General features: G+C 46.7%; 1 protein-coding gene across 2 annotated transcripts; it reads right to left on the reverse strand.

Annotated features, from left to right (window-relative positions):
- Positions 1-9,973: 9,973 nt before the first annotated feature.
- XPNPEP1 (X-prolyl aminopeptidase 1) lies at positions 9,974-60,643 on the reverse strand. 2 transcript variants are annotated; one of them, XM_027596603.1, is made up of 21 exons: positions 60,514-60,643; positions 53,842-53,930; positions 47,185-47,309; positions 36,621-36,684; positions 35,306-35,410; positions 32,903-32,995; positions 32,436-32,579; positions 30,607-30,702; positions 28,336-28,417; positions 26,609-26,819; positions 24,951-25,040; positions 24,316-24,366; positions 22,901-22,959; positions 22,692-22,769; positions 20,755-20,826; positions 18,926-18,986; positions 17,393-17,462; positions 16,328-16,501; positions 15,517-15,593; positions 13,992-14,090; positions 9,974-10,528 (listed from the first exon to the last, which is right to left on the reverse strand). In XM_027596603.1, the coding sequence occupies exons 1-21, from the start codon at positions 60,543-60,545 to the stop codon at positions 10,400-10,402; spliced, it is 2,001 nt and encodes a 666-aa protein (XP_027452404.1). In that variant the 5' UTR covers positions 60,546-60,643; the 3' UTR covers positions 9,974-10,399. The 2 variants fall into 2 exon arrangements, with proteins under 2 accessions (XP_027452404.1, XP_027452405.1); XM_027596604.1 differs by lacking the exon at positions 60,514-60,643 and adding an exon at positions 59,567-59,677.
- Positions 60,644-60,948: the final 305 nt, after the last annotated feature.

Here is a 60,948-nt window from a genome sequence, read left to right on the forward strand (position 1 = left end):
TGTACAGGCAAGGTTATTAGCCATTCCCAACCCTTTAAGAAAGGAAGAAACTGGTTCAGAGAAGCCAGGGAACCAAGCCAAGGTCATACAGTGGGTAAGTGGTAGGTCTACTCCACCCCCACCAGGCTAGTACTTCTGCCCTTGTGAAGTCCAGGAGCCACCAGAAGGCTGAGCAGGAAACAAAAGCTGGACCTCAAGCAGGGGGCAGGATCACTCAGAAGCCCAGGCCCTGTCCTAGAAGTGGGCACAAGAAAGGACTCAGAATCAGCTCAGCATTCAGCTGGGCAGAGGATGGGTATGGTCCTGGAGTGTGGAAGGGGCCAGGCCTGAAGGTGGGAGCTAAAAGACCTCATTTTTAGACTGAAGAGATGGGGATAAAACAGGAGAAGCCAGGACACCATGACAATGGTGACAAGTTTGAAGATACTGGCTATGATCATGGAACAAAAGAAATCTACTGGCTCACCTGGGCTCTCAACAAAGGATTCTGATCTTACTGGTGCTGAGCTCCAAATCACTAAACTAACCAGACTTCCTGAGTCCTGAGGCTACAGAGTACAAATCACAACACATGGAGAGGGCAGAAAAAGTTTCTAGGGTCGGAGAGAACATAACCCTTTAGCCTCTGCTTAGATAGGAAATAGCACTGTAGAGGGGAACCCATAGCTGTATATTTCCTGCTACAGATAATGAAATCCACATGGAGTTTCCTTGTTCAAGACAAAAAGGGACACAGTCAGGGGAAAACCACAAAGGGCTGCAAAGTAAGAGTCCCGGAGGGAGCGGGAAAGGAGGGGAGATTGCTGATGGCGAAGATGAAAAGGCAGCAACCACTGGGGAAGACAGTTTGGCAGGTCCCTACAAAACCAAACATACTCTCACTATACGAACCAGCAACTGTGCTCCTTGATATTTACCCAAAGGAGTTGAAAACACGTCCACACAAAAACCTGCGCATGAATGTTTAATTCATAATTGCAGCCTTATTGATGTTTGTCAAAACGTGGAAGCAGCCAAAGTGTCCTATGGAAGGTGCATGGATAAACTGTCATAGCTCCCGACAACGGAATATTATTCAGCACTAAAAAGAAATGAGTACCAAGCCATGAAAAGACATGGACGAAACTTAAATGCATATGGATGGCTATGTGAAAAAAGCCAACCTGAAAAGGCTACATACTGTGTGATTCCAACTCTAGGACATTCTGGAGAAGGCAAAACCATGGAGACATTAAAGATCCGTACTGGCCAGGGGTCGGGGAGTGGGGGATGAATCGCTGGAGCACGAGTATTTTTAGGGCAGTGAAAAATTCTGCATGATACCATAATGATGAATACATGTTCTTAGACATTTACCCAAACCCACAGAATGCACAGCGCCAAGAGCGAAACAGAATATAGACTATGGATTTTAGTGATTATAATGCATCCATGTAGGTTCATCAATTGTAATAAATGTACCACTCGGGGGCGGGGTATTAATAATGGGGGAGTCTGCACATGTCTGGGGGCAGGGGTACATGGGAAATCTGTACCTGCCTCTCAATTTTGCTGTGAATCTAAAACTTCTCTTAAAATAATTAAGTCTTTTTTTAAAAGGCCAGAGAGCAAAGCTGTGGTGATTTTTCTAGCATCTGGCATGGTGAGCCAGCTTAGCAGAGGTCCGCTACTTTTGCTGGATGGACTCACAAGCTGAGAAGTTCGGATGTGCCAATGGGCGGGGGGCTAGAGAGGTTCTATAGAAACCTCCTGGCTGCCCCACTTACATTATAAACCTCCCTGTGCTGTAGTCACACTGGGACATGTGTCTCCGTTAACGCACACGCTCTGTGAGGAGCCCCACAGGACGCATCTTTCTGCACCCATCACACCCAGCTGAGGGTCCCATCAGAGCTGGCATTTCAGTCCATCTTTGTTAAATGAACTCTACCGACATTCCTGCCTACAGACGTGGGCTGGGCACATTGGTTTCTGAGGGGACATTGAGTGGCAGCCCTGGGAGCACACGAGGGTGCCCCGCAGGTCTTTCTTAGTACCTAGAATTCCATGCACTTCTTCCGCGGCTGGCCATCTCCGCTCTCTCTGAAGAACCACACTGCCATCTGCTGGCGGAACACAGGAGGGCCTCGGACGCCGCTATGCCCGCACTGCAGGGGCTTGCTCTGAAGTCGCAGGGTTCGACTCCCAGAGTAATGCCCAACTAACCCCTGGTGTGCGACACTCTCAACTGTTGGAAACTCCAGGCTCTCCCCCCTCTGGTTTTCCAAGCATCTCCTTGGGGATTCATCCTTTTGTTCAAAAACCTTTCTCTTGGGGCACCTGGGTGGCTCAGTTAAGCGTCTGACTCTTGATTTCGGCTCAGGTCATGGTCTAAGCCCCACCGGGCTCTGTGCGGAGCGCAGAGACTGCTTGAGATTCTCTCTCTCCCTCCTCCCATCCCTCTCTCTAAAATAAATAGATAAATAAAATCTGAAAAAAAGAAATTTAAAAACAAATTTCTCTTGTTCAGTGAAGTGTGTTCTCCCCTGTCCCCCTGAGCATATTGCAGACTCTTCTGACCCTGGGAGGAAGGGAAGAGAGGATGGGGTGGTGGAGAAGCCATCTCCCACTCACTCCTTTTCCAAGAGGCTTTACCACAGCCCCAGATCACCCGAGCAGGTGTAGTCAGGTTTTCTGTAATGAGGTTTGTTACACATTCTAACAACTCAGACCTGAGGATGCATCTTAGAGTTATGTCTCTGTGTGAAAACCTTCTTTGATACCTTCTGGGGATATCGAGAGAAAGCACCAGCATCAATGTCTCACTTTAAACAGAGAATTGCATATTGTGTGAATTATATCTCAATAAACTGCAATTTCAAAAACAAGTCTCTCTCTGGCTGGGTTGGAAGTTATGGGCATCCAGGCTGAGCTTACATTCGGGGACATGCTCTGCAGGAGCTTTCCCAATCAGTCCTCACAACCAAAGGACAGGGAGATGCCACCACTAATCTCCCTTTGCAGAAAGGAACACCGGGGCTCAGAAAAGTTGCGCTCTTACCCAAGGACTCACTGTGAGTACCCTGTACCATCTGCTTTGGAACCAGGTTCCTAATCACTACAGTACCCTGCCTTTCACATGCTATTCCTATCATGAAAAAATAAAATAAAAATTCCCTTAGAAAGAAAAAAACTTTCCCTTTTATTAAAAAAATTATGATAGGTGGGCACCTAGGTGGCTCAGTCAGTGAAGCATGGCTCAGGTCATGATCCTGGAGTCCCGGGATCGAGTCCGGCATCAGCCTCCCTGCTCAGCGGGGAGTCGGCTTCCCCTTCTGCCCCTCCCCCTGCTCATGTTCTCTCTCTCTCTCCCTCAAATAAATAATCTTTTAAAAATTTATGATAAAAAAGACATCTTCCAATAGATGAATGTATAAACAAACTGGCGTATCTATTTGATGGAATATTATTCAGTGATAAAAAGAAATAAGCTATCAAGCCACAAAAAGACATGGATAAATCTATATATTGCTAAGTTTGAGAAGTCAGTCTGAAACAATCTACATACTGTATGATTCCAAATATATGACCTTCTAGAAAAGGCAACACTGTAGAGACAGTGAACAGATCAGTGGGTGCCAACAGCAGGGGAAGAGGTGGGAAGTCCGAATAGGTGAAGCCCCGGGGACATTTCGAGGGTTTTCTGTATTCTGTATGACACTGTAGGTGTGGATACGTGACACTATGCATGCACCAAAACTCAATGAACCATTCAGCACAAAGAGTGAATCTTAATGTATGCACATTGGGAAAATCATTTATGAGGTTGGGAGAATCCCAGGATGGAACGCAGACTGTGACAAGACACTCTAACTATATTCAAATGTGTGAAACAAGTTCCCTGAAGGGAGAGGCGGGAGGGTGCTGACTTAAGTCACTTTGGAAATGAGTGGTGTCTGCAAACCAAAGCACAAGGAACTGCACACAAACACTGTACTCGAGTTGATAAGAGTTTTTCCCACAGTGGCACAGGCTCACAATCCTACTACTGCCACACATGTACATCAGAATTCGACAGTTTGGCAAATGGATGGGGATGGCAGGAGCCAGGTTTCTCAAAGGTAGAGTGGGAGGTTCCAGATAAGCAAGGGGAGGTGATCATGGATTAGAGCTGGAGACATCAGTACAAACTCACATCTAGCTTCATATAGACACAGATGGTTACATATAGAAACTGGTAGGTAAATAAATGATAGATAGATAGATAGATAGATAGATAGATAGATAGATAGATAGATAGAGATGCATTAGTGTGCATGTATACATTTCCTTGCTCTCGTTGAGAGGGCCTACAAACAATGACAGTCCAGTAGCAAAGAACCCATCTGCTGCCCAGATGGTAATTTTAAATACCTTTCTCCAATAAAAGGAACGAGGGCTCCTTGGAGAAATGGCTGATTCTAGAACTGAGGTGAGAAATACACAAGATGAGCCTGGGGCTTCTTGGAGTGCCAGAAAGTAAGAAGAACATGCTTCACACACACACACACACACACACACACACACACACACACACACACACACACACACACACACACACACACACACACACACACTTATGGAAGTGTATCAAAAAGACAAAGAAACCAACTGAAAGAGTCCCTATGGCCAAAGCTGGAACAATTTGAGCAACAGAATAAGTAGTATTCATTATAAACCAAAGCACAAGTCAATTTGGATATGAAATGATTGAAAAAATAAATGTGAGAAAAGAGACAAATCTTCTATGCAGAATTCCAAATAATTGATGCAGACAGTCCACCCTCAAGAAAACTGAGCAGAGCTTAGTAGGCTACACATAGTGACTTCCTTCCAGAGTACACTATGGAAAGGGGAGATTAAGAGTAAGTGGAGAAACCTGACAAACACTACCTCAGCCAGATGACCAAGGTCAACAACAATGGGAAAGTCATGTTCTAAGTCTGTACCCTTGATAAGATGCAATAAAAATGACCCTTTATCTCTGGGGTTTTCCTCCAAAAACCCATAACCACAGTCTAGTCATGTGAAAACTCCCAGTAGAGAGACATTCTACAGTACTCCTCAAAACTGCCAAGGTCACCCAAAACAAAGAAAGTCCAAGAAACACAGCTAAGAAGAGCCATGAAAACAAAATGGAATGTGATATCCTGAATGGGATCCTGGAACAGAAAAAGGACATTCGGTTAAAACTAAGGAAATCTTAGTAAACTATGGTCTGTAGTTACTAATAACACATCAACATCAGTCCATTAATGGTGACAAATGTACCATAATACATAAGATGCTAGTAACAGGGGAACCAGGGGCAGGGTGTAAAGGAACTCCCTATACCATCGTCACCGTAAATCTAAAACTGTTCTAAAGTTTATTTTTTTAAGTAATGATATGAGAAAATTAGAGAAGGAAGAAACAGGGGGAAATAAGCAGAGAATTCAAAACGGGCACCTCACCTTCCGCTTAAAAATATAGATGTCCCAGCTAATTGAGTACTTACTACTTAGTACCTGCCTAGCACTAGGCTGTTTTGTGCTCACTTTTTCACGTAACCCTCACAAATGTGCTGCCGGTAAATATCATATCATCCCCATTTGCAGACGATGATGAGGTCAAAGATACGTTAACTTGCCCCACACCAACAATTAAGAGGTGGGACCGAATTCAATTCACTCCTGTGGTTCACTCTGCTGTAAACCTGTTTGGAATGTCTTCACCACTATATCAATAAATATTTACGAGCACCTACTGTGTGCCCAGTCCAGGCAATAGCTGGTGTCGGACCCGAACAAGCTACAAGTCTAGTTGGAAAGACATGGGAAAAGTTGGTTTTATGAAGAGAATATCCACTACAGTCTGTGAAGAAAGTGCAACAGAAATTTAGAGCAGGGACTTTCAGTTGGAGCAATCAGGAAACACTTCATAGAGACTCTGAAGAAGGGAAGAAGGATTAATTAGCACAGGAGGGGGCCCCTGCAGTGAGGCTGGAGCCCTCAGCTGTACCTGCTGTAGGTCAGGCGTTGGGGAAGTAGCTCTCCTTGGTGGAAAGAGCCCCGGCTGGAGAGCCAGGAGCCCCAGAATCGGTGCCACACTGGTGTGGGCCTTCAATCTGACCTGGTGCCTCCCGTGGTCCCTTCTACCTCTTTCAAAATAATAAAATAATAACAATTCTGGATGGCAATCCCACATTTTTCCTATTGTTAAGTTACTAGATCATTTGAATACTAAAGGATTCATTCTTTTTCTTAAAGTACAATAACTTTATTACAATATGTCCTGGTGGTCATTCTGGGTCTATTTATTCAGTTTTGGGGTATTCTCCTGCAATGTGTAATTTCAAACTTTTTGGTTTTCTTTTAATCTTGGGGATGTTTTCTAAAATTACAGTTTTTAATTTTTGTTCTGTTTCCTTGCTTTAGTCTTCTTCTTTGGGGAACCTATTGCACAAATGTTACATTCTTTACCTATCTTTCATAACTGTCACTTTCTCTTAAATCCTTTTTATTCATTTTTTTCTTATTTTTTATTTTCTCCTTATTCATCTTCTATTGCTCTTCAAACATTGTTGCATTGATTCATTCCCGTGTTCCTTCTGGTTTTTCCTTCATTTTTTTTTAAGATTTTATTTATTTATTTTGAGCGAGAGAATGAGAGAGAGAGAGAGAGCACATGAGAGAGGGGAGGGTCGGAGGGAGAAGCAGACTCCCCACTGCACAGGGAGCCCGATGCGGGACTCGATCCCGGGACTCCAGGATCATGACCTGAGCCGAAGGCGGTCGCTTAACCAACTGAGCCACCCAGGCGTCCCTTTCCTTCGTATTTTAAATGATTGCTTTTTCTAATTCTTTCCTGAGTTCTTAATTTCCCAACTTTTCTAATTCTGTCTTATGTCGTTCTTGCATGTTATTTTTAAATCTATAGATATGTTTTTGAGACATTATCATTTTCATTTATTTTATGGGCATGTCCCGACGATGTGATTTCACTGTAGGCAGGTCATTCTGCACATTATTTTTAAGTTTGCAATAGTACTTTACCTCAATCTTTATTCTCTTTTGCCCATTTTTAGGTGAAATTAATTCTTCTGAACTTCTGGAAGAGAGACTTGAACTAGGGTAGTTTTATTCAGGGCTCTAGAGCCCCCTTTGCTGTTGACTTTGTGATGTGTTAAAAAATACAGCTCTTACTTTCTGCAAAGTCTTGACTCTGTTCCGTCTGACGGGAGGGAAAGAGGAGTCTTTTCCTTTGTGTCTCCTGCACCAGCGCTGCTTCCTTTGGGATCCTATCTCCGGCAGTTTCTCCTCGGCGTGGGACTTTGCCCTAGGCATTCCTGGGACACTGACCGCTCCAGCCCCAGGAGGCCTTACCGCAAATCCCTCCTGCTCACCTACTGGAGTGGGCAAACCACGCCCCAGTTCCAGGGGCTGCTCTCAAATTGGCTCACTGAGATTTCAACTTCCTGATGGTTATTTGGGGGTTCTTGGGTCCACCAGACCTTCGGCTTCCTCCTGCACAGACGCTGATGACATGCTCATATTAAGAGTTTGTGGGGATACTTGTCACCTCTATCTGGTGTAGATCTTCTCCATGAGCTCTGTCTGGTCTAGAGCTCCTCCATGAGCTATCCCAGCAAAACCCCATTTATAGGGCGTGATTTGGCGAAATCCACAAACTACAACCCAACTTGTCACGTGTACGGTGCGAGGGGCAGTCCACATGCAGTCGACAGTTCTGGAAGCATTTTACTGTAAGCAGTGTGGCCCTGTCCCCTTGTTTTCCAGGGAAATGGAGCCCAAGGAAGTTACTCGTCCCTGAGCAGGGAGAAAAGGTTTTGTGTATCTCTGCTCTCAACTCGTGATCTCCGCGCCCGGGGGCCTCTCCCTGTTTGCCCCTGTAGCCGCTGGGAGAGGTGTGAATACTGCCTGTCTTTCTCCCGTCTTGCAGAGCACACTTTCCGAGAGCAAAGTGACTTCATACGGGAGAGCCCCTTGCTAAACCCCCGAGACCCTTTCAGTTGTACGCGCAGCCTCAGGGGGGCCTGATCTAGATACATCACCTTGCCAAAGTCTGCATTTTTGTTTCTAAACACCGACGCTGTGTACTGAATCCCGACTCTGTACTCCCAACACTTTCACATCTAGCAACCACAGCATGGGCTCTACCTGCCAAGCCCCTCCGCCCCTCTGTCGACCTCCCCCCCGCCCCCCTACATTTCTCCTCAGAGCCAAAGCACTCAAGCTATTGCATGAAACGTGTCACAAAGTGCTTCTTGTCGAGTCTTCATGTCCTTGCCGGCATAAATCCCCCCGGCTGTGGGGAAACAAGAGGGCAAAACCTCCTCTGTGGCTCTCACAGGTACAACCTCGCCTCCTGCACAACTGCTCACTCCTCTCTCAGTACCGGGCAGCTGATGCCAGGACGGGCCCTCAGGCTGGACCAGCACGGAGGGCCGAGTGAAGGCTGGTCCCTCGCACCGGACACATGACATGGATGGATTCATTTTACCAGAGGGAAGTCAGCTCCTGACAGCATGTCCACAGTGTAGGCCCCCCATCTGTACCCTTCCTAGAATCCTTACTACCTTGTACATCAGACTTCACCAAGGGATAAACTGAGCAAGAAAAAGAAAATCAGCTTCCCTGGACTTATTCCATAAATTTAGCATACTGACTGTTTTTACACCCAACCTTTTTTTTTTTTAATCATTTATTCAAAAAGTAGAGAAGAGTCTTTTGATTCTCGTTTAGCTCATCCTCCCTCTGGGCACTTGCACATTGCAGTTTTATTCCCGTTAACCATCTTTCTGGGATCAGCTTGCCTAGTTTTGTCTCTTGGACTTAATGCCAAGACATGCAGATCCAGGCAGGAAACTCCAGGCACCCGGCACCAGGAACCTTTGCTTCTGGGGCTTGAGGCAATTAAGTCAAACTTTGCTCTAAGGCTGCCTTGGGAAGGGACAGGTTTACGAGCCTGATGAACAAACAGTGGAGTGGCTGTCATGCTTGAGTTCCGGCCTGCTTGAACTCCAAACCAACTGCAATTCACAGCTCCCGTTTTCTGGGAGAGGAAAACCTTTGGGGGGAGCAGAGAAGATGATGGTCTGAGTCCTAACGGGGAGGTTCTTCTGACTTTTAGAGGGATGACGGAGGAGAAACACAATTAATACATCCTATCATTCAAGGAGAAGCTTCTTTTAAGAACAATCCCGTGGGACATAGAAATAGGAGCAAGTGCGAAACAAACACATTCAAGAATGGATCTCTGGCGGATCAAAATACATCCTGTTATTGAGTCCGCATCACAAATACAACCTGAGAACTAGCCGTGTATCTTGCTTCCTCCCACACAGCAAGTTGGAGCCAACGATCCTTCAGAGAAAAGGAGAGAGGAGGGACAACGGAAATGTTGGCAAGGGTTTTAAGGCACTCTTGTCAATTTAGGCTCATCATACTGGGGAAACTTTCCCTGCTGACACCCTGGTTCTGAATGGTAAAAATAGATTAGCTCACTTCATTTTCTGCTTCCCCAGCTACAAAGTAATGGACGTTGCCAACCATGCTTTGGTGGATGGCTGAAGTATCTTATATTTATTCATCAGTCAAAGCCATCCAAATCCAAGATATGGTTTAAGATTTAATGAGACTATTTTAAAAAAGAACTAGCCATACAACAAAATATCAAAAATAGTCAAATCTATTTGAGACTCCACAATGTGTAACACATGGTGGACCATGGAAGACTCACTTTTGACATTACACTCACCAAAATATTAGGTTTTCCAGAGAAAAGAAAAAGGCTTTCCAGTTAAGCCAGACAGTATGTGGGGAGGCCAGAGATCCCTCTTGAAAGGGGACCTTCTATCTAGAAAATCTCCCCCAAAGGCCACCAGTCCTGGAGATGAGCTCGCCTAACATGCGGGGTGGACAGTGCTGAGAGGAAAGACACAGCCGAGACAAAGCACATTCTGACATTTTATTCACTGATCATAAATACAGTCTCATGAATCAAGGTGATCATGAATAATGTACTAGCACCTGGAACCTGACCATCAGAGAGCAAGCACTCAGTGTTTCACCATCACTGGCCAGAGAACTCACTGCGGCTGCTCGGGGCGTCTCCCTGAGCGAGTGATCAGCTTTGTGGGGACCCTCCTTCTGGTGCAGCAATTTTATTCTTGGCTCGTTCTCAACAATTAAAAAAATCATAAAAGATTGAGTGTTTGCAAGAAAATATCAAAGAGGATAAGATTTTTCAGTTCTTCTTAGAATCTCAAAGTAAAAAGGGGAAGGAAAGCAGGGAGGAGAGGAAAGGGGACAGATGTCAGGGATCTGCCAGGCTTCTTCCCTTCCCCAGAGCATTTTACAAAAACGAAAACCAGGGAGGATTAATGCTGCTTGGAGATGGGCTGCGTCTCCCTGATGAGCCACTCGAGAGCTTCCTGGCGGCCCTGCTTCTGCAATTCCTTCCCGATCACGTCCCTGCAGGTCAGGTGGTAATTGTTGAGCCAGTCACACTGCAAGACGGGAGAAAGACAGGCAGTATTCACACCTCTCCCAGCGGCTACAGGGGCAAACAGGGCGAGGCCCCCGGGCGCGGAGATCACGAGTTGAGAGCAGAGATACACAAAACCTTTTCTCCCTGCTCAGGGACGAGTAACTTCCTTGGGCACCATTTCCCTGGAAACCGAGGGGACAAGGCCACACTGCTTACGGTAAAATGCTTCCAGAACAGTCTACTGCATGTGGACTGGCAATGACTGTGAAGGAACTAAAAATACCTGAGAGCAAGTCATGGCTTCGGGCTTCCCTGAGTGCAGAGTAACCTGTAACCAGGTATCCTTCCCAACAGGAGCACCAAGCCATACTCACAGGACACTGTGAGAGGGACGGGGCAGGGGGTCTGGTAGGTCCTACACCTACCTATGTGGCCTCCTTCCCTTACACCTCAGCCATCTTGGGGTGGCAGTGGAGGGGAGGGGGGCTGAAAACTAGCCCCTAGAGGGCTGGTTAAACTCCTGCTAAGAGACACACCTGAAGGTGTCGCACCAATGCACAGAGTTTCCTACCCATTTCCATTGCCAAAGCTGAATAAACTAGGATCAGCCAAGCCCCCATGGTCTTATGAGTGTGGCTATCTAGATAAACCCCAAACCTCTGGTGACCAAGGACTGTGGTGCTGCAGGGTGGGGCCGGGAGCTTGCTTAACTTTCAGACACTCAAAGGAATGTGCCCACCGCCCCAGGAGATTTTTTTAAAAAGAGGTAAGAAGGAAGGAGGTCTGACAGGACTTGGTGTCTGGGTTGGGGCGGATCCACAGGGGCCTAACGGCGAAAGTTCTGCGGCCATAAAAGAGTAAACTCTCCCCGCTTGGGGCGGGGTGGGTGTGAAGGCTGGAGTGATGCCAAGTTCTACCCAGAGGACAACCACCCATTCTCTTCCCTGGCCATGAAGTGGGCCCGACCCGACACTCAGCTGCAGCGAAGCTGGCAAGACAGACCCCGCCATCTGTGCCACTGTTGCCATGAGCCACATGCCATCTGGGAAGGCAATGGTGTTACAGAAACACGGGCATCGGGGCCTACAGTCTGGACCAGGTACCAAGGATGAGCCCAGGGGTTGAGATGGGCAGACAGACACAGCGGTATTGCCAACAGGCTTTGACCCAGCCAGGGCTCCACTCCCCACTGGTAAGAGCCTACTGGCCCCTGCTAGGAGTTAGGAGCAGGACAGGGAGTCAAAAGCAAGCCAACTGCTGCGGGTCAGGCAGGGCTATGAGACAGCCTGCAGTCCAAAGCAGCCAACCCTGGAGCCAAGGTGAAACCCCCGAGACCCTTTCAGTTGTACGCGCAGCCTCAGGGGGGCCTGACCAACATTCCAAAGGCCCCAAAAGTCTGCAGCTGCCCACGTTCATGACCGAAGTCCTCAGCTGCCATCTGGTGATAAATGACGGGAATGCAAACCCAACCCAAAAAGTCCTTAAAGTAACCAAAAACACTGTCGGTTTGGGAGGCGGTAAGGGGCATGACCGAGTATTTTAAAAAGCCAAATAGACAGAATCTGGGTGTGGGGTATTACTGTGCCTTCTGACAGAATGAGGCCCCAGATTTAAGTGGTATATGGAAGTTTTGTTTTTGTTTTTGTTTTTTGCTAAAAGAGACAATAAATGTACTCTGCTTGGTATATTAAATACATCTACTGTTATTTGTAGAAACTTGCTTATGATCTAAGGGTAAGAAGCTATTATCTGCCCCATAAAAACTAACTGGCAGAAAGAAGAGTTCAGTGCTTCGGCCACGCAAGGTATAGTAATGAACCACTGAATACAACAGAGCCCACTGGTCTATGTTCAATGTCATGGGGTGGGCCGAGTCAGGTTAACAAAATTCCTCCCTCAAGGAAGAATGGCCTCACTCAACCTTCCTCATGCACTATTTCTGTGGATAAGGTGGAATGTCATTGGGAGGAAGCCTCCTGATGAGCACACTTTATGTGGACAGCAGGGACTGCATGACCTAGAGCTGCATGGTAGGAAGCCACGGCCTTGGGCTTCTGAGAGCAAAGTGACTTCGTACGGGAGAGCCCCTTACTAAGACCCTGGAAGCTGTACCCGAGGCCATGAGAAGAGACCCTGGCTCCTACAGAGCACAGAGGCCTCAAGCCGGTGGCTTCCACGTCCGCTCATGTGTTCTTGTCCCCTCTCCCCTAAGCCAGGGACCGCTGGAGGGACTCTTCCTGCCAGGCCCACGGCAGACACTGTGCCGCTAACAAGCTGTTTCCTGCCCGGCACCCTTGACAAGCTGAATAAACCCACAACGGTCGCCTCATTTAGGGGCCGTTAAGTGGGGATGTCTGGCCGGTCAAGGACACTGACGGGCAAAGCAGAAGTGCCCACGCTAAGGAGGAAGCAGATGACCTTTTATTGTCACCCCTCTGTGAGCTGGGTCCGGCAGAAGAGGCTTCTGGCTGGGAGAGTTCCAGTCCACGGTCCAGCAGAAGAGGCCTCCCCGCGCCTCAGAGGCACTTTTCCTAGTGCCGAGCATGGGGCCAGGTGTGCACCACAGAGGACGCCTCAAGAGGCGCTTCACTGTGGCCGGGGTGAGGTCAGTAGCTGCTCTGGCAACAAGAACTTACTTCTTACGGGACCTTCCAGGCTCGTCCTGCCTTTGGCTCCCACCACTCATTTGCCATTTGCAGGGACTTCCGACCACCTGCCTCTTGCTCTGAAACTTCTTTCCTTCTGGCTTCTGGCTCCCTGGCTCAGGAACTGTTTGGTCTGTCCAGTGCTGACTCTTCCTGCCCTGTTTCTGACCCGTCTCTGCTCCAATTTTTATCACCTGCCTGATCCCTCAAGCCTGACTCACCCCAGGTCCCGGGGCCAATCACCTCACCTGGCCTTGTGGGCCTGGGGACCCGGCACAGGATTGAAGGGGTTTCAAGACCTGTATCCCTCTGAGCTTGACAGTGAGCCCCACTGTGCTCCTAGCTTTACGAAGAGCTTCACAGCCCGGAGTGACGAGAAGAGTAGGCACTAACTCTCTCCTTGTCTATGTGAAAACTGGGCATATGATAATAGATTTTGCTTTTCATTCCCTTAATGTTTCATTCAACACGAGGAAACAATGTGGTACATGCAATGGCCAACAGGCCCTACCACCCATCTGGCTCCTCCTAGGAAGACACATGGCCCATGGTTTGCTAAACGCTCCTCAGCGCAGCCATGGCTCGTGCCCTCAAGGAAAGCAACGGCGAACTAGTCCCACTCATGAAACCTTACAGCCCCACAATGGTGCAGGGAGGACTATCTCTACCTAGAGAGCCAACAAGTACAGGAAAAGCATCCAAAGTCCTCAGGGGACCTGGGATTTTCAGACGCAGGTGGCACAGATCTCTAAATTACAAAGTGAGAAGAGGTGAGAGAATGTAAGGTAGCTCCCCAGCCCCACTCCCACTCTGTCTCCTCCAAGCCACCCTCATTACCTCTTTGTCTGTAAGAGAATCCACATCTATCATTTTGGTCTGTATCGGAACCAAAGTTAAAGGTTCAAAGGTGAGGCTTCCCCGGTTATTGAAGTTATACTGTTGGAAAAGGAAGAAAACAGAAGCTTTTACTCCTATCTACTCCAATGAACCACCATGAGGTCATTCCCACCAGCCATGACCAGCCCCGCCCCCAGGGCAGGTGTGACCGGGAACCAGGAAGGGGTTTGCTGGTCGGCATCTTCAGGGGGCCCAGGAGGCACGATGAACCCATCGGACGCCACTGTCCTAGAGCTGCCCTGCTGTGCCAACAGCCATCATTGGGGAAAGCCGAGGGGCTCTGTGCAGCAGGTCCCCAGGCTAACGTCCACTGTGATGGAGAAGCAGTGGGGGCAGAGCATGGCAGTGTCTGGATGAGGGGCATCACCGGTTTTGGTTCTCAAGACTCTACCAGAGTGCAAGTCCCCAACATCACTTTTATTTAACAGTTAACCACGTGTCCTGCCTCGGCCAGCCAGTCCCATCTGGTGACAGACAGCAGGTGTGTCCACGCTACAGAGTACGGACTGGCCAGGGCACCTGAGAGCATGCTGGGTCTCTGTTTCTGGCAAGACCTCTGGGAGCGAGGTGAGAGGCCACTCTCAAGGTGACTTCGATGTGGAAGCAGAGAGCAGAGGCCCGCCCACACGCTGAGGATGCCACTTCCCTCCAACTGTTCGATTTCCACCGTCACCCACAGAAGAGCAGTAAACGGGTCTTCTAGGTAAAGCCTAGCACCTAAGCCCTGCGAACTCTTGGTAATAGTGATGGGGAGAAGGTGAAGCGCTTGTCTTCTGGAAGGCAACAGACCTGTCTAATCACCAACCTGTGGGGCCTGACCCACTGTATAAGTAAGGGTTCCTCAGCTTTACCCGGTAAAAATCATCTGAGGCATTTGTTGAAAATAAAGTTTCCAGGGCGCCTGGGTGGCTCAGTCGTTAAGCATCTGCCTTTGGCTCAGGTCATGATTCCAGGGTCCTGGGATCGAGCCCCACTTCGGGCTCCCTGCTCAGCGGGAAGCCTGCTTCTCCCTCTGCCCGCTCTCCCTGCTTGTGTTCCCTCTCTCACTGTCTCTCTGTCAAATAAATGAAATCTTAAAAAAAAAAAAAAAAAAAGAAGATACAGTTTCCAGGCCATGGCCTCAGGTCTGGGAGGAGCCTTGCCTTTAAACAAGCACCTCCCCCACCCCCAGCATCATGACAAGGAGCTGCCTCTAGTAAACTCAAGAGCCCCAAACCGAAATCCCCTCAAGCAGGGGCCTGCCTTGTGCCCCAGGAATCCCAATTCTGGGTCCCAGTTCATTACGGATTTTCTTTCTGGCTTCTGCAGAGGACAGTGATTTCTAGGAGACTCCCTGGTATCAGGGGGAGGAAGCTCCATTTTGGCTCTGGAATGGCACACTCTTGGCTCCAAAGACAAATATCTTCATCCTCCCTCATTAAGAAATAAGGAAAATTTAAAAATAAATAAATAGCCAATTACCTACCTTTGTCTTCACAGGAACCACCAGGACCACATTTTCAATGCGAATTCCAAAAGCCCCGTCTTCATAATACCCTGGCTCTAAAAAAAAAAAAAAAAAAAATCAAACCCAGAAATGAGAAGCAGCCCGTGATGCGCACGCACACACGGAGCAGAAGTGCTTGCTCCCAGGATGACAGCCCCACCCTGGAGGAGGGGATACAGGCAAACAGCCCACTCAGTCCGGCGACAAGAGCCCAGAGACGCCACCTCCTCTCGCACGGCCACTTCCAACAGGTACTCGAGGAACAGAAAGAAAGGTTCTAAAGTCCCTGAAAACTGGTGCCAGGGTGGGGAGTACAACAGCAGAGAATCCACCAAATAAGTCACGGTGCCTATTCATAAGACATAACGAAGCGGGCATCAAACTCTAGGCACAGACATCTGGTAATGACATGGGGAAAGTACACTAAGTAAGCAAGCTGAATACAAACAATACGTCCAGTATAATCTGAATGATGAGAACAAAAGACATAGATGTATATAGAAGACCCAAAGCTAACACATCAAACCACGAAGCAATGTTTCCCCTGGGCGGCTGGATTACAAGTGATTTTCATTTTCTTCCACATGCTGTCCCATGGCCTCACCTTTTCTAAAATGAACACGTATCACTTTTATAATCATAAAAAGTTGTTGTTCTTGTTTAATTCAAGGTGACAAGAGGGGGAAATTATATCCAATTTACTTTAAGATAATGAAAAGATAAGCAACAACAGAGAGCCTTCAAACAGGCTCGAAGACCCATGCACACCCTGGATGTGAAGGACACTCACCATCGGTGACAATCATGCCTGCTTCCAAGGGCTCATCAGAGAACGTTTTATAACTGATGCCACAAGGGCCCTCGTGAACATTTAGAAAAGACCCAACACCGTGTCCTGTTCCGTGCAGGTAATCCAGGCCAGAATCCCATAAAGCTGAGCGGGCAAACGAGTCAAGAAGGTGTCCTGAAAGACACATAAAGAACCACTTGATGATATTTGTCCAGTACTTTTCAATTTGCAAAGCACTTTAGAGATTAGATTTATTATGTTTGGCTCCAGAAAGTGAAACAGAAACCAGCATGTAAAAGTGACTAGAGGGTTCTGATTTCAAGCTAGCACAAGAAAGAACTAACCACCCGAGCTCCTGAGACAGCCGCGCCCCCACCAGCCAGAGCTCAGTCTGAAGCGGGAGGACTGTGTGTCCGGGAAGCCAGTAAAGGGGCTGGACGCCTGCAGCACTAAGGGTGTGGCTGAGGCAGACTTTCCCTTCCCAGCTCTGGGACCCTGAAGCGTCACAATTACAGAGATGAGACTCTAAGGAAACAGATGCCCAGGGGGATATGAGTGCAGACCCCACCTAAGCAGATTCAAGGCCCAGGTCTTGTCAACTCCCCGTCCAATGCCCCATCCATCAGTCCTCGATCAGACTGGTATGTATCTGAAGTCAGGTTCCCAGTAAAATAAAGCCCGACAAGGGTCCCAAAAGGAGGCACTGGCCCTGCAAGGCAGGAGAGACAGGAGGCTGCACCAACCAACTTCCACCTGGGCCCGGAGGCCTTCATGCGCTGGCCGCCCTCTCCTGGGAGCCACCTGCCTGTGTCATCTGACACCCCAGGTGGTCAGGAGAGAGGTCCACCACTGACGTCAAGCCCAAACCGAAGCCTGGCTCCCTGGGAGGCCCGCCGAGCTCAGTCAGGGGGTCTAGGAGACTCACTCCACACAGCACTTGCCCCAGCTGGGCCTGAAGGGCCCAAGGCTGACGGGAAACAAAGGACATGTTCTTCTGCTCAAACTTAGACACGTTTGGTGCCTGAACAAGGAAAAGCCTGCCAGATGACAGAAGGACCCACCTACCTTTGGTTCCAGCCGGGAAAACAGCCGCACTCACAGCTATGTGGCCCTTGAGGACGTATGTGAAGCATTCCTGCCAAAGAAAACCCAGGGGCATGTTGCAGACGAGGACAGATGCTTCAGTCCTGGAGTTTTCCGGCAGCTCAGAAAACCTTGCCTCTGAAGGTTTTTAGCAACAGCACAGAGAAAATCAGAGTAAAAAGAAAAAACTCTGGTGGAAAAACAAAAAGCCTGGCCATGGGACCAATCATCTAGAAAATCTTGAAATTAAATTTAGTTAAAAGGAACTGTCAGAGAGATGGCCCCACAGGTCCCCCCCTTGTACTGAACATTCTGACACACTCTAGCTGAGCCTGAGAAAGACGAGCAAAAGTCATAAAACTACCGATGACGTGAGCTAACATTTACCGAGCTATTCCTCTGTGCCGGGCATGGTACTAAGCACTGAGCACTTCATCCCACACTTGGTGCTGGAGATGCTATTGTCATCCTCACTTGACAGATTAACCAGTCTGCCAGGCGGCGTAGTTCGTAAGTGGCAGCACCTGGCCTTGAAGCCAGGAGTCCGGCATCAACATCTGTCCCTTACCCATGTTAGACTCGGGGGTGATCCCTACTGCCCGGGTAAGGAAAGTGATGCTTGGAGGGTTAGTGGCTTGCCAGTAAGGTGCAGAGCGAGGACTGAACCCACACTCTTCCATCTGGTCTAGAGCTCTTTATCCAGCACAGAAAGGAGTCACACCAAAGGTACGTGGAGCCGAGGTCAGATTCTCCTAAGGTGCTCGTGCCTACAAACAGGTCAGGTGCAGGACTAAAACTAAAATCTGCTCTGCCGCACTGCGTAAAACTCTCTTCCTGTAGGAGCTCCTAGAAAAACAGATTCACTCAGGGACTCAACCAACATTTGCTGGGTAGTGACTGATCCGGGAACTTGCGAGGGTCCTGGAACCATTATAACCAGCCTTGGAGGCAGGTACTCGTATCCCCATTTTTATGGATGTGTCTAAGTGCTTTACTCCAGGCCACAGAGCCAGCAAACGGCAGAGAAGACCTGAAGTCCAGTCTCCAGACTCCTACCTCACCATCATCTCCTCCTCTCCATGCCAGGCAGACCAGAAACTGAGCAGTGTATACCATTTTAGAGGCTTCCTGAGCTAAGCCTATAAATGGAAATGCTGAACTTGAAAGAAGAAGGGATGGGGTGGCTTTCAGAATCAAATCTAGACACTGTTTGTAAAAAGTATACACTTCACTACCCTACTCCCATCCACAAAGAGATTTCCTGAGTCAAGAGAATACTGACGCTGTTTAAACTTGAATCTGAGTTACTCTGACCTTAGCAGACAGAATGCTTTTAAAATTTCTCCAGTAATTAATTAAATGGACATCATAAAGCAGAGAAGCCTGACTCCACAGTAATGAGCTATTTTATTCTCCCACATATAAATTTTCCTTCATTACACAATTCCTTTTCCTAAGAGCAGTGCCGTTGTTAAGAAAGCAGAGAGGGCTCTCCAGTTTCCTGCCCCACCTTACCTTCTCATAGGCTGTAGGGGTCCCAAAATGCATGGTCCGTGTCACATCTGTCGTTCCATCCCTTTCCAAAAGAAAGGACAAATTAGTTTTCACTCAAAATAAGCTTTGGCTCAGGGGTGCCTAGGTGGTGCAGTTAAGCATCTGAACATTGGTTTTGAATCGAGTCATGATCTCGGGGTTGTGAGATCAAGCCCCATGTTGGGCTCGGCACTCAGCAAGGAATCTGCTTGAGATTCTCTCTCCCTCTCCCTCTGACCCTCCTGCTTGTGCTCTAAAATAAATAAATCTTTTTCTAAATAAATAAATAAAATGAGACAAAGTATGAAAGCAAGGATGGCCTGAGGTGGTGAGAATGAACTCAATTGGGCCCTGACACACACACACACACACACACACACACACACACACACGCTCTTGGTCTACAGTGTAAGGACTGTTTCATGGGTGACACTATCACAGGGTTATAAACGAGAAGGAGGACAAAGGAAACAGGAGCAAGTGGGAGCCTGCTTCTATCAAAAGAGGGCCAACCTCTAATTCCTCCTGTCAGGACAGCAAAGGACTGGACCCTACAATTACCCAAAGACATCTCTTAGAATGCACTAATCCACACCCCTGACACAGAAAGGGTAACTTCTGGTATCTTGCTAAAATTTAGACGTGAACCAAAATTTACACCAGAACCCAAACAATTTCAACACCGAGCTCTAAGCTGTTATTATGAATACAGACCCATGTGTCCCGAGGCTAGGCTGTGATTTCCATCTATGTGGTGGAGCCCGCTTAATAATCAGGCTCTCCAGGGGCACCCGGGTGGCTCAGTTGGTTGAGCAACTGACTCTTGGTTTTGGCTCAGGTCATGATCTCATGGTGGTGGAATGGAGCCCTGCATCAGGCTCTGCGCTCAGCACAGAGTCCGCTTGAGATTCTTTCCCTCTCTCTCCCCCTCTGCCCGTCCCCCTGCTCTTGCTCTCTTTCTCCCTAAAATAAAATAAAATCTTTAAAAATAAAAAAACAATCAGGCTCTCCATCAGCCACAGTCCCAACTGCAGTGGGAACGGAGCATTAAAACTGCTCGTGCTATCTTAATACAGACAACACCTATTCCAGCGCCTTCTCGTGGGTTCCACATGGGGACCCAGCCAAATCTTGGGTTCTCCTCTGAGAAGCGTCCTAGAGGATGAACATGACAGCAGTGAGACATGAAGATGGAAATTCAGAAATTCAGGGGCAACCCTAGTTTCTCATCTACTCATTTAAAATTAATCCCTCCCTTCCCAAGGCCATGAGGGCGCTACGAGTCCAGAGAACTAGCAGGCAGTTTATGAACTAGGGCAGAAGCCTTTCCAACGGTTTTGAAAGCTTGCTTTCAGTTATTTATTTAGTATTTAACAACTTCCGGCCAAGAACTAAACATTTCTATCAAACGGTCTTTTGTGGGAAGAGTCACCACTGGACAACTTCAAGCAGGGGTGAAAAAAAGGACAAAACATGAGAAGGATTCCATTAGGGGCTGGTGCACAGTGAGATTCCCGTCTGGGCACCCTCCGCTGGGGCCTGGCTTGCCCCCTATTCAACTTTTTTTTTTTTAGATTTTATTTATTTATTTTACAGGCAGAGACACAGCGAGAGAGGGAACACAAGCAGGGGGAGTGGGAGAGGGAGAAGCAGGCTTCCCGCGGAGCAGGGAGCCCAATGCGGGGCTCGATCCCAGGACCCTGGGATCATGACCTGAGCCAAAGTAAGTAACGACTGAGCCACCCAGGCGCCCCTATTCAACTTTTTTGACCCGACACCATCCCGTTCTATGGCAGCCCTAGTTCACTTACTTGTACTGGGCTCCCGAGTCGATCAGGTACACTTCATCTAGCGACAATGTCCTATTCGTCTCAGGGACCGGCCTAAGAAAGTTAATTAAAAATTAATTATTCCACAAATGTACTTGCTGAATCTGGGAGGAGACATCCGAGAGTTCCTTATACTATTCTTACAACTTACATAGGTCTGAAAGTATATCAAAATCCAAAGTTACCCACTAAATCGATTATTCCAAATAATTTAATCTTCTAGAACTACTCAAAGACCCAGTCAACCTATCTCCCCAACTGGATAAAGAGCTCAAGAGAAGGAAGAATAACATATTTCCTCATATCTATCTCCATTTGTGTCTGGAACAAAACAGGTTAATGAAATAGTTGTAAAAGCTACAAAAACAATAATCATCAGATGCGAGAGGACCAAGCTAGAGTCTTGAGAACTGGGAATACAGCAGCCAGGAGTCGCCTGTCTCTGGGTATGGGGTCCCAGGCCCCATGTGCTTCCCAGACCACCAGACACAGGAGGTAAATGTCCCAAATTTGGGAGAAAAAGTAAAGGGATTTTTATTAGGAAAAGGAGTGAATCACAATGTTCTTATGCCATAGTACTTTTTTTAAATGAACATGAAGTATTTTAAAAAAGTGATCTGATTTCCCCATGCCATCTCCAGACAGTACCACTGCACTGGGAAATGCTAGAAGGAGTAAGGGCATTCCAAGTCTCTACCCTGCAGCTGAGAAAGGGACTCGTTCATTTCCAGGCACCACACCCTCTCTTCAGCACGAAGGGCATCAGTGGTCACTCCAGCCAAACGAATGGAACCAGCTCCAGGCCCTGCTTCTTAGCAGGCTTCCAACAGCCCACGGCGAAAAAATGCCAAAGCAGAAGCAGACTTCTCCCTGCCTGATCTGAAATTTTTTAATGTGTTAATTACATGCAAAATTCTAGGATAGTATCCAACCAAGAAATTCACCACCTGAATTAAACATAAGACAAAAACTGAAAGTCCTCTTTATATTTTAATTTTCGAATAGAAGCATTAATAGGAGAGAACTGCACAATCACATCTGTGACTGTCTCCCACACACAGGTTCCAAATGTGCCCCAGACTAAAAGCTCTAAAAGCAATTATTAAGAGTGGGGTAAGGGGGGCCTCTGCCTGTGTACAGCACAGTGAGAAAGACCAAGTGTCCCTCCACTGATTGTATATATCATACACACGGAGCAAAGAACTCAAAATGCCCAACACTAGGCAAAACCATTAGCCTGGGCAAATCTGAAGCTGGCATCCAATGACCAAGCCACGCTCCACTTCCCACCGTCTCCACAGGCAGATCAATCCTAAACTTATCAGTGCCCCTCCCGTCTCACAGCACAGGGAATGCTCCACTCTGTGAGTCCACACACTACTGGAGGTCATCTGCTGAAATCCCCCACAGGCTGGGCACCCAGCTTTAAGTCCACAGGGAGGGAAGAAAGGGTGCTAATTACCTCCCTCACCACAACAGGATACTCAACAACCTAGTGCTAAGTTTTTCAGTATGGGGGTGATGGAGCTCACAAGATGTTTGGACTCATGCATCACAAAGGCTGCCATTATCAGGAAAGACAAACACTAAAATATTCTGATCACCATGATCAAGAGCTATGAATACACCTCCTGTTGCCTCGGAAAGGAAAGAGGGGGACAACCCATCTGACTACCTCATGGAGAAGGTCAACACCATACACCTGAGCCTAAGAGGAGGCTCCCAAAAGGCAGAGACTTGGAGATTTAGAGGAAACGAGAGAAAGCAAGTCCTCGTTTCCTATCTAAGAACAGTCTCAACAGACACAGGGAGGTGGGCACTAGGGCCCCTGGTAAACTAGTGCCCCCACCCACCCACCCACTCAGGCTCCTGCAGAAGCAGCAGCAAAGCCAGGCAGAGAACTCCTCCGCATGCCTTACGCGTAGTGAATGATGGCGCCATTGGGTCCCGTACTGGAGATTGTTGGGAAGCTAAGGTCCACAAAGTCAGCCTGTTGCCTAGAACAGAAAGAGAGCAGAGCAGCATGAAGGATTTTATTGTGCCAAGAACCAGGGCCCTCTCAGCCTCATGCAACTCGCCAAAGAAATGCCCACAAGGTTCAGGCCCCCCCACACACACGGATCCTCACCTGCGAAATTCCTCGGCCTTGTCAGCAGCTGAGATCTCTGACACGCCACCTTTGGGCACCTACAAGGGAGTTGCTTATAAATCGTCTGGGGTGATAAATTCATGTGCTTCATACAAGTTAAAGGGGATGCAGTAAAAGCTTATTTTTTCCTCACTTCCCATGTCCCAACTGTCCCACTTCCAGGACACAGCCGATGTCTCATCTTTAACCAGGAGGGAATTTCCAAAGACTCTCATCAAAGCTATCTAAAGTAGAAGGATTTCTATCCTTTCAATTTTCCACTCAACTATTTGTCTCAGTGTTATATCCTAAAGCCTCCCCCAAACTTAATCCATCTAAGTTTAAAAATTCAAAAGCATCTCCTGCTAGGGTATCATCCTAAGAAAGTCATCCTGAATAAATAAAAAAGACCAATGCAAAGGTAATATTACAGGGTGACTGATAATAGCAAAAGAAAAATTAAAAATGATCTAAACACTTGAAAATAGGAGGAATGGCAAATCGGTCTAACCACCAAACACAACCTCTCTACTTGGATCCCTTTTTTTTGTTTATTTTTTTTTTTTTTAATGCAAGTAGCTGACACACGATGCTATGTTAGTTGCAGGTGTACGAAACAGTGATTCAGCATCTCTGTGTTACGCTGTGCTCACCAGAAGTGTAGCTACCATCTGTCAGCACACAACGCTTTCACAATTTGGATTCTTTTTTAAAGGCCTCAAAGCACATGGAGAAGGCTCACACTATGGTACTAAGTGAATAAAATAAAATACAAAACCATATCTATACACTGAGAGACATGTAAAAATGATTTACACAGAAGAACAACAGCCAGAGGGAATAAACTAGTTACATAGGTGGGAGTAAGCGTGATATTCTTTTTCCACTTTAAGCTACTTTTAAAGAGTCGTTTATATAATATTTAAAGGGAACATGAGACTGTTTAATAACAGCACAAAGAAATCCCCTGCTGTCAACCATAAGGAATGAAAAGGCAAGAAACTAATGGCCAAGAATCAATTTACTATCAAAAGTTTTACGTCTTAAACTGAAGTCCAAAATGTACACAAAGATCTTTTTCTCTTAATACTGTCAGCTTGCCGATAATATTATTATGAACCACTTTTCCTTATAATGAAATTCCACTTAGTTATAAGACAATGCCTTGACCCAAAAAGGATCCTCTCAGTTAAGGAAATTCTTCCTTCATCTGTGTTACTATTTTCTACAATTAAAAAAATTTCTAAATACACACCAAATTTCCAGAAAGAACTACCAAGAGAAGAGTCCTAAAATTAGATCAAGACCTTGGACCTCATGGTCACTAGAGCACGGAGGGGGCCACGGTTAGAATCACATGTTGACAGTTTCAGAATAATCGAAATCCACGTGTTAAACAAAGACGAAGAACCAACCTCTTTCTCCAGCCAGTTAAAGAGTTCACAGAGGGCAACAGCATCTTTAATCTGTGCAAACAATGGAGACATTTTTTAAAAAGTTATTACTGAAAATCAGCTGGGCAAATTCAGAGCCCAGCCCCAACATGGGACTGAGAAGGCTGGACCCACAGGGCACAACCACCAGCAATCAGGGCTTCCCACGCAGGCACGCCCTGTAAACACGTCTGCAGCAATTCCCACCAGCAGGGACAGGGCTCCTCAGCTGTTCAGTAGCTCAGGCACAACCAGGAAAGGGCCCACCGGAGAGCAGGGGCAAATCCCTCAGCGGGTTCACTCCCACCCTCCCGAAGCAGGAAAGGCAAGCCACTGGCAAAAGCCATCTGTGGGCCTTGCATCTTTCCAGACCCACTGCGGGCTTTGAAACATACTCTGGGCCATTTAAGAAGCATCATCATCATCACCTTTTTTTGTGGGGTATGCTATACTCTGTAAAGATCTAGCCTATTGAGTATTTTATTTCATGCTCTCATTAACGCTGAAAGGCTCAAAGAATTTCCCACCTTGTGCCAGGCTCAAAGCCACCTAGCAGGTGAGGGACTGGGCCTTCCGACCACCATACACCCCTCCTCTGCACAGGCTGCTTTACTCACATGAGCTCGCCTCATGCCTTCTGATTCGGCAGAGTTCTTCACAGCTTTGGCGATGCAGATGGGAGTGTAAGGCATACAGCATCGATGATCCTACGGGCAAAAGGAGTAGTATGGGAAATCGAGTCTGGCTCCACACACCCAAGACCAAGGCAATCACCTCTTCACCTGGCAACATCACACTTAAGACAAATCATCTGAAGAGCTCCGTCTCAGGACCCCCCTAGTTGTGCCTTTTGGTTGATGACTCTGAGCATGACGAAAGGGGCTTGGGCTCTTCCAAAAAGATAAAGTACATCAAACAAGGTATTTCTCTTCTATCCTCCATATCCTCAGCTCTTTGACACTGCTGGCCACCAGCCATCAGAAGATACTGCTTTTCAAGCCTCCATGGTCATGGTCAGAGTTCACTAACGATCAAAGCTTGACCAAAATAACCCCTTTCTTGCCGCACAAAGGAGGCTTTTTCCCATAGTCTGGGGACACACATGACTGATGAGGGAAGGGCTCCCACTCCCACTCCTTCCTCCATCTTGCTCAGGAATCACACATCACGTACTCTTCATGGTCTGATCATAAAGGGCTAGGGAAGACCCTTCCCGATTTAAGAACAAGTTAGAACCCAGCCCTGAGTTACAGGAGGGGGATTCAGGACGACCTTGCACTTGCACAGAGCTTGTTGAAAGGTGTTCATTCTCTCCACTCTCCTATTCCCTCGCTCTCACATGCATATCCCTCACGAAACTGAGAAGGCAGGCATGATCCCCTAACTCAGGTCAAGGAAGCAAATCTCTGAGTAACTGAGGGTCACGCAGCAGGAGCGTGGTAGGGCCAGTGGGCCAGGCCTAGGCTCTTCCCAGGATGGAGAAGAGAGGATACCCCTGGGCTTGGGTATCCCCTTGGCAGCCAGAGACCCAGGCAGGACAGTCGAAAAGGCTACATCCAGGGTGGCTTGGATTCCAGTCCTGCCCTGAGCCCTAGTTAAAATGAGGAGACAGGTGTCCAGAGCTTGGCACCACCCAGCAGGGGCTCAGGAAAGGGCAAGGCTATCACTGTCATTTGACCCCCAACAAGTCCCCAACTTCCCAAGCCCCTCGGGGCCTCCAGTCTCCTCAGCTGTAAAATGTGGTGGGGAGGGGGCACGCGAAGCGTTTCCCAGACTTCAGGCACTCTCCTACCACCTACGCAGCTCGTACCCTGGCTGCCTATCCTCTCAATCCCTGTTCACTTAATACTTTTCTTTAGACCATCTTTAGATCAACTTAGTCTGTTAAACCCTATCTCAAGAAATAATTTTATAACCTTACGGTCTCAAATGCTAGAAATGTGTTTTCTAGTATAGACTAAATTGCTTTTAAAACAGTTAACATTTAAATAAACATAAGTTTGAATGTCTACCACCTAAAATCATCTCTCATGCCACACTCTAGAAAACACAGAGGACTCCATGAGTTCTAAGGGCCCTCAGTCTCTGAATATGGCTCCAGCCCAAAGGGCTCTTCCAGGGAGGGGGCATCTCTGATCTGACAGCTAGTCCCAGAGATCTTCCAGCACAGCGTCTGTTTCAAAGACAAAGCTGCAAGATGCTGGAACTGGGAAGAGGCTGGCAGTTGGAACGTGACAGGCTTTGAACGCGCATGGCCCTTAGCAGGGCTACGAACCTTGGGGATGGCCTCGCTCACGGCATAGCTGGCTTTGTCGCTGACCCACACCTTCTCCCTTGGAGAGAGATTGGTACAAAGAGCCTTGAGCTCGCTCAGGATGGATTTGTAGGGAAGCACCTGGATTCTGTATTCTGCGTCCAGGCCCAAGTCAAAGAGCAGGTGCTCCTTCACACTGGGGGCATCTATGCGGTCACCATCAATGAAGAGCCTGCAGAGGGGCGAGAGGTAAGACGACAGAGAAAGGAGGGCATGTGAGCGAGAGCTGGGGGAACACGGACCCACAGATACACTCCATCTTCTAGCAATCAAAACCAAGCAGCTTCTCCTTCCTCCCCATGCCTCTCCCAAATCCTGCTCTCCAAGTTGTGTCCCTACCCCTGTATATGTTATCACCGTCCACCTCATTCCCCCAGCCAGGACCTGGGCACTGTCCCTGATGTCCTTCCTTCCCTCCACTAAGATCACTGGACCTACAGTCTAAACCCCCATCAAACCTGTCCAGCTTTGCCTCCAACCCTCCCCAGTCACCAGCCAGGCTCAGGCTGCACGGACTCCCCACCGGATTAGTGCCACAGCCTCCTAGCTGGTCTCCCTGCACCCAGTCCTGCCCCCAACCAGCCCATTTGCACAGCCACAGTATTCTTTATGACTTGCCAACCTGATCCTGTGGTTCCTTGTGAAAAATCCATTCAAACGCTCCCCCGTGTCCTCAGAATAAAGGTCTGAGCTCCTGGACTTGGCTCACAGGTCTTCCGTTACATGGCCCCTGCTCACCCTCCGGCCTCACACTCCACGTTCCAACCACACTGAACCACTCCAGGTCCTCTGCAGGCACTGTGCTCTCTCCTGCCCAGAGCCACCACCAATGCTATTCCCTCTGTTCAGATCACCATTCCTTTTGCTCCCCATTCACCTAGCCAACTCTCACGTGCCCTTGATCTCTGCTTCAATATTACTTGTCAGTCTCTTCTGACCGCCCCCCCAGGGTAGGCTAGGCCCCTCCGATAATACCCGAACCCACCCCACTGTCAAGTCAGTGCCCACTTACATGCCTGAATCCCCTGAAGAGACACTCATCTCCCCAACTCTATCCCAGGACCCTGCCTGCCTCATTCGTCCTGGCACGCAACAGAGACCCTAGCAACTTCATAAACTTTATCAGAATAAAGAGAGCCGTCCAAATCAAAGAGCAACCACAGGAAGGCCACAGCAATTCTTTAACAGATAGACAATTCGACAAAGCACAACTGAGGGGGTTTTCCTGTGTCATTTCTGACCTTCGAAATGCCTGGGTTTATTTGAATTGTGGACCCAGGATTGTATAATGGAGCCCATATATCCCTTTGCAATGGCTGCTATAAAACAAAATCAAATGTGTGGCCTGACCAAGACCTTGCAGCAGAAATTTTGTGAACTAACCTCATTCCGGTTTTGTTCTGATGTCCCTGCCTACTTATTTTTTTAATCTCCTAGTACTAGAGATACTTCCATAGATTTCAAGTCATTTGGGAATTAAGAGAGAGGCAAGATGTAAAAAATACCTAGTGTTTAGGAAGACCAGAGGGAAAGGAAGAGAGAGGCAGGAAAGGGGAAATTCGCAGAAGAAAAGCAGCACATCAGCAGGACCTCAGACAGTGATGGGGTTGACCAGCAAGGAAGGGGAGACAGGGCATCTGAGGAGCTTCGAGGAAGGAAGGACTTTCCGATGTGGGGCAAACACTCACATGATCGTCTCCAATCCTATGACTGCATAGGAGAAAAACACCGGATTGTGCTCCACATCTGACCCTCGGAGATTGAACAGCCCTTTAAAAAAAAAAAAAAAAAGAAAAAGAAAAAAAAAAAAAGACCCTGTCACCTGCCTGACTTGAGATTTTAACAGGTAGATTAGAGGGGGAGGGAAGCACTTTGGCATCTGTGGAAGGCTTCCCTGGAAGGATTTGGTGGCATCTCTCACAAAAGCAGGAAACCTGACTTCCTGGTTCCACCTCTGAGCTGCAGTTGCTCATGTCCACCAAATGATGGCACCAGAACTGTTTCTCAAGCTGCCGCATCACTGTCCCGGGAACAAAGTGGAAGTTAGTCAAAAACTTGAGAATTACCCTCCAAACAAAGAGTTGAAATGGTCCGCCCGGTGGTGACCTGCCAGGCCTGGCCTTGCCGCAGGGAAAACCTCTGGCACTCCCAAGTGAAGGGAAAAGAGCCAAGCGCTCTCTCCCTTCTGAAGCAAACGACTAGGGTAGAAAAACTGAGACCCACCCACGATGAGGGAACCCAAATAAGGCCCTCTGGCTAAGAGTCAAGGAGCCCCATGGAGGCGGAGCTTCCAACACAGGAACAAAAGCAGTGAGTCAGCAGGGCTTAGGCCCATGAATGAAACTCAAATCCAAGCCCACCCAAGGGCAGGCTGTGGTACCCAACCAGGGTGGAGGACCCGCCTACAGCCAGTGTCAAGAGGGGTTGGGGGAGGTCATTGTATGTTTAAGAAATTACGGGGGCCAGCAGAAAGCACAGCCTGATGCTTGCTCTCCTGAAGAACACAGTATAACAAAAAAGACCCTGGTGAGAAAAGTACTGGCTCTATTTTAGAATAATGGCTTCTCGCAGTAAAGCAATGCAACTTCTTTCACCTATCAGACTAGCACTTTTTAAAAACGACAGTACCTGGGACTGGCGAGGGTGAGCAGGACAGGCACATTCACACCCACCATAAACATTTCTGGCAGGTAAATGGCAAGATGGGTCCAAAGCACTACCACGCACACACCCTCTAACCCGTAATACCACCCCTAAAAGCCAGCCACAAATAGAAGAAAATCATCGGAAACCAAGACACAGATTCTGATGCACTAAGATTTTGATGGTAGCATCATAATAAAATCATGGGAAAATCAGAAATAACTCAAAGGTCATCCTTAGGGTAACGGTTAAATAAATTATGGTATAACCAGATGATAGGATATTTATATTAACTTAAATCATGATTATACATGCCTAGAGTATACTGATACACTGGAAAACTCAAGCTATAAAATTTATATATGCACAGAATATTAACAGTGACTATCTCTGGGCAACAAAATATTAGGTGATTTTTTTTTCTTCTTTTTACTTCCTCTACATTTTCCAGGTTTTCCACAACAGGAATGTGTTTTCTTAAAATCAAAGGGAGAAATTAACTTTATATATGCTATTTTCTCTAATGTCAAGGTTGTTAATTAATTAAGAATATCGATCACTGATACATGACATACCTGTCAGGCATCAGTAATATCTGACAAAGTTTTGGGGCTGGGGATTGGAAAGATAGGACACTGTGTAGTAGGGTCTCTTTCTCTAGTGAGAAAATAAAAAGATAAGGTAGTTAACAGTTAACCCTGGGTCAAATCCAATCAGAAAACAGAAGACAGGGGGACAGGAAGGTTCAACCAGATTCCTTCAGGTTCTGGAGGATGACAAGGTACTAAACAATTACATAAGGGTTACATAAAGATTCACAAACTGCTACTGTATCAAAAAGGTTGGTGAAGAATTTTTAGTTCCCGAGTTTTCTGAGGTAGAAGTATTTCTAGAACACTCTCACTGTGAAGAACTTAGGGAACTAGAGGAAAAGCGTAGAGAAAAAAATAATCTTCTATGATGCCACTTCTACAAACAGAGACACACATGAATGTCGATAGACTCAAAATGTTAGGAAGAAATGTCCTTCCTCAGTGGTGTCACAGTCCTGAAGAGACTGGCCAGGGGTGGACATCACCACTGATTTAACATCAGCCCCTAGCTGTAATACTACTTTGGGAAAAGCCACATTCCTCTCCGCATTCTCTATAATTCTTTCTCCGTCCTATTTGGTGTATCATATACCCATTTGGTGACACAGTCTTTTGTTTATTCCCTGGCCACTCAGAAAGCTGATTGGCCTGAACACACAGATTTCCAGAGAACCCAGGGAGAGACGGGGTAACATGCCCAAACACTAAAGCCAGAGCTCTTACATGCAATCTCATCCAGGGCAGTGACCACAAACCACACGACGTTCCTCTCAGCCATTTTCAACCGAAGGTCTGCAACCTTGTCCTTCCAGGAGATGCCTGCAAGAAACAAATGTGCTTGCAACTCTCGCTCCGGGGACCCTCGGGAGCCAAGTAGAAGAACCCATCTCGAACACCGCTAACCAGCACCACATCCTAGAGAGCGCATATCACTTGAGCAAACAAGTCCTAGCCTGTTGACTTTCCAGAGCCCTGACTGCCTCATCCACAAAATTAATGCATCTGTTCATCGAACAAGTGTGTACGAAGTATCTAGACTTCCTAGGCATAGATATCTGCCAGGCGCTGTGCCCGGTCACTGTAGTTCCAGCTCTGAGCGATGCCCTGCCCCTGACCTCATGGGGCTTACAATCTCTCTAGAATCTTCTAGATTGTAAGACAGACAATTAATCCAGCAATAGCTATACTTCTGTGTAAAGACTGACACAGTTGCAGAAGCACAGGGGGCTATGAGAACATACTGCCTGGCAGAGAAAACTCAGCCAGTCTTAGAGGCCAGGGGGATACCACCCACCACTTCACGTTCTTGGAGCCCAGAGACTCGCGTCTTGGTGCCAAGACCTAGGAACTCCCTGCCATCTGACTCACTGTGACTAATGCTCCCAAATCACACTTGCCCTGTCACAGCCAGGGTCTCCCTGTGGCTCTCCAGATGAAACTGTGGCCCTAGAGAAGCTCACCCCATCACCACCATGACCACCACCGCCACCCGCCATGAAACAGCACTTATTTACAACTCAGGTTACAACCCCCTGGGAACAGGGTAACCATCTGCCATATTCACCCAGCACCTGGCACAGTGTCCCGCACGTAGTAGGCACTCATGTTTGCTGAACAAATGTCTTACCCACCAACATCTGCTCTCCCCTCTCCTACCAGTAATAGGTCCAAGCCTCTGATTCAGTTAAAAAAAATTCAAAACACTCTCACGGAAAATGTTTAGCTGACCCTGGGCCACTCACTGGACCTATCCCCCTCAGTCTGTGCTACCCTCTGGTTAGGGCGTCACAGGGAAAGCAAGCTGAGGGCTGCCCCCACAACCAACACCGCTTTGAAGATCAGCTCGGGAATGCTGTTTAAAACTTGGCAAGAGTCTGGGCTGCAATGCTTTCTTCCCAGGACCCCTCTGGGCAATCTGCCTGCATTCCAGACATCCCCCATCCACCTCTCCTCTTCTGTTTCTACAGCACGGCTCCCTCCCCTGCAGCCCCACATCCCTGGCCTCTCTCTGCATCCCTCGCTGTTCCATAAATCCACACTTTCAGCTCCCACGAACGGTTCACAGCGCTCGCTCTTCACCAACCACTATCACACAGGCCAAAGAAACCCACCCACGCCCAAAGCCTCTAAGGCAGAAGGTACTAGATGCAGGGTTGGGGGGGGGGGTGCCTAGGAAGGTAAATCTACCAATGTGGGCAGAAGGAAAGGAAATGGAACCTAGAAACCCGCGCCCCACCCCCGCCCCGGCCATTTCCAGTATCAGACATGTTAGAGAGGCAGTGTGGTAAAAAAGCCATCTTAGCAGCCGCCAAAGGTCTGCCCAGAAGAGCGTGGCAAGAATAAATTATGTAAAATAAGTGGCAAGTAGGTAGCCACTGTGGAAACAAATAAAGCTCCTGCTTTCATCAAATGCCGCACTGGTGCCAGGGTGGGGCCAAATCCTGCCATCAGCTCAAGTTCAACTCTGATGCAGAGGACTGGGATGGGGAGAGCGGTGACAGGTGGAGGGGATGGTGGCCGGGGGCCCCCGATGGGTGCAGCAGGGTTCTGACCTGTGTAGTCCAGACCCAGTGTGAGGAGGGGCTTGCATGGGCGCTCAGGGCGGTCTGTCCAGATTTTGTCCACGAGGTTCTCCTTGACAGGAATGAGGTGGTGGCCTGCACTTCTCAGCACCTTGGCCATCTTCTTCCAGTAATCTGGGGAGAAATACAGGTGGCCCAGCCATGCATGAACCAAATGCCATTTCAGCTGAGGCAGGCAGCAGTGCCTTCTGAAAGGCGATCCTCCCGTGGCCCGGTGCCGGGTTTGCAGGGTGAGGAACTATAAAAAGGTTATCTTCACCACCCATAGCCTTCACCTGCCTCTCTGCCAGAACTCTTTTCTTCACCTTGACCTTTATCATGACATCAAGTCATGCTGAGCCCCCAAATGATCCAAGTCCCACAAGCAAACAAAGAGTATGGAGAACCATCTAGAAGGCACTTCCTCACCCACGCTGGAAGGACTCCAGCTCACTCACCTGTAGGAATGATCAATGGGTCCACACCAACCCTGGATCCTTCAGGAAGTACACTCACCAGCCAGTCTTCCTGAGTTGGTGTGTCCTTCAGACCTACAGAGGAAAGCACATAGAAGAAACTATTCCCAATGGACCCAAGCTCATAGTTCTACCCAGAAGGATGCAATCCACCAACATGATAACAGGGTCCTTATGAAGCACCTTCTGTAAGGTGGGCTGGCAGCACTTGAAAAATGTGAACTTTCCTTAATCCTGGAAGGATGCAAGGAGGGTAAGATGGTATATTCAAAAGCATACGATGGGGCACCTGGGTGGCACAGCTGGTTAAGCATCCAACTCTTGGTTTTGGCTCAGGCCATGATCTCAGGTTTGTGGGATCAAGCCCCAAGTCGGGCTGTGTTCAGCATGGAGTCTGCTTGAGATTCTCTCTCCCTCTCCCCCTGCCCCTCCCACTCATGCTCTCCCCCATCTCTCTTTCTAAAATAAATAAATAAATCTTAAAAAAAAAAAAGCATAGGGATAAGAAGACCAAAAAAAAAAAAGAAAGAAAGAAAGAAAAGGCAAGATTTTCATTCGACTCCTGGTAAAAATGGCATCCTGAGAATCACAGCAACAATGGTACATGTGTCATTACAAAGAACATTCCCCCAGCCTTTGGTCACTTTACCACTACTGGGCACTTGATGAGCACCTGGGTGGCGACTGGTGAAGGCTGGGAGCTGGGGACCTCGCTTACACCCCACACCAGGTAAGGAAAACACAGGCCACGGTGCTCTTCCCTCGCTGGAAGGCAGGGTGGGTGGCAGACAGGAGGCGCCCACTCCTGAACCAGGCCTGACTGGACAGCTGAACACAAGTCTCAGAAGCAAAGAAATCTCTCGAAAGATTACAAGAGGGCTGCACAGGTCCCGTCACCATCATCTCTACGATGGCTCCCTGCCTTCCCAATTCCCAAGAGCAAACAGCCCTTCCCGTTTCCAAGAGACTAGTCCTAGAACCGCAAATAAGCTTCAACAGAGGAACTGAAATTATTTTTGATATTCCAGTTTTTCTTTAATCTAAGCCAATACCTTCTACGTTTGGATGTATGCTTCTTAACTGATCAGATTTTTACTAAAAGTTATCATTTTGGTGAAACAGATCTATATTTAGAGTGAAAGTTCATATGTTCTAAAACAGTACTTATCTTTACTGTTTTCCCTACTGCCTGCTGATAACCACATAACCACAGAGGGGAAGCTCAAAGGTTTATAAAGAAATGAGCTCATGAATCTCAATTCCAAAAAACTGCCTAAAAACTGGCACTGACTTGTTATTTTGCTATTTGATTCTTTGCTATTTTCTTCCAAACCGCTAAAAAGCCACTTACTAACGAAGTTTCTTTTAATGCCCCTAGTATGACTTTTATAGGATGAAGTCATGCTATTTCCTAGCAGACAGATATCTGGCAAAATCCCAGGGATGAATCACTCCCCAACCAAACCCCCCAGAATTTCCCTACACAGGAGAGATGCCTGAGGAAAGGGGGCGTTAGGGAAGACACAGCGAAGTAGAGAGGGACTTGGAAGGAAGGAGGACTCGTCCCCCGGGGCCGCCACATAAGGAACAGGCAGACAGAATTCGCTTCTCTGACACTCTGACCCCCAAAGTGCTGACAGCTGGAGATGTGGGCCCCAAAGAGAGATACCCACACCCCAGGGGTACACTGAATGATCCACTGGGGTGCAAACAGAAAGTATTAAGATGTCTTTTTGTATTTTTTCTAAAAAATAAAGAAATTAAGCTTTGCTCACATTTGAAATGCAGATGGACACCAGTACATGTGTATAAACCTATAAATAAGTATACATCTATGTTGAGGGTGCGTGCACGCACCATTAACAGAGGCATACAATCAAAAAGTTTAAAGTCTGCCAGCCTGTCCATTTATAACAAATGTCTTCCTCTGTGTGTGTGTCTGCATGTATATGTGAGAGAAAGAGGGCTTTCTTATGCCATGAACTGGATCGTGTCCTGCCAAAATTCGTATGTTACAGTCGTAAGGGTGGCATTCTCATCTGACAGAACTGGTGGCCCTTTAAGTAGAAGAAGAGAGAGCTCTCTCTCTGCCAGGTGAGAAGGCGGCCATCTGTCCATCAGGAGCTGGGATGTCCCCAGAACCTGACCGGGCTAGCACCCTGATCTCCGACTTCCAGCCTTCAGAACTGAGAAAACAAATTTCTGTCGTTTAGGTCCCCTAGTCTATGGTATTTTGTTATGGCAGCCCAAGCAGACTAACCCACCCTGAATTCTCAAAAGGGTCCTCGACCTCATCAAAAGGTTAAGATCCAGAAACCCTGAGGCCTCGAGGGTCCCTTCCCAAAGCTGGCCAACTCAGGTTGGGCTGGCCATGCCTCTACACACCCATCTTCATGAGCGTCCAGTTGCTGTCCATCTGCTTGGCTGCCTGGAGAAAGTAGCGTCCATCAGTCCACATGGCCGCATGCTCTTCTGTGATGATGGCCGTGCCTGGAGCAGGGGAGCCAAAGAAAGCGAAAGGTTTCTGATGACCACATGGAAGCTGCACACAGCGGCAACAGGCTGGCAAGCACAGTGAGAAGCACCGGCTCCTGTGTGGCCCAGCCTCCCACCAGCACTCACTCTAGCGGGACAGATGGGCCTTCGACTCCAGGAAAAACTCTAGGCCAGAGAAGACGATGCCACTGAGAACCAGCTGTGGGTCAAGCTCTGAAGGACTCAGTCTGCAGGCAGCCCTAGCTGCCCGGTCCCGGCCCAGAACCCCATTTGCACAGCACAAGTCAAGGCCAGCAGAACCGGGGACTATGCACCTATGGTCAAAACAGCCTCATATTCAACAAGATGGAGGTGAAAATGATTCCTGCACAGTGATCACAGCCTTCTGTTCCACCAAATACCCCAAGGGAACTGCTTCACCTTTCTGAGAGAAACCAAGTGTACTCTTAAGTACTCACAGGACTCACTGGTCACCAGCAGGGAGCTGACACCTCCCACCCCTACCTGCCCAGTTCCTACAGGCCTGGCAGAACTCCAGGCTTTCAGCAGAGGTGCCAGCCAAAAGCAATCCTGAGGTGCCAACCAACACAAGCACGTATAGGAAAGGAAGCAGTTCTTGCCGAGTCTAGCTAGCTCAACAGATGGGAGTCTGAGGGGCGGGGGAAATTACCCTAAACCTCAAGAGCACAACAGTTTTGGACAAGTTAGGGCAGGGCATCAATGTAGCTCGAAGTTAACCTTTGTTATTTAAACTGAAAGTGAAATTACTGAGCCCCAAAGCCAAGCACTTAAGAGAATTACACAGGACCAGCAAGCTAAGGCAGGGGATCTGGGGTGCCCTTAGGGTCCCATTTCTTGGTATTTTCAGTTTGATACAACTTACTGTATGTATGCTATAGTCAGTAAAAAGTTCAAAATATTTTTAAATAAAAATGTTATAAAACGTTACTAGCAAAAAAAAAAATAACGGTAAGAAAAATAAATAAAACTTTAATAGCAAAAGCACTGAGAAAAGGGCCACTAAAAGGTGAACTTTGAGAGCTGGGGGATGCTGGGAGTTCACACCTTTCTGCAGAGGCTCAAGGGGGGAGTGTCTGGTTTACATTTTCTTTCTGGTTCTGTCACAGGCTGAAACTTGGCCCAGTTATTTTTGGGAAGCGAACAAAAGTACAGAAAGAACAGAAGAGAAAATTTAGCAACTCACCCGCAGAGCCATCAAATCCAGAGACGAAGGCCCGCCGGCAGTCACACGGAGCAATGTACTCGCTCTGGAAAACAAAAAGGATGATGAAGTGGACCTGGACCCATCACGTACCAACCGCTCTCCGCGTGCCCAGTTGTGTGCAAGGCCCAGCAGGGACACAGAGGCTGGCGAAGCCTTGGCACCTTCAAGGAACAGTCTAGCTTAAAAGTCAAGCTGAACAGTCTAGCTTAAAAGTCAAGCTGAACATGAAAAAAAAAAAATTAGCACACACTGCAGAAGACCCTAATTAAGTAAGGGCTAAAAGAGCTATTCCCGCTAGCCTCTATTTCTTCTTCTGGAAAACAAAGCAAATCAAGACAAAACATAATAAACTGCTCTTTCCTCACCGAGATCTTACTCAAAACATACCCCAACAGCCTCCCCCCCCTTCCTTTGCCACTGACATTTAGGCATCTGTTATTTTTCTGAAAGGAAAGGCTGAATTTCTGTTTTAGGTGCCAATAATTCTCTGAGATCTCTTTCGGCATGAGCCTGTTTCCGAACTTCCTGTGTGTGTTCCCCTCCAAGGTAGCATCACCAAACGCTCCCATGCAGACCCTGTCCCTTCCTATTACGGAATAAATGGAAACACTTCCTCCGATCCAGGAGGCTTCAGCAAAAGAAAACGTCATGTCCCAAACCAGGTCTTTGCCATCCCCTTGCCTCTAAATGGAAGGGGCTGGGAAACTGAAGAACACAGGCAGTTCTCATTCCCGTGCAGAGGGTACATGGCCATGGGGTACTTCTGCCAACAGCCTTGAAGCACAGAGAGTGAAGTAACTTCCCCAAAGTCACACAGTGGACGGGGCGGGCTTGGAACTTGGGCTCTGAAGCACTCTGCCATGCTGCTCCCATAGGACACATTATCTCTCATCCTCGTAACGACTCTCCAGGGTAAGACACCTGGCAGATGAGAACACTGAGGGGTGAGGCCAGAATCTTTAAGCAACGTGCCCACTCCCAGGTCAGGAGCAGGGCCCGGATGTGGTGTGCTGGAAACCAAAGCTGCCGCCCCTTCTAGTGCTGGCAGCTTTCTCCTGAGCTAAAGCGCCTGGCAGGGTTAGGAGCGCTGAGGATGGAGAATGGCGCTGCCGGACCAAGGCACTTTTAGGTCACCACGAAGGAGGGGTGAGAAGGCACCCACGTGTCACTCCTGCCCCTTTCACTGAGGCAGCTGCAGCCAAAGGACCGCTACCCACGGAGATGCCGGAAGAGCTCTCGGGGAACCCTGCCCAGGCCCAGCAGGCCCCGCTAGGTGGTCTGCAGCAAGTCTCACTGCACCTCTCAGCTGGGTTCCTCATCTAAAACAGCTCTCCTCAGACTGCTGCAAGCAAGAGCAGGTACATGTTTTACCCCAGAACACAGAGGAACACTTGATCTTAGCAGTAAGAACAAGAAGAAATGGCCGCCAGCAGCACTGATGAGCTGCAGATTTCTCATTTGATTATAACCCAGTAATCCCTGGGTGCAAGACTAAAGAAAAATGGAGGGCATAGGAGAGTTCCCACCCTTCTCCCAGGATTGTTGTGAGGAAGACTAAGTTAATGTTTAAAACAACTCACCAGAAAGCTGAGAATGCTGCATATACGCAATGGAGCAGACAGTATTAGTTTCTTCCTGAATCGTGTGTGAAAAAGCCACCAAGAGGCTGCGCAAATGAGGTCAACAAAAATAACTCTCGTGCTGTAACTCGGGGTACACAACGGGGAAGACACAGGGGACACTCCTGATGGGCGAGGAGGTCCCCCTGCTTGGGGCTCACCCACCTACGACATACAGTGAGGATGCCAGCGCAGGGCTGGCAGAGAAGGTCCTGCTCGTGTCGGCCCAGCGAGACTCTTCCACGCAGGGACGCAGCTCTCCTGCCTCTTCCAGGGACAGGGCCTCTCGAAGGAGCTGCCTATCAGCAAAGGCAGGGGGCAGGTTTCTCCAAAGGGAGGTGGAATTAACAGCAGGTGAACATGTTTGGTTTGGGATCAAGACAAGGTCTGGGCAAGAACGTCTAGACATGACCTAAGTAGTCAAAACGCCAGGAAGCCGTCACTGACCGAAGCTGTCACCTCCACACCAACGGGCTAGGCAGAGTCCAGACAAGCACTGGGCCTGGGCCTCCCACTCTTCCCCCAGTTGTGAAGCTGGCAAAACCCAAGAACATTCTCCCCAGAGAACAGAAAAAGGTCTAAAATAAGCCAAAGCCTTAGCATGCCGGGAAAAAGAAACAAGGAAGCAGAGCTATTGGCTTTTTCTCCAAAACCACCATTTCTCTCCATCTCTAAGACCAGCACTCAGTCCAGGCCTCCATCATCTCCCCCTGGACCAGGGACCCAACAATCCATTCTTCATACACACTCAGAGTGAGCTTTCCCAAATGTCTATATAGGCCATGTTAGCATCCTGCTCAAAACCCGCCAATAGCTCCCCATCATACTTAGGGTAAAATCCAAACCCCAGCCCAGTTCCCAAGGTACTGCCTGACCAGGCCCTGCTGTCCTCTCAGAGCTCTCCTCCACTCTCCCAGCCACTCAAGACATTCAAGCCACACCGCCTGCTTTCTGCTCTTTGTACTTCCCAAGCTCGTTCCTGCCTCAGGGCCTTTGCACATGCTGTTTCTTGTGCCAATCAGAGGCTCTCTCTGATCATGGCATGGTTAGCTCCTCCTCATCACAGCATGTGGTCCTCAACTGATATCTGCCGAATAAACGAACAAGCAAAAGGAAAGATGAACCTGGCGCACATAGGTGGCTCAGTCGTTGAGCGTCTGCCTTCGGTTCAGGTCATGATCCCAGGGTCCTGGGATCGAGCCCCGCATTGGGCTCCCTGCTCTGCGGGAAGCCTGCTTCTCCCTCTCCCACTCCCCCTGCTTGTGTTCCCTCTCTCGCTGTGTCTCTGTCAAATAAATAAATAAAATCTTTATTAAAAAAAAGGAAAGATGAACCTTTTTCCCTCTATCTAGTTAAAACCTTAGCCATCTCTTTGAAGACGGAGAAAGGGCTACAACCCCAGGAATGCAGGTGGCCTCTAGAAACTGGAAAAGGCAAGGAAATAGATTGACCCTGGAGCCTCGAGAAAAAAAACATAGCCCTACTGACCCACTGTAGGCTCCAGAGCTCCAGAACTGTAAGTTAATAGATTTGTGTTATTGTAAGCCACTAAGTTTGTGGTACTTTGTTACAGCAGCAGTAGGAAATAATATATTATTCAGACCAGAAGGTATTATAACTGTGGTTTCAAACTCAAATGTCTTGGGGTACATGCAAGCAAACTAAACCAGTAAAGCAGGATAAGGAAGTGACTTTTCCAGAGAGCAGCTCTTCTCAGCTCTGATTCCTGTCATGCTGGAATGCAGGCCACATGTTGCCACCCCTTAGTATTTCAGAAGCTAAATATATGTGTATTCATGAGAGATCACCTAACTTTTAAGTGGTGACATCAAATACAAACAATGTAAATAATACACAGCCAAATAAAGCACATCTATAAATAAGGAAGAAAAAAAAAGCTTCGGCCACCTCTCAAAATCCAGCTCAAACATGCCCTCTTCCACAAAGCTTTCCCACTCCACTCCGAGAACTCCCACGTGTCAGAATTTTTCAGGACCATCCAGACGGGCATTTATCCATGCCCTACCTTAGGTGATGAAAACAAAACTCCTACTATTGCCAACAACTATATTCCCATCTGGGACTTCATTTCCCAGGTCCCCATGCAGCTAGGTAGGGTCACATGACTAGTTCCCGCCAATGGAACGTGGGGCCGAAGTGATGTCCCGGTCAGGACAGTTAAAAAGCAGTGTGGCCTCTCCAAGCTCCTCCTCCGGCCAGCAGCTGGAATAGTGGCATCAGAGAATGGAAAGAGCCTGGATCTCTGCATCACTCTCCTCCTAGGAGAAGACAGACACCCACCAACCAAGAACACCCACGCCAGACCACTGCGTAAACAAGAGACAGGTACCAGGCCACTGCAGCTGTGAGATGTGTTATCGCAGCAGCAATGCTCTAATTAATACAGTGGGTAAAATCACTGTGATAAAAATCACTACTCCACCCTAGGAGAGAGCCTGTTTAAGAAATACCAAACAGGAAGCCAACTCCAGAAGGAATGGGCGTAGGACAGAGGTTAGGAGGATCTGACTCACGTCTTCCAGAAGGAGGAATCATAAAAACAGCCAAAAACTCAAGTTGGTGGAGTCACCTCTGACAGACACGACCCTCTGACTGCACTATGCCCAAGAGCAGAATATGAAGCCTTAAAGGTGCGGAGGATAAAGAACTGGGATTTCTAAAAGGCGCTGCCGGTACGGCTCTGGCCCCGACCAATGATTCTCCTGGTTTGGAGCCAGGGGTACCGACGAATCTCAATGTTTGACTCAGATGGTACCTGAAAGCATCCAGATTACCAGAAAGAATGGACAAATTCCTCACTGTGAAAGTGCCCCTGGGCCCAAACTCATGGTTACCACAACCCTTGTTCTGGGTTTACAAAGAACGAACCCTTAGAGTTGCAGAGGACAGCAACTGGAGTGCCCGGGCCTTGCGTATTATGCATTCGGGGTGCGTTCTCTCGCTAGCACGGAACAGTGTGTGGGTGTGTGTATTTGTGTTTTGGAAAGTACACAAAGGACAGAATTCAAGATTCCCCTTCATTCTCCAACACCCTCCCTTCCCCACCCTTAGGAGAAATTCCATCAACCCTGAATCTAGCCTGAAATGAAACAATTAGGAACAAGAGCCACAGAGAACAGTAGCCTCTCTATTACTGAGAAGGCTGCTATGGCAGGTCACACACAAAGCCAACCCTTGCTCCTTGTCCTCACAGCCCTGGCAAGGCCCCAGAGTCCCAATTAGCAGTCACCCCAACTACGCCCCACCTCGCCAAAGGAACTGAAACAAGGAACTGAGGACTTCTCATTTGTTTCTCTGGATGGCACCACAAACCCTCCCAGGTTCCAACCTTCCCAAGCCTCTCTGCCAACTGCCTGTAAGGTCCACACTCAATCTATGTTCTTCTGCTTCTCCTCCAAACCCTTCCCTTCTTCTCTGCTCCTAAGGCCAGCACCAAGTCCAAGCCCTCCGTACCCTGACTCCAGGATCCTGCAATGGTCTCCCAATGGCTTCTCAGTTCCCAGGATGTCCCTTCTCCATTCCACGCTAAACACTACTCCTTTGATTAATCATGTCACTCTCTTGTTCAAAAGCCCTCAATGGGTCCCTACTATCTGATAAAAACCTAAATTCCTGAGTCACAGTTTCCTCATCCAGGGAGAAGCCATCCAATTCTAAAATTCTGGGGTCATTAGCAGGGGGTGAAGAGCTGGGAAGAGCCTGGAATATCACCTGTGGTTTGGCCAGTCTCACTGCCATTCCCCAGTTTAACAAGGAACTGCTTTGGGCATATGAGGCCCAATCAGGGTTTCAGACTAGAAACAGCTTTATAACGACAGAAAAAAAAAAAAAAAATGGCTCACCAACAGCACCCAGAACCAAGAATATCAAAATAAACCTGGCTTATCTTGGCTACAAGGACATCCCCTACTAGTAAACATATAGGTTGTATCCTAACTCCAGGCAGAAGAATACAAACTGAAATCCCAACCCACCCTTAACCAGAAACTTTCAACTTTTAATTCAAATAACATTCACGGTCCAGCCTTTCCTACACCGAGGCCTCCCCTGGAGGGGAAGCTCACAAATGAAGCAGTACTGTAAGGAGTCTTTGGCTGGCACTCTACAACAGACTGTACGACCCTCTCGGAGGAGAGACCCGATTTCACACAACACAGTGCTAGGGGACTGTGATGGTGAATTTTCTGCGTCACCTTGGGGGTTAAGGCACCCCCAGAGAGCTAGCTGGTAAAACATTATTTCTGGCTATGTCTGTGAGGTGGTTTCTGGAAGAGACCACATCTGAATCAGCAGACTGAAGATTGCCCTACCGATGTGTTCAGCATCCAATCCACTGAAGGTCTGAAGAGAACAAAAGTATGGTGGAAAGTCGAATTGGCTCTCTCGTTTGAGCTGAGGCATCTGTCTTCCATCCTCAGAGATCACCGTTCCTGGTTCTCGGGCCTTTAACTCAGACAGGGACACACGCCATCCGTGCTGTCTGCAAGCTGGAGAGCCAGGAATGCTGGTGTTCAAACGGCATTTGTTCTAGTTCAAACTCAAATGCCTGAGAACCAGGGGAGCTAATGTGGGAGCCCATCCCCTCAGGATAAGTCTCTCTCTACGTAGATATCTCTATATATCCTATTGGTTCTGTCTCTCTGGAGAACCCAGACTGAGGGACTTACAGAAGACCCCATACACCAATTGCCATGTAAGGTGCTCCCACCACAGGAACCACCATCCTGCTCAATACTGAGATAAAACAGCTACGATCAAATCAGTCCAGGGCAACTGCCTGATGCTTGAAAGGCAGAAAATGAAAAACACCACTGGTACATCAGCACAGAATCCACATGACATGAAGCCCAAGTCCAGAGGCTAAAGCCTGGCCCTGACAGGAGGGCGGTGGGGGGCGAGGAAAGGGGGATTTCCTCAGGGACAAGACTAGGGTCTGCCCTTCTTAAATGCTGGGGCGCCTGTTACCTAGACCTCATGACTCAGGCCCAGGCTGTGCTGGCCAACCGACTTATCCATCTAGTCCTCAGCCAAGATGAAACTTTCATTCCTATGAAGGTGGTGAATCTTGTTCGTCTATCCTAGAGAACAGAGGTGAATGGAAGAATTGTTATCGACCCCCACCCTAAACCGCACCCACCTCCCCCCACCTCCCCCTGCTTATTCAGTCTAACAGTAATGTACCCCACTACCATAGCTTCCTCACAAGCCACCAACCCCTACTCCAGCCGGATCCGCTACTTCTCCAATACTCACGTCTCGTACTCTCTCGCCTCCCCTTCACCCACTTTTACATGCAGAACCCTAGTCTTCGGTGGCTTCTCCTCTCCGCACAAGGATCTCCCTTTCCTCTCCCCTCTTCGAGGATCAAGTTCTGACCCATCATAGCATGAAAAGTACCGTTGTAGATGAACGGACCAAGGAATTCCATGGAACACTGAGTACCTGAGCCTACCCCTGAGAGGACTGTGGGAATTCCACGGACATTTAAGTCCAGAAAATGCTGAATACTTCATCCTCTCCTTGGAGCTGCACAGTGCACATCTGCATATTAAAGGCCCTGAGAAGTCCTGCAGTTAAGAAACTTGTTCAAAAGGGCAAAGAACTTGAATAGACATTTCTCCAAAAGAGACAGATGGCCAACAAGCATATGAAAAGATGTTCAAAATCACTAATCATCATGAAAATGGAAATCAAAATCACAATGAAATATTACCTCATATCTGTTAGGATTCCACTACTGAAGAAAAAAAAAAAGAAGTATTGGCAAGTATGTGGAGAAATTGGAACCCCTGTGTACTGCTGTGAGAATGTAAAATGGTACAGCTACCATAGAAACCAGTATGGAGGTTCCTCAAAAAATTAAAAATAGAATTACTGGAGTGCCTGGCTGGTTCAGTCCATAGAGCATGAGACTCTTGATCTTGGGGTCCTGAGTTTGAGCCCCACAGTGGGGGCAGAGCTTACTTAAAAAAAAATAGAATTACTACATGATTCAGCAATTCCACTTGTGGTATATATCCAAAATAATTGAAAACAGGATCTCGAAGAGACAATTGTACACCCATGTTCACTGCAACATTATTCACAAGAGCCAAGAGCTAAAAGCCACCTAAATGTTCATAAAAAGATTTTTTAAAATGTGGTTTGGAAAAAAAATGGGGTATATACATACAATGGATTATCAGCCTTTAAAAAGGAAATCCTGTCATAAGCTACACCATGGACGAACTTTAAAGACATTATGCTAAGTGAAATAAGCCAGTCACAAAAAGACAATTGTATGATTCCACTTCTATGAGGTATACAAAGCAGTCAAACTCTTCGAAAGAGAAAGTAGAGTGGTGATTGGTGGGAGGCAAGGGTAGGGGGTGTTCAGTGGGTATAGAGTTTCAGTTCTACAAGACGAAAAAGTTTTAGAGATCTATTACACAACAGTGTGCACACAGTTAACACTATTATACTGTACACTTAGAAATAGTTGAGATGGGGGCGCCTGGGTGGCTCAGTCGGTTAAGCGTCTGCCTTCAGCTCAGGTCATGATCCCAGGTCCTGGGATTGAGCCCCGGGCTGGGCTCCCCGGGGCTCCCTGCTCAGTGGGAAGTCTGCTTCTCCCTCTCCTTCTGCCCCTCCTCACAACCCCCACCCCACTCGTGTTTGCTTTTTCTCTCTCACTCGCTCTCTCAAATAAATAAAATCTTAAAAAAAAAAATAGTTGAGATGATAAATTGAATGTTAAACTTGTTATTCATTTCAGCCCTTCATTTGCTCCTGAGGCCAGGAAATCTTGTTTCCAGGCAGGGGTCCAATCTTCCTGCTATCCCAGGTTAATGCTACTGTCACAACCATGGGGTCTGACACCTTTGGGGAGGGGCAGAAAAGAGGCCAGTTAAAGTGGACATCTTTTGGCAACTGCTCAACTTACAGTAATCTCTTACATGCCGCCCCTCCATCATGGTAGACCCTCATCAGTCATGTCTGCACCACGTGCCATCCCACATATGCACACACAGACAGACAAACACACGCATACACACCAGGACCAAGGGTAAACACCAAGCTACTGTGCTAATCAAGTTCTCACCCAGGACTCTGGATTTGGGATTAAGGTTCTAGCTCAATCTGGTATCTTGAAAGTAAAAGATCAAGAGATATAAATGTGAGAACTGTTGGGTGGCCCCCTATTTCCCATCTACCTTGTTGCCTTTAAAAAAGGGAGAAACAGATCTATGGCGAGAGCTGAAACCCTTCCCATCCCAGTAGTTCTGGGCCAGCTGCATACCTGCCCTCAGTTTCCATGAGACACCCAATCTGAGGTCCTGACATTCCACAAGTCCAGAGACCACCATTCACAAGCTGGAGTTCTGCCTAAGCAGTGGCCCTGCCCCTAAACCCTTATAAAGCCTTTTTATTGTTTAAAGGATCTCAAGGCGGTTTCTATTACCTGCAGCTAAAGGATCCTACAGCACCAGCTGTAGCTGTATTTCCCCCTATTGCTTATGCCCCCCTTGGGCTTCTGCCAGGGGAATCTGCCATGCTGTTTCTGAAAAGCACTCCAACCTTCCCTGCTTCTCCGCCTTTGCCCCTACTAACCTTCCCACCTAGAATCCTTTCCACTTCCTCTATTTTTCCAACTCTACCCATTCTTTGACATCCAGTTCAAATGTCTCTCCTGCTCATGAAACCTTCCATCATCTTCCCTCCCACCCTCAAACTCCCATAGTGCTTTGTCCGTATTTTCTTGATGGCACTTCCACATTCCACCTTGTAATACAGACATGTCTTTACTCCATCACTCAACTGTCTGCTTCTTGAGAACAGGACCACTCTCATCTTCCTGTCCTGCACCACACCTAGCGCAGTGCCTTGCACATAAGCAAAGGATATAAAATATTTATGTACAGACGACTCTATGGAAGAATAGTACTTTTTATGTTGTCTCATCCCTCCATCAAACCATAAGCATAGTGAGGGCAGGAATTCAATCCTAAATTCATCTTTGGAACCCTGCAGTCCCACGGCCATGGTATAGGCATTCAAACACTTGCTGACTCAATGACCTAAAAGAGAAGATACTAGAATCCCTTCACCCTTCTGCCCTTCGGCCCCATCACATGCAGTCTCCACCTCTCCAAACCCGACTCCTCCATATTTAGGTCACTAGTGTTTTCTCAGTGATTTAAGCAACACTTACTGAGCTGCTTCCATCAAAGGTAACGGTTGTGGGTGGCAGGAGAGGAGAGGATGGTATTCAGAATTATCCCTAAAATCTGCTGGGGTAGAGATCCATGACAACCTCCTGGCTGTTTCTCCGGCCATGTGAGAGGGATGGGACAGTCTGAATGGGGAGAAGGGAGGCCGGACAGACAATTCTTGTTAAGGACAGGGTGTGGCAGGGGCGCCTGGGTGGCTCAGTCGGTTGAGCGACTGCCTTCGGCTCAGGTCATGATCCTGGAGTCCCGGGATCGAGTCCCGCATCGGGCTCCCTGCTCGGCAGGGAGTCTGCTTCTCCCTCTGACCCTCCCCCTTCTCGTGCTCTCTATCTCTCATTCTCTCTCTCTCTTAAAATCTTAAAAAAAAAAAAAAGGACAGGGTGTGGCAGAAGAGATGGAGTAAAGTGTGTCAGCAACACAAAGGCCCACACCTCTGCTCCTTCATTTGTCCATTAATGCTTCCACAAGTTATTGAAAGCTGGCTATATGCACCAGAAATAAGGAAGCCAGGGACAAATCAACACACGTTTGGTGAGACCCTATTAGACACAGGTCCCTGTGCCAAGCCCTGGAGGACATGCTTAGTTGTGGACTGACAACTAGAATCCTACAAACACAATGGAGATGGGGGAAAAGAATGAAAACAGACGAGAGGCTGATGAGGTCCATCACCGGCCCAGCTCCACTCAGTACCTGGTGGGCATCTCCCGATGGGATGATGTAGGCCTGGATTGGTTCTGCCACATACTCGGTGTTCCTCATGGCTTGTCTCAGCTGCCAGAGCAGCTCGGAGGTGACCTTTGGAGCCATTCCGCCGTCTGCAACAACAGGAGAGTTAGTTCCAAAACCAGCCTGCCCCATGCAACTCAATGACTAGTTCAAAGGGAGCCCTAGAGATCACCTATAAATTGTTTTGTAGTGTACTATTGCATCTATGAAAGTTCATTTACCCAATTACGTATCCCCCCCTTTTTTACTATAAACAAAGATAAATCTCCTCCCCGCTCTGCTCTATCTCTGTCTCTCTCTCTCAAATAAATAAATAAAATCTTAAAAAAAAATTACAAAAGAAGATATATAGGTCATTCTTATTTAAAATTCTGTATGTGCATATGCACAGAGAAGTTTCTAGAACGCCAGTCACCCAAGTGTGGATCGGAGGAGAGGGAGAAACAGACTCCCCACTGAACAGGGAGCCCAATGCGAGGCTCAATTCCAGGACCCTGGGATCATGACCTGAGCAGAAGGCAGACGCTTAACCAATGGAGCCACTCAGGCACCCCTGGAATAATTTTCATTTTCTTTTTCTGGTGTCTTACTGCTTAAGTTTGACTGCATTAAAAGAGGTGTGTTTTACACTTTTGTTAAATAGCCAACCACTGATTAGGAGCAGAAAGGTCAATGACTTTGACATGTGCTCTGCTGAATACCTACTATCAACCGAGGGCGTGCAACCTCAAGGAGAAGGGGATCCAGGCCTTAGTGGTCTGTGTTCACCACTCTAAAATATGGTGGGAGCAGAGTAGATCCAGGGTTTTCAGACTGAGCCCTGAAAAAGTCACAGGGGTCCCTAGGAGTCTATCCCAATAAAGCTAGACTTTTTGGGGATAAAGTCACCAGCTCCAGAAAATACAAAGTAGAAACAGAAATATGAAAATCATTAAAAAGAAAATGATAAATGTAGTCTTACTAAAAATTCTTAAACTTTTACTAATTTCTATGTACCCAAAAAGAGCATTGCCTCCTAGTGAGTACAGAAGACTTTCTATGTGATAAAGGCACAGATGATGCAAGCTGACCTTCAAATCATTTTTGTTGGTTCTTCAAAAAACCTTTTCTCAAAAAAATACTGATATCAGTGAACAGTTCTGATAAATCATACTGTCTGATAACTAATAGATAAATGAATACATAAGGACTATCTCTAGCTATAGTCCCATGGGTGTATAACAAAACAACTTCAAAAAAAGCCAATTATAAAACAGTGACCATACATATTTTCCTATATCCCATACAGTAGCACAAAACTTAGAATTCAGGTAGAATAATGAGTTTTTCCAGCTCATTTTTTAAATAGTTTTCTTTTTTAAAGAGTTATAGATTCACAGCAAAATTGAGCAGAAAATACAGAGAGTTCCCATATACCTCCCTTTTCCCAACATACACACAGCCTCCCCCACAATCAGGACGCCCACCTATGGAGCTAGAGAGCATTATGCTAAGTGAAACAAGTCAGTCAGAGAAAGACAAATGCCATATGACTTCACTCATATGTGGAATTTAAGAAACAAAACAAACAAACATGGGTGGGGTGGGGAAGAAGAGGAAAACGAAGAAACAGACTCATAACTACAGAGAACTGATGGTTACCAGAGCGGAAGTGGGTAAGGGGAGGGGGGCCAAGGAGTGCACTTACTGTGATGGGCACCCGGTGTTGTAAGTAAGTACCGAATCACTAAATTGTACACCTGAAACTCATATCACATTATCTGTTAACTAACCGGAGTTTAAATAAAAACTTGAAAAAAAATAAATAAATTATTTAAAAAAGATCCCTCGCCAGAGTGGTCTATTTGTTATTACTGATGAACCTACACTGACACATTATTATCCCCCTAAATCCACAGTTCATATTAGGATTCACTCTTGGTGTGGTACATTCCATAGGTTCTGACAACCACAAAATGTCATGTATCTAATATATAGTATCATACAAAATAGCTTAATAGTTTTCATTGCCCTAAAAATCCTCTCTGCTCAGTCTATTTATCCCTCCTCTCACTGTCCCCAACACCTGAAAATGACTAATCTTGTTACTGTCTTCATAGTCTTGCCTTTTCCAGAAAGTCCAACAGCTGGAATCATAGAGGTACACAGCCTTTTCAGATTGGCTTCTTTCACTAAGCAATATGTATTTAAGGTTCTTCTGTGGCTTTTCATGGCTTGATAGCTCATTTCTTTTTAGTGATGAATAATAGTCCATTGTCTGGGTATACCACAGTTTATTTATACATTCATTTACTGAAGGTCATCTTGGTTACTTCCAAGTTTGGGCCATTATGTATGAAGCTGCTATAAACATCCATGTGCAGGTTTTTGTGTGGACATAAGTTTTCAACTCCTTTGGGTAAATACCAAGGAGCATGACCACTGGATCATAAGGTAAGAATATATTTAGTTTTGTAAGGAACTGCCAAACTGTCTTCCAAAGTGGCTGCACCATTCTGCATTCCTACCATTAATGAATGACAGGTCCTATTGCTCCACTTCCTCACCAGCATTCAGATTTTGCCAACTCATTTTTTTAAACAAATAAAAATACTTTACTTAACCAAAAGCATCCTAACACACAATGCTGTAAGTAACACAGAGTTACACTGGGGCCATTACACCACCAGTTATCTTCAAGGATTGGCACCCTGACTCACTGTAGCTTGAACTCTGCTAGGTATGGATCTTTTTAAGTTTCTCTTCAACATTTTCATCTGCTTCTTCTCCATCATTACCAGCATCTGGGGCTACAGAAGTCTCAGTCATGATGGTTACCTCCCACAGATTCCCCTCTGAGGTACCAAACTGATGTTGGGACTCACTGAAAAAGTGCCCCATTCTTAATTTGCGAGGGTAGTTTCAACCACCAGCCTCAGAACTCCAACTCAGAGCCTCCAAAGGACAGACATACTTAAAAGACAGAGTCACGGGAAAGGGTCCTAGTCACAATTCAAACATACCCATGTTCCTTGCATTATAGCTGCTTCTGAATACTTTACAGAGGAGCATCCTCTCCTTTTGTCTAATGTACTGAACCTGTAATTTCTCATCTATCTAAGAAAGAGAGATCACAATTACCTGATCCAACCTAAGTTTATATGTCAACACCTCCAACTAGGTTCAAAATAAAGCCCATTGTGACCTTGTAAGATTGCCAGCATCTGAAACTTTTTCAGGACACTTCCAGGGGTTTCAAACCAAATTTCTAAGCAAGTTAACAGTATTAAAGGGGGCACGTACTGCATGGAGCACTGGGTGTTATACACAAACAATGAATCACGGAACACTACATCAAAAACTAATGATGTCATGTATGGTGATTAACATAACATAACAAAATAAAATAAATAAAAAATAAATAAATAGATAAATAAATAAATAAAAGAGTCAAGCCAAAATGTAGACTTCCTCTGGAGCAGTATTTCAACCCTGATTACAAAACAGAACTACCTGGCGGACTTCTAACTTAATTAGTCTGGAGTACAGCCTGGGCATCTGGAATCTTAAAAAGCAAATATATGATAGAAGCCAATGTATTTTCTGTCAAGATCATTAACTTCCTTATAGAATGTGGCTTCTATTTGAGCACATTCTGACGTAAGGAATTTGATGGCACCGACTGGGTGTTTACAGCACTGACTATAGCATGTATCAACATTATCAGCCACTGACTTCATCAATGAAGTCAACAGAACCAACGGCAAGCACAAAATCCTCAATTACAAACTGAAAACCATCAAAGGTGAAATGGAACTGGTCAAAGGCATCCTCTGGCTCCTGGGCACCAGAACCTGCCTCCTGCCTCCTCACCACCACATTCTGGCCTTCATTACCATCTCCTGCCTCACCATCACCTTCTTCCCCTTGACCGGCCTTACTCTCTAGCGCGGCATTTCACACTTTCCTAAACAATGCCAGCTGCCATCACCACTGCCCCTGCTCCCTCCTCCTCCGTGCCCTTCACATTTAGTTGGCCGCCTGGGTCAGAGGCAGCCACTGCTTTGCCGCCCACATCAGACACAAAGAGAGAACTCGCAATACCACAACCTGCAGTTAGGACGTGGTAAGCGGCGGCGGCATCCACAGCAAAGGTGAAGAAGACAGTGACGGGCAATGGCCAAAGCAATGGGCTGTGGCCGTGGAGGCAGCTTCCACTGAGGCGATGACAATGCCCAAAGATGGCTGGGGCAGCTGTAGCCACAAGCACAAGAGGCCGTGAAAGCGACTGACCGGGTGAGCAGCTAGCTGAGGAGGGGACAAAGCTGATACAATTATGAGAAGCAGCCAAGACACAGATGAGAGTCTTACAAGGATCAAATGGGTTACCATGTGCAAAGCACTTAGAAACAGTGCCTGGCACATAGGAAATGTTATGTGTGCTTAATTCATAGAGTTAGACACACAATTAACTAGCCATGAAAGCAAAGTGATAAACAGTGCAACAGGTGTATATATATTGCCTCTCCTTAAGATAGGAACATGTCATCCTCGTTCCTGAATCCAGGTATCTAGCCCGCCACCTAAACCTACGTATAACTCACTCAAAGATGGCTGAGGGAATGTCCCACCTTTGTGTCATGATCTTTTCAGACTCAATATAATCAACAGTAATGAATCTTCCTTCAGTGAAAGAAGAGAGCTAGGATATCAGATGACGTCATATTACAGCATCTGCTCATTCCACATTCCATGACTTTCAGAAATTTAGAAGCAGCCAAGAGCTAATCAGGGTGTGCAGGGAAGTAGGAGGCCAGGAGCAACAAGCCTAGTCCATGATGTAACATTAGCCCATACACTGCCAGGTATGTTTAAATCATGCTTTAAAGAGAATGACTCATTTCAAAGTCTCTTGCATATGTGGGCCTGCTTTTAGAAATAAGTTCCCAAACCTTCAGCCTTTATCATAAACAAAACTTTTCACTGCTTAGGAGTGCATGAAAAGCACACCGTATTTACCTCACTGGGTGGGTAGGAGAATTCAACTTGAAACAACATGTGTGAAAGCACCATGTACAGCACCTGGTACATCATAAAGGCTCAAGAAATATTATTTGAATCTGGGTCTGCAGCACCAGCTGGGTTTCTTACACACCTTGTTATAAGCCTAGAAGGGGCTGATTTACGCCAATTTCAGCATCTTAACACACGCATAGATGCCAGGCTGCTCTTCCAGCATCAATAGCTTTAGAGACAGTGATTTGTTTCTCTGTCTCACTGCTGAGCAAGGACCAAGGGCTTTACACGGCATTAGTGGTTAATTCTCAAAATAAGCCTCCCAAGGGAGGTTTCAGTATTCCCATTTTACAGATAAAGAAACAAGAGTTAAATACACGCCCCAGCCAACTGGGTTATCAAGCACCAGGACCCAATATCTATCCAACTCCCAAGTCGATGCTCTATTATACCATATTATCTAGAGGACATGAGAGGCTCTCTTAAAATATCCTAAGACCAATAGAATCAAAACAAGTGGATTCCAGTTTCCAGCTGGATCTGCAACCTCAGACAACTGATGTACCCTGAACCTCTATTTCTTCATACAAACTAAAAAGAAGTTCTCTTTAAACTCTACATTTGATAATTCTATCAGTTTCCCTTTCCTTACTTTTCTTCCCCTTCCTTCTTCCTTCTTCCTCTCCTTCCGAATTATGGCCCAAAATATGTTGGATACCTGTATTTTTAAAGAAAAGGGACCTAATTGCATGCAATTATAGCATTGCTCTTCCAAAGAGAGACCAGTCATGATTTATGAACCTCAGGTAATCAATTTTTTTAGTCAACTAAAAGAAAATGCTCTGGTTCTCCTGGGTGGCCTACAGAAAAGCACTAGCTTTCAAGGGATAGAAATATAGTAATATACCACTTTTCAGAATTCAGGTTTCTGGCAACCCAACAATACAAATAACCAGTTCTGGGAAGAGAGCATGGTTCCAGAAATTTTTCCCAAAAAGATTTTCCTGAATGCATAATTTATACAGCAGAGTAATATACTCTAAACTTTTCTCTTTTCAAAATCTTATGACAAAAATTGAAAGCCAACCTCTAAGGTAATCAATAAAAGTTTATATTAGAGATGAGAAAAACTAGAATTGGGCTTTTTGCGGGGGGGGGGTAGTGTGTGCATGAGGGGGTAGGGGGAGAAGGAAAGAGAGACTCTTAAGCCTGGAGTCTGATGCAGGGCTTGATCTCACAAGACTGAGATCATGACCTGAGCCGAAATCAAGAGTGGGAAACTTAACCAACTGAGCCACCCAGGCACCCCCTAGACCCTAGAATAGGGCATTTTCAGTAATAACCTATCTCCTCTACCACCACTGCCCAATCCCCAGAAACAGGACATACAAAAATTATAATTCCCTAACTTACTACCTAAAAAAAGTGGTAAATATACAAATAGTAACCAACTACCCAGAACCCAAAGGACAAAATGGTTTTTAATTTCCAGATATATGTCCCCGTAGTCCCAGCCATGAGCAATTATTAATCCTTTACCCTCTATTCTCTCCCAACTTGGGGTTAGGGTACAGGAACCTAAAATTCTTTTGAGACATTCCATCTAATTAATAAGTAAAATATTACCTCTTTCCACACCTGGGTCTCCTGAGTGTGTCACCTCGTTAGGCTCAATTATCCTTAAATTTTTCAGCTGAAAATCCTGATGATTCGCCCTTAAGAAGAGAAAAAACAGGATATTGCAGACTTTGACCATAGGAAACGTGGCAAGGCTTAGTTAGCGAGGATATCTACCTGACTTAGCAATTTTCCTTCGTGACTCAGAAGGACTCTCACCCCAGTTATCATAACGAAGTAAGTAAAAGTTTCGGATAAAACTTGCAGCTAAAAGAGCACCATGGTAGGCAAACCTTCTCAGATCTAACCTCTAATTCTTGAATTCTCTTCAGCTATGTCTAATCTCCTAACTAGTCTAAAAAGATTTTATTTGCAATGACTGTATTTTTCACATCTATAAATTCTTTTGGTTCTTTTTAAATCTGCCTGCTCTTTCTTCATGGTGTCCCATTCTTTCACTATGGTTTCTATTCCTTAGTTTTAATTCTCTTAGTTTAGAATAGTTTCTATTCTCTTAGTTTTAATTATTTGGGGCCTTTACTTTAAAATTCACTTCAGGGCGCGTGGGTGGCTCAGTTGGTTAAGCAACTGCCTTCGGCTCAGGCTCAGGTCCATGATCCTGGAGTCCCGGGATCGAGTCCCGCATTGGGCTCCCTGCTCAGCAGGGAGTCTGCTTCTCCCTCTGACCCCCTTCCCTCTCGTGCTCTCTCTCTCTCATTCTCTCTCTCTCAAATAAACAAATAAAATCTTAAAAAAATAAAAAAATAGAATTCATTTCAGACTTCCCATTAGAAGGTCTTGGGATAGTAATCTTCAAGTTTGCTGGGTCTGCTGGCTCCCCCTCAGTAAGTTATTCCTTATTTGTTTCGTAATCTTTTATTAAGAGCTTATCTTCAGGAGAAACTACTTTATGTATGAAAATTAGTCTCTTTGCTAACAGATGATATTTTAGCAGAGTCCTAAAAAAAAAAGTAAGGGATCAAGCCATGTGAATGTCCAAGAAAAGAACGTTCTAGAAAAGGGGAATTTTAAGTGCAAAGGCCCTAAGGCAGGAGTATGCCTGGTATACATCAGAGAAAGCAAGGAGGCCAGTGTGGTTACCTGTGCTGGCAGGTGAGGAGGTACGTGGTTAGGGGACAAGATCAGAGAGGCAACAAGGAGCCCCCGTAATAGGTTATACAAAGCGTTTGGATTTTATTCAGTTATGAACTTAAAAGTAATTTTGTTATAATTTTACCACATTTTTATGTGGTAGTAGAGGGAGAAGAGCCCGCATTAGCTCAGTCTCCCATACAGAGAACCAGAAGAGCAGACACTTTCACTAATCACTCCAGGCCTGTTCTCAGATGGAGAATTTAATTTTGTTGGACAGAATGGGATGTTCTTTACTGAGGGAATCATGTATTCTTTCATTAAAAAGTAAGACATATCAATATTTCTTATAAATTAAGTGCAAATATCCTCAAGAAAATACTAGCAAAACTGAATCCAGTAACATATAAAAAGGATCATACACCATCACCAAATGGGATTTATCCTAGGAATGCAAGATTGGTTCAACATACAAAAATTAATGTAATACACAATTATCAATAGAATAAATAAAAACTACATGACCACCTCAACAGAAAAAAGGCACTTTGACAAAATCCAACACCTCTTCATGATAAAAGAACTCCAAAAACCAGAAAAGAAATTCCTCAACCTGATCAAGAATACTACAAAAATCCCCAGCTAACATCATCTTTAATATTAAAAGGCTGAATGTTTTCCCCCTAAGATCAAGAACAAGACAGAAATGTCCAATCTTGCTACTTCAGTCAACATTGTATTGGAGGTTCTATCCAGGGCAATTAGGCAAAAACTGAAACAGAAGGCAAAAGATTAGAAAAGAAGTAAAATCATTTCTACTTGCAAAGGGCATTATCTTCAGTATAGAAAAATCTTAAAGAATCTACACCAAAAAATTAGAATCAACAAGTTCATCAAGACCGCAGGATACATGGGTGCCTGGGTGGCTCAGTTGGTTAGGCGACTGCCTTCGGCTCAGGTCATGATCCTGGAGTCCTGGGATCGAGTCCCACATCAGGCTCCCTGCTCAGCAGGGAGTCTGCTTCTCCCTCTGACCCTCCCCCCTCTCATGCTCTCTCTCTATCTCATTCTATCTCTCAAATAAATAAAAATCTTTAAAAAAAAAAAGACTGCAGGACACAAAATCAATATATAATATAAATTGTTTTTCTATATACTTAAAATGAACAATCCAAAAATGAAATTAAGAAAAGTTCACTTACAATAGCATCAAAAGAATAAGTACCTAGGAATAAATTTAACAAAACAGAGGCAAAACTTATACTCTGAAAACTATAAAACATTGTTGAAAGAAATTAAAGACGTAAATAAATGGAAAGACATTCCATGTTCATTGATTAGAAGACTCAATATTGTTAAAATGCAGTACTCCCCAAAATAATCTAGAGGCAATCCCTATCAAATTTCAGCTAGCTTGTATATGCAAAAATTGACAAGCAGATCCTAAAATTCATATGAAAATGCAATCCAGAACAGCCAAATCAATCTTGAAAAAGAACAAAGTTGGAGGATTCATCCTTCCTGATGTCAAAACTAATAAAACTACAGTAATCAAGACAGGGTGAGGGGCGCCTGGTGGCTCAGATGGTTGAGCATCAGGTCATGATCCCAGGGTCCTGGGATCAAGCCCCACGTCCGGCTCCTGGCTCAGCAGGGAGCCTACTTCTCCCTCTGCCTCTCCCCCTGCTCATGCTCTCTATCTCTGTGTCTCGAATGAATAAATAAAATCTTAAAAAAAAGAGATAGAGAAACCCTGTTTCTCCCTCTCCCTCTGCCTGCCACTCCCCCTGCCTGTGCTCTCTATCTCTCTGACATATAAATAAAATCTTTAAAAAAAAAAAAATAGACTTCTGTACTTCAAAGGATACCATCAAAAAAGTGAAAAGACGACAAAAAAAATGAGAGAAAATGTCTGCAACTCATATCTGGTAAGAGTCTAACATCCAGAGTATATAAAAAGCTATTACAACTCAACAATAAAAAGACCACCCAATTTTAAAATGGTCCAGGGCATCTGAATAGACATTTCTGAATAGACATTTCTCCAAAGAAGATAAACAAATGGCCAATGAGCACATGAGAAGATTTTCAACATCTTTATCCATTAGGGAAATGCAAATCAAAACCACAATGAGATATAATTTCACATCCACTAGGAAAGTTATAATAAAAAAAAAAGACAATAACAAGTATGAGTAAGGATGTGGAAAAAGTGCAACCCTCAAACATTGCTGGTGGGAATATAAAATGGTGTAGTGACTTTGGAAAACAATCCAGCGCTCCTCAAAACATTAAATAAAGAATTATCCTATGACCCAGCAATTCCACTAGGTATGGGAAATTTAAAACATAAGTCCACATAAAAACTTGTATACAAATGTTCATAGCATACTCATAATATCCAAAAAGGAGAAACATCCCAAATGTTCATCAACTGATGAATGGATAAATAAGTGGCCTATCCATACAATGGAATATTATTTGGCAATAAAAAGGAATCAAGTAATGATAACATGCTACAACATAGTGAACTCTGAAAACATTTTATGCTAAATGAAAAAAGCCAGTCACAGAAAACCATATATTGTATGAATCTACATGCAATGTCCAGAAGAGGCAAATCCATAGAGACAGAAAGTAATTGGCCATTGCCTAGAACTAGAGTGAAGCTGGGGGGAAATGAGGAGTGACTGCTAACATGTACAGGGTTTCTTTTGGCAGGGGGATAAAGATGTTTCGAAAACTGATGGTGGTGATGGTTGTACAACTCTAACGAATATTCTAAAAGCCACTGAAATGTATGTTTTAAAAAGGTGAATGGTGTGGTACATGAATTATATCTCAAGAAAGCTGTTATAATATTTTACAAAGTAAAAAACCTCTCTTTTTTGGACAGAGATCCATGTAACATTGTCACCATTTCCTTTGACTTCATATACCCGTTGACAAGATGGTGAGCCAAGGAAGTCAGTTTCTCTAAACGTTCAGAGTTAACTGGGCCCAGTGACTAATTAAGACACAGGCAAGACAGTTGGAGGGAAATTATTCAGAAGTAGCTCTATTCATTCACTTTACGAGAGAACAAAGATGACTTGCCACAGGCCATACACCTCAGCTGCAAAGCCAGCACAAGAAATCAGGTCTGACACATGATGCTCATGGGAGAATTTCAATTCAAGCTCTCTCCCTTAGCATCACTACCTCTACCTTCCTATCAAGATCAAAGGGGCCATGAAGCAGCTAAACATTATAGTTGTTCTGCTCAGGTCCTACCCTGGTCTCTGCAGAATCCAAGATCCAGCAGCCCTTCACTTACTTGAACAGATACATTCTCAGGCTCTCAGTTGAAGCAGGGCTACCATTTAAATGTTAGAGCTACAATGTACCTTAGGGACCATCCAACTCAGCTCCCTCCTCTAGACAAAGAAACAGAAACAGATCAAACAACTTGCTGGAAGCCTCACAGCTAGCTGGTAACAGAGCAGCTGTCTAGAACTACAGTCCAGCCTCCCAACTGCCAGCACAGTGCTCTTCCCCTTTCCAGGATTTCTTCAGCCTACACCTTCTCAAGATCATGATGTGCCATGTGCCAGGAGGTGGGTCAGGGGAAAGAAGCATGCAGAGAACTTCCTGTTCGATCTTTGCATAAGATGGGAAGGGCACATCTTTCTCTGTCTCTCTTTTTAAAGAAGTCCCAGCAGGGTTGTGTGCTTATCATCCCCCTTACCCTGGTCCATGATGAGAATCAGACACATCTATCACCTGGGATGGGGCAAAACAAGGACCACGTTGCTCAATCACACCTCAGGAGTTCAGATAAGGGTAGACTGAAACAAGTTATAGGGTGCAGTAGTGGGAAATGTGGTCTCTTCCCACCCCAAATCTAACCCTCCCTCTTTTGGTCAAAGCACAATGGTTTCCATCTGAGACTGTCTTGTCTCCATTTCAGTCCACAGAGTTGGGATGAATCTCATCCCCTAACCCACCAAGTTCTGGGACCCAATCTATCCCTGTGGCCACGACTGGTTCAGGAATAAACATAAGGTCAAGTCAGCCCACTGGAAATCAGATCTGGGATTTGTGCTCCAACCATTAGGAAAGAGGGCTCTATTTCTGCTGGGGCTGCCAGCACAGAATGGTCATACCTCCCAGAAGGAAAGTCTGCCTTAGAACGAAGCCTTAAGAAATCAGAGCCAAGAGATGCAAAAAAGAGGCCAAGTCTGATGCCAGTGTTGGTCTCCTGGACTCAGATGCACTAGAAGACAGCTCAACCCCTTTTTACCTAAGTCAATTTTACCTGAACTGCAATAAGTTCTCGTGTTTACACTGAATATCACTTAAATTCTGCCACTAGGGGAAGGGCCTGGGGCAAATGGCCCTTCTCAGCCTCTCAGTTGCCTTCTGTGTGTGGTAAGGAGGCTCTGCCAGCTGATGCTGAAAGACCCTTCTGCCCCCAAAATGTTGTGATTCTATAAATCTAATCTTGGTCCTCAAAGCTACCCATGTGCCTAGGACTTAATTCATCATTATCCACTTGCCTAACCCCATTGCCAGCACTTAACATAGGGGCAACTCCTTCCACACTAGGTTTGCCACACCTCCCCACATCCTTACACCAAGATAGGTCTGGTTCTCTACTCACCCCCAACCTGACATAGCAAGGCCAAGGCCAGGTCAAGGTCAGCTTGGGATCTGTCCACTCACAATCACAAGTACAAGCCATGGTCTGTGTTCAGCAAGGGAGCCTGGCCATGCTGCCAAGTGTATTCATTCAAGTCTCAACGGGTCTGAGGATGGCTGATCCCTGATCCCATGCGGATCGCCAGGGATTCTGGCTTCCAGCCTTTGTGATCTCAGAACATTTCTCAGTCTCCCACCTTGTTAGCTACTGTATGTAATAAGTACATCCTAGTTGTGGGGGGAGTATAGGCTGAAATGTGTTTGAGACCAGGAGATTATCCTTCCCACCTCCCTACCCCCAGGGAAAGCCCAGGACAGGTTACTGGTGGGATCTTTCTAGAGATTATGCCGAAGTATTCCCTAATACAACCTCTGAAACCATGTGGGTGGGGATGGGCCCGCAGGTGCCTATCTTCCTGGCCATGGCACATCAATAAGGCTAATTGCTGGTGTATTGTCAAGGTTGTAATCTGAAGATTATATTCCACGGGAAGCGGGGCGAGGGCAGGGGCTCACCCACTTCCCCGGGCACCCGGAGGCGCCTGGAGGGGCCAACTTCCTGCAACAGCGGGGGCTTTCCTGCCAAGCCAGGGGGAGAGGTGGGACACGGCCACCGCCCCTCGGGCTGAGCGCCGCAGCTCGGCGGGCACACACATCCGGGGGCCGGGATCGGGCTGCCCGAGGATGCCCGCGGCCCTCCTGAAACGAACCGGAACTTGCCCGGCTGCATGGCCCCCTCCCCCTGCTCCCGCTCAGGGGGCTCCCGCAAGCCGGAGCCCTCTCCAGACTGTGATGGGCCGCCTGCCGCTTCTACCCCTCTCGTTCCTGCCCTCCGGGGTGCAACATGCTCGTCCGGACCCCGGGGATCGCGCACTGCCCAGAAGCCGGATCCCCGGCAGAGTCCCTCACCTTACTCGCGGTGCCTTTCTGGAGGCTGCCATTCGGCGGTGACGTGCCCCGACCCACGTCAGGGGAGCGCAGACCAGCTGATCAGCCTGGGAAGAGCAGGAAGGAGCGAGGCCGGCGCGCACGCTGCAAGCGCGCGAGCCAAGAGGCCACGCCCCCTTCTGTGGCGTGCGCTCGCGCCGCGGCCCCGCCCACCAGCAGGCCCCGCCCACCGGCGCGGAGCTTCCCGGGGGCGGTCAGGGAGGCGGGAAGCAGGCGGCGGGTCAGCTTTCCACCCTAGTGGGCTTTGCCTCTTTCCCTGCAGCGAGTTAGGCGGTGGAGGCGTGCCACGGCGCACCATTTCTGTTGATTTTTATCACTGTTCCCCAAAGAGAAGAAAGGGCCTTTGCCGGCTGAAAGGGCTGTGGCCCGAAGAGCTGCCCTCCGGGGAGGTTCCGG

This window comes from Zalophus californianus, chromosome 15 (assembly GCF_009762305.2).
Source record: "Zalophus californianus isolate mZalCal1 chromosome 15, mZalCal1.pri.v2, whole genome shotgun sequence".
Lineage (NCBI taxonomy): Eukaryota > Metazoa > Chordata > Mammalia > Carnivora > Otariidae > Zalophus > Zalophus californianus.

What these genes read in the sequence shown, in the direction of transcription:
- XPNPEP1 (XM_027596603.1), bottom strand. Translation starts at nt 60,545, where the DNA reads ATGGCAGCCTCCAGAAAGGCACCGCGAGTAAG. An exon ending in TGGTTCCTGTGAAGACAAAG is followed by an intron (nt 14,091 to 15,516) that starts GTAGGTAATTGG and finishes CTTTTCCAACAG; the next exon opens with TATAACTTCAATAACCGGGG. An exon ending in ATTCTCTTACAGACAAAGAG is followed by an intron (nt 10,529 to 13,991) that starts GTAATGAGGGTG and finishes CCCGTCTTGCAG; the next exon opens with TGTGACTGGCTCAACAATTA.